A 72,089-nucleotide genomic window follows, 5' to 3' on the forward strand; every position below is an offset into this window, starting at 1 on the left:
TTTCCGTTCGCCGTTTTCTCGTCAGATCTATCCGTGTTCTTGCTTTCTATTCATAATGGCTAGCGTCCCTACTCCTCCTTTGTCACCAGACTTTGAAGTTCTTTACTTCAAGCAAAGACAAGGAGAAAATTTGAAAGATGCCTGGTATAGGCTTATGGAATCATATCGTATTTCCAATTTAAAGGGGGGCGCTAAGGTTTTGCTTCGTAATTTTTACATAGGATTGGCTTTGCATCATAGACAGCTTCTAGATTTTGCCGCTAAAGGAAATTTTATTGAGCTTGATGCTAATGCTGCCTATGAAATTGTAGAAGGAATTTTGGTAATTCCTCCTCAAAAGAAGGGGCTTTCTTTTACCCCTGAGGGAGTTCAGATGTTGGACAAACTTGGTGATTTTCATAAACATATGGTTGAAATACAGAAATATAATGAACCCCTCAAACACCTCAATGGCAGTATTAATCGCATGAATACCTTGATTACTCTTTGCAACAAACGTTTGGACATTTTGGATCTTAAGATGGTTTCTTTCCCGGAGAATTTAGGGAAGCGTAAAGAGCCTCCCGGGTTTGAGAAAACCCTTACAAAAGTTGCCAAAACTTCGGAAGACAAAACTTAGATCCTTGCTTTATGCCTAGCTAAAGGCGTTAAACTAGCGCTTGTTGGGAGGCAACCCAATGAATAAAATTTATTTTTGCTTTTTGCTTCCTGTTTTTGAGTGTTTGCACAATTATGCTACTGTTATGATTGTGTTTTAATTAGTGTTTGTGCCAAGTAAAGCCTTTAGGATCTTCTTGGGTGATATTTGTTTGATCTTGCTGAAAAAACCAGGAAGTATGCACTCACGAAAATATTTATCATTTTTAACCAGAGAACGATAAAATACTAATTCCAACTGCAGTAGATCAATATATTTTTTATCCTGGTCGTCCTAATTTTCAGAATTTTTGGAGTTACAGAAGTATTCGAAATAGTCAGATTGCTACAGACTGTTCTGTTTTGACAGATTCTATTTTTTTGTGTTGTGTGCTTATTTTGATGGCTCTTGGTTTTTCTTTGATGAGTTTTTGCCATAGAAAAGTTGGAATACAGTAGATATAATACAAAAACAAAATATGAGTTGGTTTGATACAGTACTTATAGTGGTAGTTTGCTTTCTTATACTAACGGATCTCACGAAAGTTTTGTTGAGTTTTGTGTGATTGAAGTTTTCAATTTTTGGGTGATCTTACGATGGATGAAGGAAGGATAGAAGAGCCTAAGCTTGTGGATGCCCCGGCATCCCAAGCTTTTATCCAAAAATGAGCAACCAACTAAGCTTGGGGATGCCCCCGAGTGGCATCCCCTCTTTCTTCCAACTATCATCGGTATTTCACTCGAAACTATATTTTTATTCGTCATATGATATGTGTTTTGCTTGGAGCGTCTTGTATGATATGAGTCTTTGCTTGTTTTATTTTGTGTTTTAAGTCATCAATCCTTGCTGGACACACTTATTTGGGAGAGCCAAAATTATGTTATGACTTGTTAGAATTGCTCTCTATGCTTCACTTAAATCTTTTATGAGCTAGGACTTGCTCTAGTGCTTCACTTATATCCTTTTGAGCACGGTGTGCTTAGTATCTTTTTGAAGAAATGCTCTCTTGCTTCACTTAGATTTATTTGACAGTTAGTAAAATTTTAAAGAAATTCTCTCTTGCTTCACTTAAATTATTTTGAGAGAATATGAATTGTTATGCTCTTGATCTTCACTTATATTTGTTTGAGCTTATGAAAAAGCAACACATGAAAATTAGTCCCAAAGTGATAGATATCAAAGAAGGATAAGTAAAAAAATCATGAAGATCATTGGACAAATTAAACTTGATTCTTAGTAATAGTTTTGAGATATGATGATGTGATATGTGAGTCGTGTTGATGAGTATTATGCTTTAGTAAGAATATTGGTGTTAAGGTTTGTGATTCCCTATGCATGCACGAAAGTCAATAGTCATGCGATGAAATTATATCCTACTTGTGGTGCATTATTCGGTGTTAATATGCTTAATGCTTGCTTATGAGATTATTTGTTTCTTAGTTGGTCGCTTCTCAATCTTCTTGCTAGCCTTCATTTTGCACCAAGTATGATCTCTACTTGTGCATCCAAAATCCTTTAAACTAGTTTTGCCACATGAGTCCACTATATCTACCTATATGCGGTATTATTTTGCCGTTCTAAGCAAATTTGCATGTGCCATCTCTAATTTTCAAAATAAACTTCTCTTTTGTGTGTTTGTTTCGCTCGCGGAATGGTAACGGGTGGCTAATTTTTTCCATGCTGGATGTGTTATTCTCAAGGTGAGTGTTTATTCACTTGTCATTGCACGAGAGTAAGGCAAAGGTTTTAGGGATGCCCAGTCCCGAAATGCAAAAATGAATTTACTTTATGTTGTCAAATAATAAATTCCTTGGAAAGTGTTGGTATGGAGGCACCAGTGGATACGGTTAGCCATGGAAAGTGAAAGAATGGTGGAAAAAGGAATAAACTTTATTTTCTGTTTGGGAACCACCTATGGCATATCTAGCATGGATAGTGTTCGGAACTCCAAGTTGTTTTCGTTGGTGGGATGGATACACCTCCCAAAATGTTTTTTCGCTTTGAGCTTTGGCACCTCTACAAATCCCTACTTCCCTCTGCGAAGGGCCTTTCTTTTACTTTATGCAATTTTTATTTTGAGTCTCCATCTTCTCTAGCACCAACTAGGAGGCAATATGATCGTACTCAAGTATTGGGTGTAGCTAATAGTCGAGTGTGTTTCATGAATGGATCAATGTTTGAGCATGATGGGCTAGGGATAGCTTACTCTAGCGTTGATATTTTGAAAGACATGGTTGCTTGTTAATATGCTTGATTATCTACTCCTCGAAGCCGAACTCCACGTAGAATCATCCTCGGGATCTCTAGCTCCTGGACTCCAGCATCTGGTTGCGACAACCAGGTAGAAAGGAAAGGGGGGAAAGAGGGAGAAAAGCAACCGTGAGTACTCATCCAAAGTACTCGCAAGCAAGGAGCTACACTACATATGCATGGGTATATGTGTAAAGGGCCATATCTGTGGACTGAACTGCAGAATGCCAGAATAAGAGGGGGATAGCTAATCCTGTCGAAGACTACGCTTCTGGCCACCTCCATCTTGCAGCATGTAGAAGTGAGTAGATGGTAAGTTCACCAAGTAGCATCGCATAGCATAATCCTACCCGGCGATCCCCTCCTCGTCGCCCTGTTAGAGAGCGATCACCGGGTTATATCTGGCACTTGGAAGGGTGTGTTTTATTAAGTATCCAGTTCTAGTTGTTATAAGGTCAAGGTACAACTCCGGGTCGTCCTTTTACCGAGGGACACGGCTATTCGAATAGATAAACTTCCCTGCAGGGGTGCACCACATAACCCAACACGCTTGATCCCATTTGGTCGGACACACTTTCCTGGGTCATGCCCGGCCTCGGAAGATCAACACGTCGCAGCCCCACCTAGGCTCAACAGAGAGGTCAGCACGCCGGTCTAAATCCTATGCGCATGTGTTGTCATTTGATGAAAGGGATCACATCATTAGAGAATGATGTGATGGACAAGACCCATCCGTTAGCTTAGCATTATGATCGTTGAGTTTTATTGTTGTTGCTTTCTTCATGACTTATACATGTTCCACTGACTATGAGATTATGCAACTCCCGAATACCAGAGGAACACCTTGTGTGCTATCAAACATCACAACGTAACTGGGTGATTATAAAGATGCTTTACAGGTGTCTCTGATGGTGTTTGTTGAGTTGGCATAGATCAAGATTAGGAGTTGTCACTCCGTGTATCGGAGAGGTATCTCTGGGCCCTCTCGGTAATGCTCATCAATATAAGCCTTGCAAGCAATGTTACTAATGAGTTAGTTGCGGGATGATGCATTACGGAACGAGTAAAGAGACTTGTCGGTAACGAGATTGAACTAGGTATTGAGATACCGACGATCGAATCTCGGGCAAGTAACATACCGATGACAAAGGGAACAACGTATGTTGTTATGCGGTTTGACCGATAAAGATCTTCGTAGAATATGTAGGAACCAATATGAGCATCCAGGTTCCGCTATTGGTTATTGACCAGAGATGAGTCTCGGTCATGTCTACATAGTTCTCGAACCCGTAGGGTCCGCACGCTTACCGTTCGGTGACGATCGGTATTATGAGTTTATGTGTTTTGATGTACCAAAGGTAGTTCGGAGTCCCGGATATGATCACGGACATGACGAGGAGTCTCGAAATGGTCGATACATAAAGATCGATATATTGGACGACTATATTCGGACACCGGAAGTGTTCCGCATGATTTCAGAGAAAACCGGAGTGCCGGAGGGGCTACCGGAACCCCCCGGGGAAGTATTGGGCCTTAGTGGGCCTTAGGGGAGAGAAAGCAGCAGCCCAGGAGGTGGCGCCCCCCCAAGGGGAGTCCGAATTGGACTAGGGGAGGGGGGCGCGGCCCCTCTTTCCCTCTCCCTCTCCCTCTCCTTCCTTCCCCTTCCTCCTCCTAGTTGGACTAGGAAAGGGGGAGTCCTACTCCTACTAGGAGGAGGACTCCTCCCCCTCCTTGGGGCGCCCCAAGGCCGGCCGGCCTCCCCCTTGCTCCTTTATATACGGGGGCAAGGGGCACCCTAGAACACACAACAGACATTGTCTTAGCCGTGTGCGGTGCCCCACTCCACCATAATCCACCTCGGTCATATCGTTGTAGTGCTTAGGCGAAGCCCTGCACTGGTAACTTGATCATCACCATCACCACGCCGTCGTGCTGACGAAGCTCTCCCTCGACACTCTGCTGGATCGTGAGTTCGTGGGACGTCACCGAGCCGAACGTGTGCAGATCACGGAGGTGCCGTATCTTCGGTGGTAGGATCGGTCGATCGTGAAGACGTACGACTACATCAACCGCGTTGTCATAACGCTTTCGCTTATGGTCTACGAGGGTACGTAGACAACACTCTCCTCTCTTGTTGCTATGCATCACCATGATCTTGCATGTGCGTAGGATTTTTTTGAAATTACTACGTTCCCCAACAGTGGCATCCGAGCCAGGTTTATGCGTAGATGTTATATGCACCAGTATAACACAAGTGAGTCGTGGGCGATAATAGTCATACTGCTTACCAGCATGTCATACTTTGATTCGGCGGTATTGTTGGATGAAGCGGCCCGGACCGACATTGCGCGTATGCTTACGCGAGACTGGTTCTACCGACGTGCTTCGCACACAGGTGGCTGGCGGGTGTCAGTTTCTCCAACTTTAGTTGAATCAAGTGTGGCTACGCCCGGTCCTTGTGAAGGTTAAAACATCACACACTTGACGAAAATCTGTGTGGTTTTGATGCGTAGGTAAGAACGGTTCTTGCTCAGCCCGTAGCAGCCACGTAAAACTTGCAACAACAAAGTAGAGGACGTCTAACTTGTTTTGTAGGGCATGTTGTGATGTGATATGGTCAAGACATGATGCTAATTTTTATTGTAAGAGATGATCATGTGTTGTAACAGAGTTATCAGCAACTGGCAGGAGCCATATGGTTGTCGCTTTATTGTATGAAATGCAATCGCCATGTAATTGATTTACTTTATCACTAAGCGGTAGCGATAGTCGTAGAAGTAATAGTTGGCGAGACGACAACGATGCTACGATGGAGATCAAGGTGTCGCGCCGGTGAGGATGGTGATCATGACGGTGCCTTGGAGATGGAGATCAAAGGCACAAGATGATGATGGCCATATCATATCACTTATATTGATTGCATGTGATGTTTATCCTTTATGCATCTTATTTTGCTTAGTTCGGCGATAGCATTATAAGATGATCTCTCACTAAATTTCAAGGTACAAGTGTTCTCCCTGAGTATGCACCGTTGCGAAAGTTCGTCGTGCCGAGACACCACGTGATGATCGGGTGTGATAAGCTCTACGTTCACATACAACGGGTGCAAGCCAGTTTTGCACGTGCGGAATACTCGGGTTAAACTTGATGAGCCTAGCATATGTAGATATGGCCTCGGAACACTGAGACCGAAAGGTCGAGCGTGAATCATATAGTAGATATGATCAACATAGTGATGTTCACCATTGAAAACTACTCCATCTCACGTGATGATCGGACATGGTTTAGTTGATTTGGATCACGTGATCACTTGGATGATTAGAGGGATGTCTATCTAAGTGGGAGTTCTTAAGTAATTTGATTAATTGAACTTTAATTTATCATGGACTTAGTACCTGATAGTATTTTGCATGTCTATGTTGTTGTAGATAGATGGCCCGTGCTGTTGTTCCGTTGAATTTTAATGCGTTCCTAGAGAAAGCTAAGTTGAAAGATGATGGTAGCAACTACATGGACTGGGTCTGTAACTTGAGGATTATCCTCATTGCTGCACAGAAGAATTACGTCCTAGAAGCACCGCTAGGTGCCAAACCCGCTGCAGGAGCAACGCCAGATGTTATGAACGTATGGCAGAGCAAAGCTGATGACTACTCGATAGTTCTGTGTGCCATGCTTTACGGCTTAGAACCGGGACTTCAACGACGTTTTGAACGTCATGGAGCATATGAGATGTTCCAGGAGTTGAAGTTAATATTTCAAGCAAATGCCCCGATTGAGAGATATGAAGTCTCCAATAAGTTCTACAGCTGCAAGATGGAGGAGAATAGTTCTGTCAGTGAGCATATACTCAAAATATCTGGGTATAACAATCACTTGATTCAACTGGGAGTTAATGTTCCTGATGATAGTGTCATTGATAGAATTCTTCAATCACTGCCACCAAGCTACAAGAGCTTCGTGATGAACTATAACATGCAAGGGATGGATAAGACAATTCCCGAGCTCTTCGCAATGCTAAAGGCTGCGGAGGTAGGAATCAAGAAGGAGCATCAAGTGTTGATGGTCAACAAGACCACCAGTTTCAAGAAAAAGGGTAAAGGGAAGAAGGGGAACTTCAAGAAGAATGGAAAGCAAGTTGTTGCTCAAGTGAAGAAGCCCAAGTCTGGACCTAAGCTTGAGACTGAGTGCTTCTACTGCAAAGGGACTGGTCACTGGAAGCGGAACTGCCCCAAGTATTTGGCGGATAAAAAGGATGGCAAGGTGAACAAAGGTATATGTGATATACGTGTTATTGATGTGTACGTTACTAATGCTCGTAGTAGTGCCTGGGTATTTGATACTGGTTCTGTTGCTAATATTTGCAACTCGAAACAGGGACTACGGATTAAGCGAAGATTGGCTAAGGACGAGATGACGATGCGCGTGGGAAATGGTTCCAAAGTCGATGTGATCGCGGTTGGCACGCTACCTCTACATCTACCTTCGGGATTAGTTTTAGACCTGAATAATTGTTATTTGGTGCCAGCGTTGAGCATGAACATTATATCTGGATCTTGTTTGATGCGAGACGGTTATTCATTTAAATCAGAGAATAATGGTTGTTCTACTTATATGAGTAATATCTTTTATGGTCATGCACCCTTGAAGAGTGGTCTATTTATATTGAATCTCGATAGTAGTGATACACATATTCATAATGTTGAAGCCAAAAGATGCAGAGTTAATAATGATAGTGCAACTTATTTGTGGCACTGCCGTTTAGGTCATATTGGTGTAAAGCGCATGAAGAAACACCATTCTGATGGACTTTTGGAATCACTTGGAAATTGCGAACCATGCCTCATGGGCAAGATGACTAAAACGCCGTTCTCCAGAACAATGGAGCGAACAACAAATTTGTTGGAAATCATACATACTGATGTATGTGGTCCGATGAATGTTGAGGCTCGCGGCGGATATCGTTATTTTCTCACCTTCACAGATGATTTAAGTATATATGGGTATATCTACTTGATGAAACATAAGTCTGAAACATTTGAAAAGTTCAAAGAATTTCAAAGTGAAGTAGAAAATCATCGTAACAAGAAAATAAAGTTTCTACGATCTGATTGTGGAGGAGAATATTTGAGTTACGAGTTTGGTCTTCATTTGAAACAATGCGGAATAGTTTCGCAACTCACGCCACCCGGAACACCACAGCGTAATGGTGTGTCCGAACGTCGTAATCGTACTCTACTAGATATGGTGCGATCTATGATGTCTCTTACTGATTTACCGCTATCGTTTTGGGGTTATGCTTTAGAGACGATTGCATTCACGTTAAATAGGGCACCATCTAAATCCGTTGAGACGACACCTTATGAACTGTGGTTTGGCAAGAAACCAAAGTTGTCGTTTCTTAAAGTTTGGGGCTGTGATAGTTATGTGAAAAAGCTTCAACCTGATAAGCTCGAAGCCAAATCGGAGAAATGTGTCTTCATAGGATACCCAAAGGAGACTGTTGGGTACACCTTCTATCACAGATCCGAAGGCAAGACATTCGTTGCTAAGAATGGACCCTTTCTAGAGAAGGAGTTTCTCTCGAAAGAAGTGAGTGGGAGGAAAGTAGAACTTGATGAGGTAACTGTACCTGCTCCCTTATTGGAAAGTAGTTCATCACAGAAATCTGTTCCTGTGACTCCTACACCAATTAGTGAGGAAGCTAATGATGATGATCATGTAACTTCAGATCAACTTACTACTGAACCTCGTAGGTCAACCAGAGTAAGATCCGCACCAGAGTGGTACAGTAATCCTGTTCTGGAGGTCATGTTACTTGACCATGACGAACCTATGAACTATGAGGAAGCGATGATGAGCCCAGATTCCGTGAAATGGCTTGAGGCCATGAAATCTGAGATGGGATCCATGTATGAGAACAAAGTGTGGACTTTGGTTGACTTTCCCGTTGATCGGCAAGCCATCGAGAATAAATGGATCTTCAAGAAGAAGACTGACGCTGACGGTAATGTTACTATCTAAAAAGCTTGACTTGTTGCGAAAGGTTTTCGACAAGTTCAAGGAGTTGACTATGATGAGACCTTCTCACCCGTAGTGATGCTTATGTCCGTCTGAATCATGTTAGCAATTGCTGCATTTTATGATTATGAAATTTGTCAAACGGATGTAAAGACTGCATTCCTGAATGGATTTCGGGAAGAAGAGTTGTATATGATGCAACCTGAAGGTTTTATCGATCCAAAGGATGCTAACAAAGTGTGCAAGCTCTAGCGATCCATTTATGGACTGGTGCAAGCATCTCGGAGTTGGAATAAATATTTTGTTGGAAATATGCCCTAGAGGCAATAATAAATGGTTATTATTATATTTCTTTGTTCATGGTAATTGTCTATTGTTCATGCTATAATTGTGTTATCCGGAAATCGTAATACATGTGTGAATACATAGACCACAACGTGTCCCTAGTAAGCATCTAGTTGACTAGCTCGTTGATCAACAGATAGTCATGGTTTCCTGACTATGGACATTGGATGTCATTGATAACGGGATCACATCATTGGGAGAATGATGTGATGGACAAGACCCAATCCTAAGCATAGCATAAAAGATCATGTAGTTTCGTTTGCTAGAGCTTTTCCAATGTCAAGTATCTTTTCCTTAGACCATGATATCGTGCAACTCCCGGATACCGTAGGAGTGCTTTGGGTGTGCCAAACGTCACAACGTAACTGGGTGACTATAAAGGTGCACTACGGGTATCTCCGAAAGTGTCTGTTGGGTTGGCACGGATCGAGACTGGGATTTGTCACTCCGTATGACGGAGAGGTATCTCTGGGCCCACTCGGTAATGCATCATCATAATGAGCTCAATGTGACTAAGGCGTTAGTCACGGGATCATGCATTGCGGTACGAGTAAAGAGACTTGCCGGTAACGAGATTGAACAAGGTATTGGGATACCGACGATCGAATCTCGGGCAAGTAACATACCGATTGACAAAGGGAATTGCATACGGGATTGATCGAATCCTCGACATCGTGGTTCATGCGATGAGATCATCGTGGAACATGTGGGAGCCAACATGGGTATCCAGATCCCGCTGTTGGTTATTGACCGGAGAGGCGTCTCGGTCATGTCTGCATGTCTCCCGAACCCGTAGGGTCTACACACTTAAGGTTCGGTGACGCTAGGGTTGTGGAGATATGTGTATGCGGAAACCCGAAAGTTGTTCGGAGTCCCGGATGAGATCCCGGACGTCATGAGGAGTTCCGGAATGGTCCGGAGGTGAAGAATTATATATAGGAAGTCAAGTTTCGGCCACCGGGAAAGTTTCGGGGGTTACCGGTATTGTACCGGGACCACCGGAAGGGTCCCGGGGGTCCACCGGGTGGGGCCACCTATCCCGGAGGGCCCCGTGGGCTGAAATGGGAAGGGAACCAGCCCCTAGTGGGCTGGGCGCCCCCCATGGGCCTCCCCCCTGCGCCTAGGGTTGGAAACCCTAGGGTGGGGGCGCCCCACTTGCCTTGGGGGGCAAGCCACCCCCCTTGGCCGCCGCCCCCCCTCCAGATGGATCTTGGCCGGCGGCCCCCCTCCCAGGGGGCCTATATAAAGGGGGGGAGGGAGGGCAGCAACATTATAGCCTTGGGCGCCTCCCTCCTCCCCTGCTACACCTCTCCCTCTCGCAGAAGCTCGGTGAAGCCCTGCCGAGACCCGCTACATCCACCACCACGCCGTCGTGCTGCTGGATCTCCATCAACCTCTCCTTCCCCTTGCTGGATCAAGAAGGAGGAGACGTCGCTGCACTGTACGTGTGTTGAACGCGGAGGTGCCGTCCGTTCGGCACTCGGTCATCGGTGATTTGAATCACGGCGAGTACGACTCCGTCATCCACGTTCATTGGAACGCTTCCGCTCGCGATCTACAAGGGTATGTAGATGCACTCCTTTCCCCTCGTTGCTAGTATACTCCATAGATGCATCTTGGTGAGCGTAGGAAAATTTTAAAATTATGCTACGAATCACAACAGTGGCATCATGAGCCAGGCCTATGCGTAGTTACTATGCACGAGTAGAACACAAAGAAGTTGTGGGCGTCGATGTTGCCAATTCTTCTTGCCGCTACTTGTCGTTTCTTGTTTCGGCGGCATTGTAGGATGAAGCGGCCCGGACCGACCTTACACGTACGCTTACGTGAGACAGGTTCCACCGACTGACATGCACTAGTTGCATAAGGTGGCTAGCGGGTGTCTGTCTCTCCTACTTTAGTCGGAACGGATTCGATGAAAACGGTCCTTATGAAGGGTAAATAGAAATTGGCAAATCACGTTGTGGTCATACGTAGGTAAGAAAACGTTCTTGCTAGAAACCTACAAACCACGTAAAAACTTGCAACAACAATTAGAGGACGTCTAACTTGTTTTTGCAGCATGTGCTATGTGATGTGATATGGCCAGAAGATGTGATGAATGATATATGTGATGTATGAGATTGATCATATTCTTGTAATAGGAATCACGACTTGCATGTCGATGAGTATGACAACCGGCAGGAGCCATAGGAGTTGTCTTTATTATTTTGCATGACCTGCGTGTCATTGAATAACGCCATGTAAATTACTTTACTTTGTTGCTAAACGCGTTAGCCATAGAAGTAGAAGTAATCGTTGGCGTGACGACTTCATGAAGACACAATGATGGAGATCATGGTGTCATGCCGGTGACGAAGATGATCATGGTGCCCCGAAGATGGAGATCAAAGGAGCATAATGATATTGGCCATATCATGTCACTATTTGATTGCATGTGATGTTTATCATGTTTTCCATCCTATTTGCTTAGAACGACGGTAGTAAGTAAGATGATCCCTTATGATAATTTCAAGAAAGTGTTCACCCTAACTGTGCACCGTTGCGAAGGTTCGTTGTTTCGAAGCACCACGTGATGATCGGGTGTGATAGATTCTAACGTTCGCATACAACGGGTGTTGACGAGCCTAGCATGTACAGACATGGCCTCGGAACACACGCAATACACTTAGGTTGACTTGACGAGCCTAGCATGTACAGACATGGCCTCGGAACACGGAGGACCGAAAGGTCGAGCATGAGTCGTATAGAAGATACGATCAACATGGAGATGTTCACCGATCTTGACTAGTCCATCTCACGTGATGATCGGACACGGCCTAGTTAACTCGGATCATGTTTCACTGAGATGACTAGAGGGATGTCTATCTGAGTGGGAGTTCATTGAGTAATTTGATTAGATGAACTTAATTATCATGAACTTAGTCTAAAATCTTTACACTATGTCTTGTAGATCAAATGGCCCACGTTGTCCTCAATTTCAACGCGTTCATAGAGAAAACCAAGCTGAAAGATGATGGCAGCAACTATATGGACTGGGTCCGGAACCTGAGGATCATCCTCATAGCAGCCAAGAAAGATTATGTCTTAGAAGCACCGCTAGGTGAAGCACCAATCCCAGAGAACCAAGACGTTATGAACGCTTGGCAATCACGTGCTGATGATTACTCCCTCGTTCAGTGCGGCATGCTTTACAGCTTAGAACCGGGTCTCCAAAAGCGTTTTGAGAAACATGGAGCATATGAGATGTTCGAGGAGCTGAAAATGGTTTTCCAAGCTCATGCCTGGGTTGAGAGATATGATGTCTCCGACAAGTTCTTCAGCTGTAAAATGGAGGAGAATAGTTCTGTTAGTGAGCACATACTCAGAATGTCTGGGTTGCACAACCGCTTGACTCAGCTGGGAGTTAATCTCCCGGATGACGCGGTCATTGACAGAATCCTCCAGTCGCTTCCACCAAGCTACAAGAGCTTTGTGATGAACTTCAATATGCAGGGGATGGAAAAGACCATTCCTGAGGTATATTCAATGCTGAAATCAGCGGAGGTGGAGATCAGAAAAGAACATCAAGTGTTGATGGTGAATAAAACCACTAAGTTCAAGAAGGGCAAGGGTAAGAAGAACTTCAAGAAGGACGGCAAGGGAGTTGCCGCGCCCGGTAAGCCAGTTACTGGGAAGAAGTCGAAGAATGGACCCAAGCCTAAGACAGAGTGCTTTTATTGCAAGGGAAGTGGTCACTGGAAGCGGAACTGCCCCAAATACTTAGCGGACAAGAAGGCCGGCAACACCAAAGTATATGTGATATACATGTAATTGATGTGTACCTTACCAGTACTCGTAGTAGCTCCTGGGTATTTGATACCGGTGCGGTTGCTCATATTTGTAACTCAAAACAGGAACTACGGAATAAACGGAGACTGGCGAAGGACGAGGTGACGATGCGCGTCGGGAATGGTTCCAAGGTCGATGTGATTGCCGTCGGCACGCTACCTCTGCATCTACCTACGGGATTAGTTTTACAACCTCAATAATTGTTATTTAGTGCCAGCTTTGAGCATGAACATTGTATCTGGATCTCGTTTAATTCGAGATGGCTACTCATTTAAATCCGAGAATAATGGTTGTTCTATTTATTTGAGAGATATGTTTTATGGTCATGCCTCGCTGGTTAATGGTTTATTCTTGATGAATCTCGAACGTGATGTTACACATGTTCATAGTGTGAATACCAAAAGATGTGAAGTTGATAACGATAGTCCCACATACTTGTGGCACTGCCGCCTTGGTCACATTGGTGTCAAGCGCATGAAGAAGCTCCATGCAGATGGACTTTTGGAGTCTCTTGATTACGAATCATTTGACACGTGCGAACCATGCCTCATGGGTAAGATGACCAAGACTCCGTTCTCCGGAACAATGGAGCGAGCAACCAACTTATTGGAAATCATACATACCGATGTGTGCGGTCCAATGAGTGTTGAGGCTCGCGGAGGATATCGTTATGTTCTCACTCTCACTGATGACTTAAGTAGATATGAGTATGTCTACCTAATGAAACACAAGTCTGAAACCTTTGAAAAGTTCAAGGAATTTCAGAGTGAGGTTGAGAATCAACGTGACAGGAAAATAAAATTCTTACGATCAGATCGTGGTGGAGAATATTTAAGTCACGAGTTTGGTGCACACTTAAGAAAATGTGGAATAGTTTCACAACTCACGCCGCCTGGAACACCTCAGCGAAACGGTGTGTCCGAACGTCGTAATCGCACTCTATTGGATATGGTGCGATCTATGATGTCTCTTACCGATTTACCGCTCTCATTTTGGGGCTATGCTTTAGAGACTGCCGCATTCACTTTAAATAGGGCTCCGTCGAAATCCGTTGAGACGACACCGTATGAATTATGGTTTGGGAAGAAACCTAAGTTGTCGTTTCTAAAAGTTTGGGGATGCGATGCTTATGTCAAGAAACTTCAACCTGAAAAGCTCGAACCCAAGTCGAAAAAATGCGTCTTCATAGGATACCCTAAGGAAACTATTGTGTATACCTTCTACCTCAGATCCGAAGGCAAGATCTTCGTTGTCAAGAACGGGTGCTTTCTGGAGAAGGAGTTTCTCTCGAAAGAATTGAGTGGGAGGAAAGTGGAACTTGATGAGGTGATAGTCACCCCTTCCGAACCGGAAAGTAGCGCAGCGCGGGAATATGTTCCTGTGGTGCCTACACCGACTGGGGAGGAAGTTAATGATGATGATCATGAAGCTTCGGATCAAGTTACTACTGAACTTCGTAGGTCCACAAGGACACGTTCCGCACCAGAGTGGTACGGCAACCCTGTCCTGGAAATCATGTTGGTAGACAACGGTGAACCTTCGAACTATGAAGAAGCGATGGCGGGCCCGGATTCCGACAAATGGCTAGAAGCCATGAAATCTGAGATAGGATCCATGTATGAAAACGAAGTATGGACTTTGACTGACTTGCCCGATGATCGGCGAGCAATAGAAAACAAATGGATCTTTAAGAAGAAGACAGACGCGGATGGTAATGTGACCATCTATAAGGCTCGACTTGTCGCTAAGGGTTATCGACAAGTTCAAGGGGTTGACTACGATGAGACTTTCTCACCCGTAGCGAAGCTGAAGTCCGTCCGAATCATGTTAGCAATTGCCGCATACTATGATTATGAGATATGGCTGATGGACGTCAAAACATCATTCCTTAATGGCTTCCTTAAGGAAGAGTTGTATATGATGCAGCCGGAAGGTTTTGTCGATCCTAAGAATGCTAACAAAGTATGCAAGCTCCAGCGCTCAATCTATGGGCTGGTGCAAGCATCTCGGAGTTGGAACATTCGATTTGATGAGATGATCAAAGCGTTTGGGTTTACACAGACTTATGGAGAAGCCTGTGTTTACAAGAAAGTGAGTGGGAGCTCTGTAGCATTTCTCTTATTATATGTGGATGACATACTATTGATGGGAAATGATATAGAATTCTTGGAAAGTATAAAGGCCTATTTGAATAAGTGTTTTTCAATGAAGGACCTTGGAGAAGCTGCTTATATATTAGGCATCAAGATCTATAGAGATCAAGACGCCTCATTGGTCTTTCACAGAGTACATACCTTGACAAGATATTGAAGAAGTTCAATATGGATCAGTCCAAGAAGGGGTTCTTGCCTGTATTGCAAGGTGTGCAATTGAGCACGGCTCAATGCCCGACCACGGCAGAAGATAGAGAGAAGATGAGTGTCATCCCCTATGCCTCGGCCATAGGGTCTATTATGTATGCCATGCTGTGTACCAGACCTGATGTAAACCTTGCCGTAAGTTTGGTAGGAAGGTACCAAAGTAATCCCGGCATGGAACACTGGACAGCGGTCAAGAATATCCTGAAGTACCTGAAAAGGACTAAGGATATGTTTCTCGTTTATGGAGGTGACGAAGAGCTCGTCGTAAAGGGTTACGTCGATGCTAGCTTCGACACAGATCTGGATGACTCGAAGTCACAAACCGGATACGTGTATATTTTGAATGGAGGCGCAGTAAGCTGGTGCAGTTGCAAGCAAAGCGTCGTGGCGGGATCTACATGTGAAGCGGAGTACATGGCAGCCTCGGAGGCAGCACAGGAAGCAGTCTGGATGAAGGAGTTCATTACCGACCTAGGGGTGATTCCCAATGCGTCGGGCCCGATGACTCTCTTCTGTGACGACACTGGAGCTATTGCCCTTGCGAAGGAGCCCAGGTTTCACAGGAAGACCAGGCATATCAAGCGTCGCTTCAACTCCATTCGTGAAAGTGTTCAAAATGGAGACATAGATATTTGTAAAGTACATACGGACCTGAATGTAGCAGATCCGTTGACTAAACCTCTCCCTAGGGCAAAACATGATCAACACCAGGACGCAATGGGTGTTCGATTCATCACAATGTAACTAGATTACTGACTCTAGTGCAAGTGGGAGACTGTTGGAAATATGCCCTAGAGGCAATAATAAATGGTTATTATTATATTTCTTTGTTCATGGTAATTGTCTATTGTTCATGCTATAATTGTGTTATCCGGAAATCGTAATACATGTGTGAATACATAGACCACAACGTGTCCCTAGTAAGCCTCTAGTTGACTAGTTCGTTGATCAACAGATAGTCATGGTTTCCTGACTATGGACATTGGATGTCATTGAGAATGGGATCACATCATTGGGAGAATGATGTGATGGACAAGACCCAATCCTAAGCATAGCATAAAAGATCGTGTAGTTTCGTTTTCTAGAGCTTTTCCAATGTCAAGTATCTTTTCCTTAGACCATGAGATCGTGCAACTCCCGGATACCGTAGGAGTGCTTTGGGTGTGCCAAACGTCACAACGTAACTGGGTGACTATAAAGGTGCACTACGGGTATCTCCAAAAGTGTCTGTTGGGTTGGCACGGATCGAGACTGGGATTTGTCACTCCGTATGACGGAGAGGTATCTCTGGGCCCACTCGGTAATGCATCATCATAATGAGCTCAATGTGACTAAGGCATTAGTCATGGGATCATGCATTGCGGTACGAGTAAAGAGACTTGCCGGTAACGAGATTGAACAAGGTATTGGGATACCGACGATCGAATCTCGGGCAAGTAACATACCGATTGACAAAGGGAATTGCATACGGGATTGATTGAATCCTCGACATCGTGGTTCATCCGATGAGATCATCGTAGAACATGTGGGAGCCAACATGGGTATCCAGATCCCGCTGTTGGTTATTGACCGGAGAGGCGTCTCGGTCATGTCTGCATGTCTCCCGAACCCGTAGAGTCTACACACTTAAGGTTCGGTGACACTAGGGTTGTAGACATATGTGTATGCGGAAACCCGAAAGTTGTTCGGAGTCCCGGATGAGATCCCGGACATCACGAGGAGTTCCAGAATGGTCCGGAGGTGAAGAATTATATATAGGAAGTCAAGTTTCGGCTACCGGGAAAGTTTCGGGGGTTACCGGTATTGTACCGGGACCACCGGAAGGGTCCCGGGGGTCCACCAGGTGGGGCCACCTATCCCGGAGGGCCCCGTGGGCTGAAATGGGAAGGGAACCAGCCCCTAGTGGGCTGGGCGCCCCCCCATGGGCCTCCCCCCTGCGCCTAGGGTTGGAAACCCTAGGGTGGGGGGCGCCCCACTTGCCTTGGGGGGCAAGCCACCCCCCTTGGCCGCCGCCCCCCCCCTCCAGATGGATCTTGGCCTGCGGCCCCCCCTCCCAGGGGGCCTATATAAAGGGGGGGAGGGAGGGCAGCAACATTACAGCCTTGGGCGCCTCCCTCCTCCCCTGCTACACCTCTCCCTCTCGCAGAAGCTCGGCGAAGCCCTGCCGAGACCCGCTACATCCACCACCACGCCGTCGTGCTGCTGGATCTCCATCAACCTATCCTTCCCCTTGCTGGATCAAGAAGGAGGAGACGTCGCTGCACCGTACGTGTGTTGAACGCGGAGGTGCCGTCCGTTCGGCACTCGGTCATCGGTGATTTGAATCACGGAGAGTACGACTCCGTCATCCACGTTCATTGGAACGCTTCCGCTCGCGATCTACAAGGGTATGTAGATGCACTCCTTTCCCCTTGTTGCTAGTATACTCCATATATGCATCTTGGTGAGCGTAGGAAAATTTTAAAATTATGCTACGAATCCCAACACGTTTTGATAGTGTGATCAAAGCATATGGTTTTATACAGACTTTTGGAGAAGCCTGTATTTACAAGAAAGTGAGTGGGAGCTCTGTAGCATTTCTAATATTATATGTGGATGACATATTGTTGATTGGAAATGATATAGAATTTCTGGATGGCATAAAAGATACTTGAATAAGAGTTTTTCAATGAAAGACCTCGGTGAAGCTGCTTATATATTAGGCATCAAGATCTACGCTTAATTGGACTTTCACAAAGCACATACCTTGATAAAGTTTTGAAGAAGTTCAAAATGGATCAAGCAAAGAAAGGGTTCTTGCCTGTGTTACAAGGTGTGAAGTTGAGTCAGACTCAATGCCCGACCACTACAGAAGATAGAGAGAAAATGAAAGGTGTTCCCTATGCTTCAGCCATAGGCTCTATCATGTATGCAATGCTGTGTACCAGACCTGATGTGTGCCTTGCTATTAGTTTAGCAGGGAGGTACCAAAGTAATCCAGGAGTGGATCACTGGACAGCAGTCAAGAACATCCTGAAATACCTGAAAAGGACTAAGGATATGTTTCTCATTTATTAATACGTCTCCAACGTATCTATAATTTATGAAGTATTCATGCTATTATATTATCCTTCTAGGATGTTTTATATGCATTTATATGATATTTTATATGATTTTTGGGACTAACCTATTAACCTAGAGCCCAGTGCCAGTTTCTGTTTTTTCCTTGTTTTTGAGTTTCACAGAAAAGGAAAACCAAACGGAGTCCAATTAAGCTAAAATTTGACGGAGATCATTTTTGGACAAGAAGAAGCCCACGGAGTACCAGAAGTGGGCCAGAAGAGCCCCGAGGCCACCACGAGGGTGGGGGGCATGCCCTACCCCCTGGGCGCGCCCCCTGCCTCTTGGCCGCCTCGGGGACCCCCTGACTTGTTCCCGACTCCAACACCTCTTATATAACCCCAAACTTCCAAAAAGAAACCAAGATAGGGAGTTCCGCCGCCGGAAGCCTCTGTAGCCACCAAAAACCAATCGGGGCCCTGTTCCGGCACCCTGCTGGAAGGGGGATCCCTCACCGGTGGCCATCTTCATCATCCCGGCACTCTCCATGACGAGGAGGGAGTAGTTCACCCTTGGGGCTGAGGGTATGTACCAATAGCTATGTGTTTGATCTCTCTCTCTCTCTCTCGTGTTCTTGAGGTGGTATGATCTTGATGTATCGTGAGCTTTGCTATTATAGTTGGATCTTATGATGTTTGTTCCCCTCTACTCTCTTGTAATGGATTGAGTTTTCCCTTTGAAGTTATCTTATCGGATTGAGTCTTTAAGGATTTGAGAACACTTGATGTATGTCTTGCATGTGCTTATCTATGGTGACAATGGGATATTCACATGATCTACTTGATGTATGTTTTGGTGATCAACTTGCGGGTTCCGTAACATTGTGAACTTATGCATAGGGGTTGGCACACGTTTTCGTCTTGACTCTCCGGTAGAAACTTTGGGGCACTCTTTGAAGTACTTTGTGTTGGTTTGAATAGATGAATATGAGATTGTGTGATGCATATCGTATAATCATACCCACGGATACTTGAGGTGACATTGGAGTATCTAGGTGATATTAGGGTTTCGGTTGATATGTGTATTAAGGTGTTATTCTAGTATGAACTCTTGAATAGATCGATCCGAAAGAATAACTTTGAGGTGGTTTCGTACCCTACAATAATCTCTTCGTTTGTTCTACACTATTAGTGACTTTGGAGTGACTCTTTGTTGCATGTTGAGGGATAGTTATATGATCCGATTATGTTATTATTGTTGAGAGAACTTGCACTAGTGAAAGTATGAACCCTAGGCCTTGTTTCGAAGCATTGCAATACCGTTTGTGCTCACTTTTATCACTTGCTACCTTGCTGTTTTTATATTTTCAGATTACAAAAACCTATATCTACCATCCATATTGCACTTGTATCACCATCTCTTCGCCGAACTAGTGCACCGATACAATTTACCAATGTATTGGATGTGTTGGGGACACAAGAGACTCTTTGTTATTTGGTTGCAGGGTTGCTTGAGAGAGACCATCTTCATCCTACGCCTCCCACGGATTGATAAACCTTAGGTCATCCACATGAGGGAAATTTGCTACTGTCCTACAAACCTCTGCACTTGGAGGCCCAACAACGTCTACAAGAAGAAGGTTGTGTAGTACACATCAAGCTCTTTTCTGGCGCCGTTGCCGGGGAGGTGAGTGCTTGAAGGTATATCTTTATATCTTGCAATTGAATCTTTTTGTTTCTTGTTTTATCACTAGTTTAGTTTATAAAAGAAAACTATAAAAAAATGGAATTGAGGGTGCCTCATATGCTTCACCTTTTTAATATCTTTCGTGAGAATAAGGATTCTGATAATTGTGCTCAATTGCTAGAGGAAGAATGCATTAGAATGTTTGGCACTAAATCTTTGAATGATGAACATGATTGCAATGTTGTTAGTATGAACTCTTTGAATATCCATAGTACTAATGATGATTGCACTAGTCATGATGAAAATGTCTCTTATAAGCATGTCAACTTTTGTGGAGTACATAGAGTTTGCAAGTACACACCAAATATGGAAGATAGATTTTGCAAGAGGCATAAGTATTTGGAAACTAAATGGTTGCAAGAAAGGCTAGATGATTGTGCTGAAAATTTAAATTTCTTTGCCATCCTTGTGAACTTTGCAATGAACGTGATCATTTAAATCTCCAATGCAAATTGTTTCATGATCGTATCGTGTCCAAAAATTGTGATGACTTGATTTCCCTTGCACATCATAATGAACTTAGTTTTCTTGTGGGTTATGAAGAAATGAAACGTATAACTAAGGATCTTCCAGAATTTATCCTTGATAAAGTTCTTGATTTTGATCTAGAGGATAACCGATCCAGCTCGGTGTCCGCAGGCGTACCTGATCCGGAACGTATAGCTGGGGACGAGTCCGGAGTTCCATTGGCGCAAGCATTGCAGGATGTCGAGTTTGTGTGCGGCTCCAACGCCGCGGACTTTTTGGCCTCGGAGGGTATGATCTGCTTCGGTTCTGAGGCCGTTGCAGCAACAGGATCCATCTCCTAGGTGTGCTCCGATGACAGATTTAAGTCACGTTCATCGGAGAGAGGGGGAGCGATCGCCGCGGTCTCAAATCCATCGAAGATCGAAAACTTAGTTTTCTTGTGGGTTATGAAGAAATGAAACGTATAACTAAGGATCTTCCAGAATTTATCCTTGATAAAGTTCTTGATTTTGATCTAGAGGATAACCGATCCAGCTCGGTGTCCGCAGGCGTACCTGATCCGGAACGTATAGCTGGGGACGAGTCCGGAGTTCCATTGGCGCAAGCATTGCAGGATGTCGAGTTTGTGTGCGGCTCCAACGCCACGGACTTTTTGGCCTCAGAGGGTATGATCTGCTTCGGTTCTGAGGCCGTTGCAGCAACAGGATCCATCTCCTGGGTGTAACACCCTGAGAATCATGCTACAGTAACCCCCTGTGATTAAGCTAATCATATTGCTAAACAGGGCTAGATCACATTTGAACCACACCCTTGTCAAACTCCTAGTTCAAACTTCAATTAAATTTAAAAGTGGAAAATAAAAGTTTTCAAAAATTCAAACAAAAATGTTCAGTGGGTTCTAAATAATACACTGGTAATTATGGTGGAGAAATCACATTTTTATAAAATGTCTAAATACTTTTAAATGAAATAAAACAAAAAAGGAAATAAACAAATAAAAGGAAAACAGAAAACAGATCCCAGAAAAAAAAGGAAAAAGGGAAAAGACCCCCCTCCCCGCTGGGCCTCGGCCCAGCTGGCCGTCGACCCACCCTAGCCGGCCCACTCCCCCTCCCCGGTCGGGTCTCTGTTCCCCCGACCCCGTCGCTACAGGAGGCTGGTCGCAGCCGGACCCCCCCTCGCCGGCGATGAACCCCGCGAGAGGATAAGGCTGCCACGCCTCGACTCCTCGATCCCCTCTCCAATCCCCCTGGCGTCCCCATCCATTCCCCTCCTCCTCGCTCGCTCTCTTCCCTCCTCTGTCGTCCGAACGCCATCGCCGTGCCGTCACCGTGCTCGTGGCCACAAGCCTCCCCGGCGCTCGGGAGGATGTCGAGGAGCACCGCCGTCCTCTTCTGCACCGTATGCAAGCGCTAGGTTGAGCCGGAGTGCCTCGAGACGTCGCCGCCGGCCTTCTTCCCCAACCACGGCCGTCGTCGTCCACCTCATCGATCTGCCTCGCCGGACCACCCCGCGCCCGCTTAGCACCTCTGCAGACCCCCCCTGTGAGCATCTCTCTCCTTCCCCTCACTCAACGCGCTCGATTGCGAGCTCTAGCAGCTGATCCGCCATCGGCCGAAAGCTTGCTCCGCCGCTCACCTCGCCGTTGCGGCCACAGCTCACGCAGCTGGCGTTTGAGCACGCCGTCGTGCTCAACATCTCCGTAGGAAGCCGTAGCACCCACTAGCTCTTTCCCGCATGCCCCCTGCGTCTTTCCCGTCAGTGCCGTGCTCTGGTCGCCGCCTCGGCTCATCGCCGGTGCCATTTCCGACCACCTCGGCACCTGCCGCTTGCCGCGCCCGATGCGCGCGAGCGTCAGCTCGTCATAGGACCTAACCGCGCTCCAAATGGGCCACCGTGGGCGAAACCCGAGCTCACCCGCGCATCGCCGCCGCGTTGGAGCTCGCCGGAGCCCCTCTCCGGTGCCCTGCCGACGTGGCTGGCCTGGCCCACCCCCAGTGACCCTGCCAGTGGCCCCCACGGGCCCCAGTTGACTGGGTTGACCCAGTCAACTGCTGACTGGGCAGGCCCAGTCACTGACATGCGGGCCCCGCCGCAAAAATTAAAAAAAAGAAAAGAAAAAGAAAATGTTTTATAAATAAAAATAATTAGTTTAATTAATCTCTCACTGACAGGTGGGCCCAGTAGTTAATTAACTAAAAACTAATTAGTTTAATCCTCTGTTAACCCACTGTCTATGACAGGTGGGTCCCCCTTGTCAGTTTGACCAGTCAACCCGGACTGTTGACCGCTGATGTCACTCCTATGTCATGCTGACGTCATATCCCTTTTTTCTGTTAATTAGATAATTCCAGAAATTCAAATAAACTTTGAAAATTCATATCTTTTAAACCGTAACTCGGATGAAAATGTTTTCTATATGAAAGTTGCTCAGAACGACGAGACGAATCCGAATACGCAGTCCGTTCGTCCACCACACCTCCCTAACCTATCGAACTAGCAACTTTCCCCCTCCGGTCCGTCTGTCCGAAAACGCGAAACATCGGGAATACCTCCCGGATGTTCCCCCCCTTCACCGGTACCACCTACTGTCGCGTTAGGGCACCCCTAGCACCGCTCATTGTCTTGTCACGCATCGTCTTGCTTATGTTTGCATTGTATTTACTGTTTCTTCCCCCTCTTCTCTCCGGTAGACTACGAGACCGACACTGCTGCTGCCCAGTTCGACTACGGAGTCGACGACCCCTCCTACTTGCCAGAGCAACCAGGCAAGCCCCCCCTTTGATCACCAGATATCGCCTACTCTAATCTCTACTGCTTGCATTAGAGTAGTGTAGCATGTTACTGCTTTTCGATATCCTATTCTGATGCATAGCCTATCCTTGCTACTACTGTTGACACCTTTACCTGCAATCCTACATGCTTAGTCTAGGATGCTAGATTTCCATCAGTGGCCCTACATTCTTGTCCGTCTGCTGTGCTATACTATCGGGCCGTGATCACCTGGGCGGTGATCACGGGCATATACTTATATACTATATACATGACACATGTGATGACTAAAGTCGGGTCGGCTCGTAGGAGTACCCGCAAGTGGATCTTTGCGGCGGAGCGACAGGGCAGGTTGAGACCGCCTAGGTAAGAGGTGGGCCTGGCCCTGGTCGGCGTTCGCGGATACTTAACACGCTTAACGAGATCTTGGTATTTGATCTGAGTCTGGCCATTTGGTCTATACGCACTAACCATCTACGTGGGAGTAGTTATGGGTATCCCGACGTCGTGGTATCAGCCGAAGCTCTTTTGACGTCAGCGACTGAGTGGCGCGCGCCGTGTTGGACCGCTTTGACGTAACCGCCGTGATCGTGTGGGTTGCTAGGTCTGCTCGCGGCCGCGTTCGCAACGTGCAGGTGTGCTTAGGGCGATGGGCCCAGACCCCTGCGCGCATAGGTTTAGACCGGCGTGCTGACCTCTCTGTTGAGCCTAGGTGGGGCTGCGACGTGTTGATCTTACGAGGCCGGGCATGACCCAGAAAAGTGTGTCCGGCCAATTGGGATCGAGCGTGTTGGGTTATGTGGTGCACCCCTGCAGGGAAGTTTATCTATTCGAATAGCCGTGTCCCTCGGTAAAAGGACGACCCGGAGTTGTACCTTGAGCTTATGACAACTAGAACTGGATACTGCCAGATACAACCCGGTGATCGCTCTCTAACAGGGCGACGAGGAGGGGATTGCCGGGTAGGATTATGCTATGCGATGCTACTTGGAGGACTTCAATCTACTCTCTTCTACATGCTGCAAGATGGAGATGTCCAGAAGCTTAGTCTTCGACAGGACTAGCTATCCCCCTCTTATTCCAGCATTCTGCAGTTCAGTCCACTGATATGCCTCTTTACTCATATACCCATGCATATGTAGTGTAGCTCCTTGCTTGCGAGTACTTTGGATGAGTACTCACGGTTGCTTCTCTCCCTCCTTTTCCCCCTTTCCTTTCTATCTGGTTGTCGCAACCAGATGTTGGAGTCCAGGAGCCAGACGCCACTGTCGACGACGACTCCCACGGCACTGGAGGTGCCTACTACTACGTGCAGGCCGCTGACGACGACCAGGAGTAGTTAGGAGGTCCCAGGCAGGAGGCCTTGCCTTTTCGATCGTTGCTACTTTTGTGCTAGCCTTCTTAAGGCAAACTTGTTTAACTTATGTCTGTACTCAGATATTGTTGCTTCCGCTGACTCGTCTATGATCGAGCACTTGTATTCGAGCCCTCGAGGCCCCTGGCTTGTATTATAATGCTTGTATGACTTACTTATGTTTTAGAGTTGTGTTGTGATATCTTCCCGTGAGTCCCTGATCATGATCGTACACATTTGCGTGCATGATTAGTGTACGGTCAAATCGGGGGCGTCACAGCACATCATAATGAACTTAGTTTTCTTGTGGGTTATGAAGAAATGAAACGTATAACTAAGGATCTTCCAGAATTTATCCTTGATAAAGTTCTTGATTTTGATCTAGAGGATAACCGATCCAGCTCGGTGTCCGCAGGCGTACCTGATCCGGAACGTATAGCTGGGGACGAGTCCGGAGTTCCATTGGCGCAAGCATTGCAGGATGTCGAGTTTGTGTGCGGCTCCAACGCCGCGGACTTTTTGGCCTCGGAGGGTATGATCTGCTTCGGTTCTGAGGCCGTTGCAGCAACAGGATCCATCTCCTGGGTGTGCTCCGATGACAGATTTAAGTCACGTTCATCGGAGAGAGGGGGAGCGATCGCCGCGGTCTCAAATCCATCGAAGATCGAATCTCCACGGATATCCGCAACGTAATTCAAGCTTCCCAATCCGGCCTGATGGCCAGGGGCGTAGCTATCGATCTGCTCCAGATGGCCAAGCGAGTTGGCCCACAGTACGAAGCCGCCGAACACAAAAATCTGTCCGGGGAGGAAGGTTTCTCCTTGGACAGCGTCATTATCGACGATTGGAGGGGCCATCGAACCTCTCGTCGACGGCACATAGGAACTCTCAATGAAAGCACCAATGTCGGTGTCAAAACTAGCGGATCTCGGGTAGGGGGTCCCGAACTGTGCGACTAGGATCGATGGTAACAGGAGACGGGGGACACGATGTTTACCCAGGTTTGAGCCCTCTCTATGGAGGTAATACCGTACTTCCTCCTTGATTGATCTTGATGAATATGAGTATTACAAGAGTTGATCTACCACGAGATCGTAATGGCTAAACCCTAGGAGCCTAGCCTATGTGTATATGGTAATGAATCTGTCCCTATCCGGACTATGCTCTCCGGTTTATATAGGCACCAGAGAGATCTAGGGTTACATGGGGTCGGTTACATAAGAGGGAATCTTCATAGTCGATCGCCTAGCTTGCCTTCCACGCCAAGTAGAGTCCACTCCGGACACGGGTATAGTCTTCGGCCTTCATGTCTTCACAGCCCATCAGTCCGGCCCAACGAATAACAGGCCGGACGCCCGAGGACCCCTTAGTCCAGGACTCCCTCAACTACCAAACGTAACAACGTAACTGGGTGATTATAAAGGTGATCTACAGGTGTCTCCGATGGTACTTGTTGAGTTAGCATAGATCGAGATTAGGATTTGTCACTCCGATTGTCGGAGAGGTATCTCTGGGCCCTCTCGGTAATGCACATCACTATAAGCCTTGCAAGCAATGTAACTAATGAGTTAGTTACGGGATGATGCATTACAGAACGAGTAAAGAGACTTGTCGGTAACGAGATTGAACTAGGTATTGAGATACCGACAATCGAATCTCGGGCAAGTAACATACCGATGACAAAGAGAACAACGTATGTTGTTATGCGGTTTGACCGATAAAGATCTTCATAGAATATTTAGGAACCAATATGAGCATCCAGGTTCCGCTATTGGTTATTGACCGGAGATGAGTCTCGGTCATGTCTACATAGTTCTCGAACCCGTAGGGTCCGCACGCTTAAAGTTCGGTGACAATCGGTATTATGAGTTTATGTGTTTTGATGTACCGAAGGTAGTTCGGAGTCCCGGATATGATCACGGACATGACGAGGAGTCTCAAAATGGTCAAGATATAAAGGTCGATATATTGGACGACTATATTCGGACACCGGAAGTGTTCCGGGTGATTTCGCAGAAAACCGGAGTGCCGGAGGGGTTACCGGAACCCCCTCGGGGAAGTATTGGGCCTTAGTGGGCCTTAGGGGAGAGAGAGGGCAGCAGCCCAGGAGGTGGCACCCCCCAAGGGGAGTCTGAATTGGACTAGGGGAGGGGGGCGCGACCCCTCTTTCCCTCTCCCTCTCCCTCTCCTTCCTTCCCCCTTCCTCCTCCTAGTTGGACTAGGAAAGGGGGAGTCCTACTCCTACTAGGAGGAGGACTCCTCCCCCTCATTGGCGCGCCCCAAGGCCGGCCAGCCTCCCCCTTGCTCATTTATATACGGGGGCAGGGGCACCCTAGAACACACAACAGACAATGTTCTTAGCCGTGCGCGGTGCCCCCTCCACCATAATCCACCTCGGTCATATCGTTGTAGTGCTTAGGCGAAGCCCTGCGCTGGTAACTTCATCATCACCGTCACCACGCCGTCGTGCTGACGAAGCTCTCCCTCGACACTCTGCTGGATCGTGAGTTCGTGGGACGTCACCGAGCCGAACGTGTGCAGATCGCAGAGGTGTCGTATCTTCGGTGCTAGGATAGGTCGATCATGAAGACGTACGGCTACATCAACCGCGTTGTCATAACGCTTCCGCTTACAGTCTACGAGGGTACGTAGAAAACACTCTCCCCTCTCGTTGCTATGCATCACCATGATCTTGTGTGTGCGTAGGAAATGTTTTGAACTTACTACGTTCCCCAACAGGCGCGCCAGGTGTGGGGAATCCTACTAGGACTCCCCAGTCCAAGTAGGATTCCCCTCCTCTTTCCTATTCCTAGTAGGAGGAGGAGGGAAGGAGGAGGAGGGGAAAAGGAAGGAGGGGCCGCCGCCCCTTCCTAGTCCAATTTGGACCAGCCCATGGGGGGGCCACCCCTTGAGGCCCTTCTCTCCTTTCTCGTATGGCTCATTAAGGCCCACTACTTCCCCCGACGAATTCCCGTAACTCTCCGGTACTCCGAAAAATACCCGAATCACTCGGAACCTTTCCGATGTCCGAATATAGCCTTCCAATATATCGATCTTTACGTCTCGACCAATTCGAGACTCCATGTCATGTCCGTGATCTCATCTGGGACTCTGAACAACCTTTGGTACATCAAATCACATAGCTCATAATACAAATCGTCATCGAACGTTAAGCGTGCGGACCCTACGGGTTCGAGAACTATGTAGACATGACCGAGACTCATCTCTGGTCAATAACCAATAGCGGAACCTGGATGCTCATATTGGTTCCTACATATTCTACGAAGATCTTTATCGGTCAAACCGCATAACAACATACGTTGTTCCCTTTGTCATCGGTATGTTACTTGCCCGAGATTCGATCGTCGGTATCATCATACCTAGTTCAATCTCGTTACCGGCAAGTCTATTTACTCATTCCGTAATGCATCATCCCGCAACTAACTCATTAGTCACATTGCTTGCAAGGCTTATAGTGATGAGCATTATCGAGAGGGCCCAGAGATACCTCTCCGATACACAGAGTGACAAATCCTAATCTTGATCTATGCCAACTCAACAAACACCATCGGAGACACCTGTAGAGCATCTTTATAATCACCCAGTTACGTTGTGACGTTTGATAGCACACAAGGTGTTCCTCCGATATTCGGGAGTTGCATAATCTCATAGTCAGAGGAACATGTATAAGTCATGAAGAAAGCAATAGCAATAAAACTCGACGATCATAATGCTAAGCTAATGGATGGGTCTTGTCCATCACATCATTCTCTAATGATGTGATCATGTTCATCAAATGACAACACATGTCTATGGTCAGGAAACATAACCATCTTTGATTAACGAGCTAGTCAAGTAGAGGCATACTAGGGACACTCTGTTTTCTCTATGTATTCACACATGTACTAAGTTTCCGGTTAATACAATTCTAGCATGAATAATAAAAATTTATCATGATATAAGGAAATATAAATGACAACTTTATTATTGCTTCTAGGGCATATTTCCTTCAGGAAGTACAACTCTGGAGCTCAGCAGAAGCCTCGCTATTCCCCGTACTCGGGAGGACACACTCATACCCATGGAGGACATAACCATGGAGGCCATTCCCACAATGGAGGAAATGCACACAACCACAGTGGCCCCAAGAATGGGAATGGGAATGGAGGAACTAGCAGTTAGAACCGTTCCAACCCCACTACACCCGCCAAGAAGGATCTGAGTCACATTACCTGTTTCAAGTGCGGGAAGACTGGACACTACGCCACCGAGTGTCCTGAACCAAAGAATGGTAATGGAAATGGAAGCTTAGGGAAGAAGCCAAACCCCTTTACCAGAGGTCAGGTGAACCACGTCAACATGGAGGAAGTTGAAGAGCAGCCTAACGCAATTATTGGTAAGTTTTTGATTAAGTCATTTACAACCCTTGTTCTTTTTGACACTGGTGCATCTCATTCATACATATCAAGGGGATTTGTGGATAAGTTTGAGTTGGAAACCACAGCCCTTAGGTCACCCATGTTAGTAAGCTCACCAGGAGCGGAATATATGGCTAGCTGATGGTGTTGCCAGTTACCATTGACCATAGGTAAACATGGTTTCCCCTCAGATCTCATTATTTTGGAATCACAAGGATTGGATATAATATTAGGCATGGATTGGTTATCGAAGTATGGAGGAAACATCGATTGTGCTAGTAAGTCAATTCTTCTCACCACCCCAGAGGGACAACGGATCAAGTATGTGTCTAGGCATGCGCCAAGGAGGACCCAAGTAAATTCACTTTCGGGAGTTGTTCAGGAGGAAGTGTCAGTTGTGAAGGATTATCCCAATGTATTCCCGGAGGAATTACCACGCATGCCACCAGACCGGGATATAGAATTTCTTGATAGAGCTATTGCCAGGCACCGGACCAATATCGAAGAGACCGTATCGGATGCCCGCAAATGATCTGGAGGAAATTAAGAAGTAGATTAAGGAGTTATTGGAGAAAGGTTATATTCGACCAAGTTCATCACCGTGGGGAGCCCCAGTGCTCTTAGTTGAGAAAAAGGATGGATCCTTGAGAATGGTTGTTGATTATCATGCATTGAATGAGGTGACGATCAAGAACAAATACCCACTACCGATGATCAACGATTTTTTTGACCAGCTGTAGGGAGCTAAAGTATTCTCCAATATCGATCTTCGATCAGGATATCACCAGCTGAAGATCCGAGAACAGGATATACCCAAGACAGCTTTTACCACAAGGTATGGGCTATATGAGTACACGGTCATGTCTTTTGGTTTGACTAACGCCCCTGCCTACTTTATGAGTATGATGAATAAAGTTTCATGGAGTTCTTGGATAAGTTTGTTGTGGTATTCATTGATGATATATTGGTGTACTCGAAGAATGAAGAAGAACACAAAGAACATTTGCGCTTGGTTCTCGAGAAGCTCAGAGAACATCAGTTATGTGCCAAGTTTAGCAAATGTGAGTTTTGGTTGAAGGAAGTCGGATTTCTCAGACATGTTATATCTGGAGAAGGTATAGCAGTAGACCCTTCAAAGGTTCAGTCTGTCATGTGGTTGGCACCCACCTCAGTTGGAGAGATACGCAATTTTCTTGGACTCGCATGATATTATCGGAGATTCATTGAGAATTTTTCCAAGATTGCGAAGCCCATGACGGAGTTATTGAAGAAGGACACTAAGTTCAAATGGACGGAGGATTGTGAGGCCAGTTTTCAGGAGTTGAAGAAACGTTTGGTTACAGCCCCGGTGCTAATTCTTCCGAATATACGCAAGGATTTCCAAGTATATTGCGACGCTTCACAACAGGGACTTGGAGGCGTTCTTATGCAAGAAGGAAGAGTTGTTTCATATGCCTCACGTCAGCTTCGACCTCATGAGTTGAATTATGCCACACATGATTTGGAGTTAGTAGCCGTAGTGCATGCGCTCAAGACCTGGAGACATTTTCTTATTGGAAACCGTTGTGATGTATACACGGATCATAAGAGTTTGAAGTACATCTTCACGCAGAAGGAGTTGAATCTCAGGCAGAGGAGATGGTTGGAGCTCATAAAAGATTATGATATGAAACTGCATTATCATCTAGGAAAGGCCAATGTTGTAGCAGACTCTTTGAGCCGCAAGAGTTATGTTAACACCCTCATAACTGGAGGATTACCTCAGGAGTTAGCCGACGATCTCAGAGAATTTCTTAGGATATAGTTCCGAGAGGTTTTTTTGCAGCGTTAGAAGTTCATTCCATGTTGTCGGGAAAGATTCGAGAAGCTCAGAAGACCGATAAGGAGATTGCGGAGATAAAGGAAAGGATGAGTAAAGGAAAGGCCAAAGGTTTTCGTGAGGATGAACACGGAACTTTATGGTTTGAGGATCATATCTATCTGCCAAATGATCCAGAGATCAGGAAGTTAATTCTTCAGGAAGCTCATGATTCGCCATACTCGATTCACCCAGGAAACACCAAGATGTATCTAGATTTGAAGGAACATTTCTGGTGGACAGGTATGAAGAAGGTTATTGCCGAGTATGTAGCAGTATGTGACATATGTCAGAGAGTTAAGGCAGAGCATCAGAAGCCAGCAGGATTACTTCAGCCTTTGCCGATACCCGAATGGAAGTGGGATAAGCTTGGCATGGATTTCATCACCGGATTACCCAGGACACGATCAGGATATGACTCCATCTGGGTAGTAGTTGATCGCTTGACCAAAGTGGCTCACTTTATCCACGTGAAAACCACTTATACGAGCATGAAGTTGGCCAAGATATATATGACCAGGATCGTATGTCTGCATGGAGTTCCGAGGACCATCGTATCAGATAGAGGAACATAGTTTACCTTGAAGTTTTGGAATCAGTTACACCAGACTTTGGGTACCAGGCTAGAGTTCAGTACAGCCTTTCATCCGCAGACAGATGGACAGACCAAGAGAGTCAACCAGATTCTGGAGGACATGTTGAGAGCTTGTGCGCTAGATTATGGATCTAGTTGGGATGATAATTTGCCTTACGCAGAGTTCTCGTACAACAATAGCTACCAAGCTAGTTTGAAGATGGCCCCTTTCGAAGCTTTGTATGGAAGGAGGTGTAGGACACCACCTATGTGGGATGAAGTTGGAGACCGACAATTGTTCGGGCCAGACTTAATCAGAGAGTCTGAGGAGAAAGTCAAGTTGATTTGTGATAGATTCAAGGTAGCTCAGTCCAGGCAGAAGAGTTGTGCCGAGACTAAACGCAAGGAGGTAGCCTATGAAGTCGGAGACAGAGCATACCTTCGTGTGTCACCACTTCAAGGAGTTAAACGATTTGGAGTCAAAGGAAAGTTAGCACCACGATTTGTAGGACCATACCAAGTTTTTGAATGTATGGGTGAAGTCGCCTACAAGTTGGAGTTACCCAAAGGATTATCAGGAGTTCATGATGTGTTTCACGTTTCCCAGTTGAAGAAGTGCCATGCAGAGATGGCTGATATTCCTCTGAGAGATACAATGCCCCTGGAAGCAATTCAGTTGGAGAGTGACCTAACCTACGAGGAGAAACCCGTCAAGATTCTCGAGTTCGCTAACCGAGTTACACGCAGCAAGATCATCAAGTTTTGCAAAGTTCCAAGCCACCTGGGAGCGAGAAGAAGACCTTCGAAAAGACCACCCACACCTTTTTTCTAGCCAACCCGAATCTCGAGGGCGAGATTCATCTTAAGGGGGGTAGGTTTGTAACATCCCAATTTTCAATTTGGATGTTAATCATTAGGTCATCATATGCATTCATTATTTGTGGATTTTGAATTTGTTTTATTTGGACATTTTGATCCTAAGACCTTAAGCAACTCAAGGACCAATTGAGAGAGTTGGAGGTTTTCATAAAAATCCATTTTCGAATTTTCAAAATTGGTAAATTGGATCAAAGTGATTTTTATTCAAATTTTTTTCCAATTATTTCAAAATAAATAAATTAATGAGAGAAGACAATATGACTTCTTCAAAACAGCTAGGAAATATTAGAAATTAATTTTGAATAAAAAATTTATTTTATTGATTTTTATTTGAAATTTTATTCGGTTGAATTTTATTAAATTAGGGAAAAATATGCATTTTTAAAAATTGCATTTAGTCCAGAAAAATGTTCACATTATCCCAAATATTAGGAGGGAATGGTGAAAATTATTTCTGGAATTTTTAGGATTTTTACTTTATTTGGATTTTTTCTTCGCGGCACTATTTAAAAAAAAAGTTCCGGACCGAACTGGGCCGAAGGCCCAGCCGGCCCAGCAGCGCGCCGCCTCGCTACCGCCCGACATCCCCGCCGTGCTGAGGCCGGACGCCTCCAGCCGACCCCCTCCCCAATTCGGACCCCAATGGGGCCCTCTTATAAGCCGCCGCCATCCCCCCCCCGCTCCTCCACCAAGCCGCCTGCCGCCGCCACTCGACGCCGCATCGTGCCGCGCCGCTGCCGCTGCTGTCCGCGCCACCCGCCGCTAGCCCCGCGCCGCCGCCGGAGCTCGCTGCCGTCGCACGATCCGCGCCGCCGGAACCCTACCCGCGCTGCCGCCCGATCCGCCGCCGCCGTCGGTTTTCTTCGACCGACCGCCGAACCGGTATAAATCGTCGAAAACCCGATCCAGTTTTTTTAGTTTTCGGTTTTTCTTTTTACCCGATTTATTTTATTAGGTTAGTTTAATTAGCGAACGTTCGCTCACTTAGATCTGTTAGTGAACGTTTTCGTTCGTTAGTTTCTTTTAGCGAACGTTCGTTCGTTAGATTTTTCTTTTTAGTTTAATTTCGACCAGGGACCTATTCGTGATTATTTTCTTTGCAGATTAGTCCCTGATCTTTTAACGGTCATAACTTTTTGCTCATTTATCCAAATCCAACGAAACCAATGCCAAATTCTTCGTCTTGTTCCCCTGTGTCCAGATAATCAACCTGAACATGTTTTTGAAAATTGAAAATTTGGTTTCAAGCAGATTTGAATTTGTACTTCTTTTGATCGTAACTTGAGTTTCGTAACTCCGATTTGATTGATTCTTTTTGCAAATCGAAGCTCTTCACTTGAACTTTCTATTTAGATTCATTTTATTTTGTTTTACTTTTGCATCTTATGCTTGGGTGCTTATGTATGCTATTGTTTGTTTATGATAGAGTTTCCGGAGTGGAAGCTTGCTACTACGAATCTCTAGGGTTTTCCGATCGTCAGCAAAGCAAGTTACACTTTGATCATATCCCTTTATTACCCAGTTTTTATGCATTAGTTACAACCCTCAAACATTGCATGAGTAGGATTGAGAAACATGTGGTTGTGGTTAGTAGTTGATGAGGTAGGAACCAATTGTCTTTTATCAACCCCGGGAATATACGTTATGCTCATACTGCTTTGCTATGCTAGTAGACATGGATTGGTATGTGTGATTCATGCAAGTTGTGAGAGTTTATAACTAAGGGAAACTTAAGGTGGCTAATTTAATACACATATGGGTGGATTGGTTGCGGGCACCTGAAGCAATCCAGTGTTGTCCTAGGATATCCCGGAGTACCCGTGAGATCATCCTATGGAATGCCACCCAGGCTCAAAGGGATCATAAGATTATTCATGCTAGAAACTTCTGTGTGCAGCCACAAGCCATTATGGTCTCTGGCATAGTTGAGTATGTTGTGTAACCTCTTTCAGTGGTAGGCTAGCAGATGTAGGGGAAAGTAGGTGGTACTGTCTACCCAGAGTAAAGAGTTAATGCTTCTGAAAGACTGTGTCTCGGTCATCCGTTTCTCAAACATCATGTAGTGCGAGAAATTAAATGGAGGAGATCGAGTCTTGTGGGGAAAAGTGCGCAAACCTCTGCAGAGTGTATAAACTAATCATGGTTAGCCGTGTTCCCGGTTATGGACATCTTGAGTATCTGGTACTTGAATTATTGATTTGATCTCATCACTTTACTTAATGAATTTGTTGGGTTATAATGATTATTTTGGGATTGAGTTGGAAGAACCTTCTCAATAATGTCATAAACTTTGTAGTTAAACAAAATCTATTCCTTTGTTGCAGGGAAAAATTAGGTTTATGCAAATGATAAACTTAGAGCCTCCACCAGCCAAATATGCATGTAGTGACAACTGTTATCTGTTCATTGCTCTATAGTGTTATCTTGCCAGCATATTCCATGTGCTAACCTACACGGCTGCAACGTATCATGTTGCAGAATTTTCAGACGAAGAGTAAGGTGCGATAGGTCGTTGTCATGCACTCAGTTTTGCCGTGGAGTTGATGGACTCATTATTCTTCGATGCTTCCGCGAGTTATTTAGATGGCCTTCAGCCATATTATTGTAATAAGTACTCTTATTGAGACATTCGATGTAATAAGTGTGTGGTTGAACTATGTTATAATTCCTCGAGTACTGTGTGTGTCAGCATACCGATCCAGGGATGACACTTAAGCACAGAGACTTCGATCCATTGGGATCGGGTCGCTACAATCACATAAAAGTCCAAATGTCCATGCTATAAAGAAAAGAATATGATATGACATAATAAACAACACTCCACATCAAAAATTCTGTTTTCATCACTTACCTACTCGAGGACGAGTAGGAGTTAAGCTTGGGGATGCTGATACGTCTCCAATGTATCTATAATTTTTTATTGTTCCACGCTGTTTTATTATCAATCTTGGATGTTTTATAATCATTTTATAGTCATTTTATATCATTTTTTGGTACTAACCTATTGACATAGTGCCCAGTGCCAGTTCCTGTTTTTTCCATGTTTTTTACATCGCAGGAAATCAATATCAAACGGAGTCCAAATGGAACGAAAGTTTACAGAGATTTTTTATGGGCCAGAAGGAAGAAGTTGGGCCCTGGTTGCACCTGGGGGGAGTCCCGAGGAGGGGACAACCCACCAGGGCGCGCCATGAGGCCCTGGCGCTCCCTGGTGCGTTGTGCCCACCTCGGGTGCCCCCGGACCGCCTCTTTGCTCTATAAATAACCCAAAAATTCCAGAACCCTAGGGGAGTCGACGACATATTCATCCAGCCGCCGCAGAGTCCAGAACCACCAGATCCAATCTAGACACCATCTCGGATGGGGTTCACCACCTCCATTGGTGCCTCTCCGATGATGCGTGAGTAGTTCTTTGTAGACCTTTGGGTCCGTAGTTAGTAGCTAGATGGCTTCATCTCTCTCTCTCTTGATTCTCAATACAATGGTCTCTTGGAGATCCATATGATGTAACTCTTTTTGCGGTGTGTTTGTTGGGATCGACGAACTTTGAGTTTATGATCAGATCTATCTTTTTATATCCATGAAAGTATTTGAGTTTTTTTTATCTCTTTTATGCATGATCTCTTATAGCCTCGTATTTCTTCTCCGATATTTGGGTTTTGTGTTGCCAACTTGATCTATTTATCTTGCAATGGGAAGAGGTGCCCGGTAGTGGGTTCGATCTTACGGTGCTTGATCCCAATGACAGAAAGGAAAACGACATGTATGTATCATTGCTACTAAGGATAAAACGATGGGGTCTATCTCTACATAGATAGATCTTGTCTACATCATGTCATCGTTCTTATTGCATTACTCCGTTTTTCCATGAACTTAATACACAAGATGCATGCTGGATAACGGTCGATGTGCGGAGTAATGGCAGGAGTCGGTTTACTAATCTTGGACGTGATGCCTATGTACTGATCATTGCCTAGATATCATCATAATTATTTGAGATTCTATCAATTGCCCAACAGTAATTTGTTCACCCACTGTTTGATATCTTTCTCGAGAGAAGCCACTAGTGAAATCTACGGCCCCCGGGTCTTCTTTCTCTTATATTTGCTTTGCGATCTATTTTATTTGCCTTTTATTTTCAGATCTATTTATCCAAAAACCCAAAAATACTTTGCTGCAATTTATTCTATTTGTGATCCAATTGTCAATCTATTACAATTTTCCACGTGCCTTTCTGGCGCCGTTACCCGAAAGGGATTGACAACCCCTTTAACACGTCGGGTTGCGAGGTGTTGTTATTTATGTGCAGGGGCTGTTTACGTTGTGTTGCTTGGTTCTCCTACTGGTTCGATAACCTTGGTTTCATATCTGGGGGAAATACCTACCGTCGCTGTGCTACATCATCCCTTCCTCTTTGGGGAAATACCGATGTAGCTTCAAGCGACATCACGCAACAACAAAATATCATGCACGAACATGCGTAGGAACACTATGGAGATTACATGTAATGATGATCTCACCAATAATCAATGCATCATAAGAGGAAGAAAAGTTGATGATTCTCGCCTATTCCTGCAACTAGGCTATACCTAGCTGCGAGAATTTTCTCTGAAACGATCCGCCCAATCTAGTGTCAAAGGAGACGACACCTCCGAGATATCCAAGCATAACAAACTAGAAGTACCACAACCCTCCGTGGAACCAGCATGAAGAGTCAGGGAAGAATTAGCCTAGCAGTGTGATTAGATCTAAATCGAAGAGAGAGGCGCGAGCAACAAGGGGGCGGCCGTGGGAGACTTTGGCGTGCATCCTGGTGCGCCCCTAGCCACCTCCTCACCATGCGCTGCGTCGTCGCCAATGTTGCTTCGGGCGACTACCCACCTTCTTCCGTCATCGAAATCGAGCTCAAACGCCGCCTCTGCATCGATCTCGTCGCTGGAAGTAGGTTCAAATCTTCTTCCTTCTAGCCTCACCGTCCACCGCCCGCCATCTCGAAGCCCCATCGACCGCTAGTATCTTCTCAACGCTGTCAGGCGGCCGTGACACCTCCTCCGCCTTGCAAGTGTTCGATGGTTTTGCCTAGGTGAGTTTTTTTTTTGCTTTTTCATCTCATTTTTTCTTTTGTCAATTGAACCTCGCAGATGACATATATCCTCCATGGGTCACATTTGTCAAGACAACCGTGCGTCCTAAAGGTAACAAGATATCTCACTTTGCAACGCGTCAAGAGTCGACAACGATGTGAAGATAGCTTTTGGTGTGCTTCAGAAGCACTTTGCCATCATTCGTGGCCATGCCAAGTATTGGAACCCCAAGATCCTATGGCAAATCATGACATGTTGCATCATGTTGCATATAACATGATCATTGAAGATAAGAGAGGCATGCCTTAGAACTTTCTGTGCATCTCCAATGGAGATCCTGTTGAGCCGGAGCACAATGCAAATAGGATACAGAGATTCCTAGCTTCAAGAACTGAGAAATTCATACCCACACCAAGAAAACTATGCCTTTATAATATTCGTGAATTGTGTGAACCTTAATTTTTATGTTTGGATTTAATATGTGTGTAAATATGTGGTTAAAATGTACTATGTGAGCTAAAATTAGAAAGGTTTGGCTTTTTTCATATTCGTTAAATTAGAGGATCAATTAGAAATGACACTTTTTAAGAGAAGCAAATATACTTCTTCAAATTATTACAGTTGCTGTACTAAAAATATATTATTACAGCTGTTGGGCTGTCTTATAGGCTGGGCAGACACGGCTCGCGGACCCTACAAGGTGGCCCTGCCTTGGGATTGGATCTTTTGCCCTATTTTATTTGGGGTTTGATGATTTTCCCATGCTTCTTTCAATGGCAGGTGGTCCCGGCCCCACCCATCATTCTCAAAGGGGCAAATGATCAAAGTTAGAAGAAAAATGGGGCGATCCAATTTCTCAGCCCTGCCCCGTCAGATCCTAGTAGTCCCCACCACGGGAAAAAATTCCGTGCATACCGGTTGCAAACTTCATCCTTTGCAACCCGGACGTCATCTGCTACCACGTGTACAGCTGGACATCGTACGGCCTCCTCACGTTTGCCCCACGCAAGACGCAGCTCGGCTCCAATCGCTGCAGCCACGCCACCCTCGGCTCTTTTTCGTGCGATGTCTGACTCGTAGGCTATGCGCGGCTCGGCTCCACACAGAACAGAGCAGTCCCCGACTCCAGATCCTGCGCCGCCGGGATTCAGCCCCACCGCCGCCACCGTCGTCGGGAATCGCCTCGTCGCCGCCGGGATTCGCTTTAGCGCCGCCACTGGGAATCGCCTCGCCGCCGCCGGGAGTTGCCTCCGCGCCGCCACCGGGAATCGCATCGCCGCCGCTGGGAGTTGCCTCCACGCCGCTGCTGGGAGTCACCCAAACTTGCGTCGGCAAGAGGTAATTTCCCCGGCCAGCTCGTGCAGTGCTTTGCTAATTCTTCTCTTAAACTACTCAGTAGTTAGACGAGGACGAGATGGCCGAATGAATATACCTATCACAGATCATAAGCGATGGCTGTATGCAGGGAGGTAAAAGAGCTGAATGCTTCTTTCACTGTTGATTGCATCGGGAGAGAAGCAAATGGAGGTGGATGAACTTTGTTTCAAAAAAAAGTATCTGATGCTTTGTAGTTTGATTCTAATCCTGATTAATGATTAACAAATCTCTCAAGTCTGAAAGAAAAGAGATATGTATCGGTCCCTTAGTCAGTACTACCTAGTTATCAATTGATAGTGTAACTGTGTAAGCATGTGCCTCCTTTGTGACATGATGATTTACATGTACTGAATTTGTTTTTCAACCTTACCTTGTATGGATAATTTCTAATCCATGGTCTTGGACTTCTGATTAATCCAGGTAGCATTATCTGTTTGCTACAATCTGAAGAAGTGGAGGGCTAGGAAACCAAAGCTTCTTAACTGTTTGTACAAGACTAGAGTCAACTGGATTGCTGCTGGCAGAGTGTTATAGTAGAACATTAAAAAGGCATAAGCTTCTCCCCCCTGCATGCTTGAAGAGCTTCAGTCAAGATGGCACTGCAAAGCATTGGTGCTTCAAACAGGGATGATGCCTTGTACAGGTGCAAGATGCCTAGAATCCTAACCGAAGTAAAAGGATGTGGTAGGCATCAACATGAGGGAGCGAAGAGCGAACTGGAGGCCACCTACTCGCGCAATAGCTACACTCCGTCGTCGTTCTATCCAAAGGCTCTCAAGTATAATGTTGGAATAACACAACTGCTGAAAAAACCGTTGAAGAAGACGCAATGGTTGCTAATGGAGCAGACTTAGACTAGGAATGTCAAATCTTGCAAATGTGATGTTGAATTCATGACAACTTTGTACCAGCCTATAGCTGATTGTTCTCCCTGACAATACATATGGATAATATAAAATCTTCATTTTGATGGATGTGTTAAAAAAATGTGAGTGTTTCTCTGATTTGCTATGCACTGTAGCGAAGCTGCTATATTTTACTGTCATTAAGTAGGCCTAAACTTCAGTGTGAGGCTCAAATTTTTACTATGAAATCTGACAACTATTTAGACTGCAATTTGGAAAATGCTTATATTCTAATACAGCAGTTCATAAATTCTATAACTTCTTTAGCAGCTTGTCGTACAAACTCATCAAAAACTCAAACATTGCAAATGAAGACAAAATCCAGTGTGCTACAGTACATCAATAACAAATCATGGGTAAACCAAATTACATCCAAAGGATCATACTCGTAGGTTGCGCCAAATACTATTCATCAAAATGTAACTTTTTAGCAGATGAGGACAATGTGGCATCCTGATGAACTCCAAGCAACAGACTTGTATATTCGCCTTGGATGAAAGGAGCATACATGGCTGAAGGTTGCCCGTACGCATCATTTGCAAAGGTTGGAATTGCGGCATTAGTAAATCCGCCTTGGATCAACGGAGCAGCCATACTAGAAACGTCAATGGTAGCAGTAGTAACATCCTGTGTGATATAATATGAAATTGTTCATACAAATATGTAAGAAAAATATGAAAATGTAATACCGAATCCAAGTCATATGTTTTACCATCAATTCCTGTGGATGAATGCCATCATCCCTATTTCCTACTGCATCTTTTGGGTCTCCTATTTTCAGAAAAATAAATTGAAAAATAAATTGAACACTAACTATAGAAGTATATAATAGAAAAGGCTTGCTGAATGTGTAGGACCAGTACCTTTCTTTTTAGAACTATTCTTTTTCTTTCCTTTCTTCTTCTCAAATGAGATTTTTGACCGTTTACTCTTTGCACCTTTTACCACCTGAGGAACTCTATTTGATATTGTACCTTTTAGTGTGTCGGTAGTTGAAATTAGCGGAACCTCATTTGATTTTTCCTCGATCTTGCTGAGAGAGTTATCTGCTTGTACGTCAAACTTATCTATAACTTTCTCAAAATCAATAAGAAGTTCCTTTGATCGTGTACACTTCAATGCAACAGACGTGGCCTTCCGTGAGACACGTGCGACATGCGTTTTCAAACTTTCCTCCTCGGTACCTAGTTTTTCAACATAATATCCTCTCTTTGCATATTTTGTCCATCTTTTTAGTATATATTGTGATGGCAAAATGAAAACATCGTTCACATTGAAAACTTTGAAAGCATGCTTGCACAATATACCTGCAAAATATGGATGCCATATTTCATCAATTTGTATTAGAAACTAGTAAATTGCAAATTAAATAGAGCATACATACCTACGGATTCGTACTTTCTGCAACAACATGTAATGGTACTATCCTCAGTATTGAATATAACTTTTGTTCCATACTCACTCTTCATATGTGTAACCATATATGTCATGACTGACCCCTCAGTTTGTAACAATTTACAAGACATTGAAAATTGTCCTGTAAATTCTTCCTCGAACTCTGAATACATCCTTCTTGTATATGATTCAGATGCGGTCTTCAGCAAAGGCAACTTAGATGAGTAAGTAATCGGGTTCTTTCGGCGTGAACTAAAATCTGCAAACAACTCATTTTCGCGAAGACTACAAGGAGTTCTGAGAGACCGAGTCTCCTACGAAATCTTTGCTTGAAAACATTATTCATACCTTCACTCCTTTGAGTCGAGTTCATATCAGCTGTAAATGAGTCACGATAGACAACAGCCCACTTTTCCCTCAACTCATATAGCTTTGCCATCCATTCGTTGTCCTGGAGGTTGTACTGGTCCAACAATTTAAACCACTTCTTGTTGAACTTATACTCTGATCTATCTTCATAGACACATCTCTTGAAATCGGGTAGAAACTTCTCAGGATGCTTATGAATTACATGTCCGAGATGTTTAGCAGCATTAAGATAAATGTGCCATAGACAAAGTCGATGACTAGTATTTCGAAACACATATGCAACTGCTCCTGCCATGGCCGCATCCTGATCAGTGAAAATTGTGCTTGGATGCTTACCCGACATTGCAATTAGAAAGGTTTCAAACAGCCAAACAAATTACTCAATGGTCTCATTAAATAACAGCGCTGCCCCAAAAATTATAGTCTGCTTGTGATGGTTGGTTCCAAGGATTGGAGCAAAAGGCATTTCAAACTTATTAGTTTGAAACGTAGTGTCAAATGATACAGCATCTCCAAAACATGCGTAATCCATGATAGACTGGCCATCTGCCCAAAAGAAATTAGCAATCCGACCATCTTTCTCATCTACTTGAATGGCATAAAAAAATGTTGGATCCTCTCTCTGCTTATTTTTCAAGTATTTCAAAAGTGTTTGCGAATCATTTGATTCTAAGTATTTTTTGCGCTCACGACCAATCTCGTTATTGCAATCCATCTTTGAGAATGGCACTTTGTCTGGTCCTTTGTAAAACGCTACTTCATCCCGGCTTCCCGTATTTGGCCATTTAGATGTTTGTCCGCCTCTATAACACGTCGTTGGGACCTCAGTTTGTGCACCTTATTGGGACTAGCAAGATAATGATTATGATCGGTTACAACCTTTTGCACCGTCCAAACCCCCTCTCTGCTAACACTAAACTGAATACGGGCATTGCAACCCGCCTTGTAGTGTCCTTCGACGACGCGGTTTCTCGATGACCTTCGTTACTACAAATAATATATTTTTGATATATGCTACCATCATGCCGACGCTTTGTCTGGTTCTTTCTAATACTAAATCCAACTTTGCCTGCATATGTGTTGTACATGTCATAAGCAGCTTCCTCTGAATCGTAAGTCTTTCCAACTTCAGGAACAATCAACGTTTGCCCATCTTTATTAACCTGCGATGCACATAATTCACAGTTAAATTTTATATTAGCACAATGCAATGCGAAAGATGATTTTTCTTCAAATTTGAGCCGGGAGACCGCTGCACCTGTAGTGTTTGCTCTTCGCCGGCTCCACGATCATCGGCGCCCGCGTCATCTTGCTGGCCTTCTGTTGACATGACTTGCGGCGGCGGCAAGTCCATGGTGCATGTCGTCGCGTCCGGCATGGCCACTCCCGACCTCCTCGATTGTAGTTCTGCTTCAGACTGTGACAACACGATCCGGTCATGCAAGGGAGAGGACGTGTTTGGACGGCCGGAGGACATGGCTATCGTTCCGCCTGCTGCAGTAAGCCTCGGGCCAAGGAACTGGCGGCTAGTTGCATCGCGTGGAGGACATTGTTCCGGTTGCTCGTCCATGAGCAATTCTCGATCTGATTGATGTTGTATTGGCGGCGGACAAGCCTGCAGCTGCGTATCTGATCAGAATAGGAAACAAGCAATCTCCCGGTGCCCCCCACTCCCACCAGGCCGCCGCCGCAGTCGCGGAGATGGAGGAGGAATTGCAGCGCGCCGCAGAGTCGAGGAGCTGCCCGCGGCGGGCGACGAGGGTTAGGTATGTCAATCCTTGCGTTTCTGTCCTTTCTTAGCTGCGCCAACTTGCGCGCCGTGGCTTATGATTCTGTGTTAGATAAACTCCGGAAATGCTCAGAGGATTTGATCGAAACGCGTATTTTGGTCTGAATCCACAGCCTTGCAAGAGAGATTGGGGAATAAAAGGTGGAATTCTTAAGCGGCAGTGTGTAAGCAGACAACCTGTCTTAGGATTTGTTTGGACTTAATGTACGCGTACTGATTAATGGACCACCGAGGTCTCAGATGGGATAGGATGCTTCATAATTTAAAGCCACTAGTAGTACACAAGCAATGTTTACAAACTGAAAACGAAAATTACTAAAAGTTGCAGTATATAGACGATCGATGACAATGCAGCCCTACTTTATCTAACCAAGATGTAATAGTAACATGATCACCGATATCATGATAGGCGTTTCCTTTTCACCGTCCGGAAAAGATGGTTGCTTGTGACATCCCATTCCCATCGGTATAGCCAGACGACTGGAAGGAACTCTCCGCGTCACTTACTCCTGAAATCATCAACTTGAACTGCTTTGGCATTTCGGTATTCATGGAGTACTTGCGTCGAGGAGTCCCGGAAGTAGACTGCTTGTCGCTTGAAACCGCTGGTAACCACGTTTTGAGCCTTGAAACAACCTCTGTCATGGTGGGCCTGTCGATGGCTGCGTTTTCGACGCAGTTCAGGGCAAGGTCCACCGCACCCTGCAGGGAACTGGCATCGTACTGATCCAGCAGCCTCTTGTCTACGACATCGTGAATGCTGCCTTTAGCTATCTTTTGCCGCACCCAATTCGGTAGGTGGACGGTTTGAGGGTCCATAAATACTGGAGATTGGCCGGTGATGATCTCCAAGAGCACGATTCCGAAGCTGTAAACGTCTGTCTTGACAGTGAGTTGGAAAGTTGCATGGTACTCAGGGTCGAGGTAGCCAAGAGTGCCAGCAGCAACAGTAGATATGTGTGTGTGAGCATCGTTAAAAGCTCGCGAAAGCCCAAAATCAGATATTACCCCCACCAGATTCTTGTCCAGAAGGATGTTTGGGGTCTTCACATCTCTGTGCACTATTGATGGGGTGCATGACTCGTGTAGATACTCCAGTCCTGTAGTTTATTAGAACTCATACTTTATGAATACACACATACGTACACGACTTAAAGGTAAACACGTAATTGAAATTCGGACCTTGTGCAGCATCAAGGGCAATATAAAGTCGCTGTTCCCAAGTCAAACTATAATCATCTCCTGCAATCAAGATGTACCAAGTTAATGTAAGGGCCATCTGATACCTGCATGTTAGCATAAATTCCAGTTTTGCAATCCTTGTACATATTTTTTTGGATCGACTCTTTGCACATATTTAAGCCAACAAATGATGGTTACACACACAAATGATTAACTATAGAATCAACTGCTGCATTAAGATCTAAGACCTGTATAAACAGGAACTTTGATATCACTGCTTTTCATTCTGTTATCAGAGCATTTTTATATACAGTTCCAATTAACAAACGGACCAAGATATTGGAATTATTCTTTTAGTATAGATCTCTTAGTTATTTTTTCTTACTGGATTTTGAAAGATGTACATGTTTCTAATTTGTGACTATCATGCCATGGTTATGACTTAAGAATTTAATTGTGGTAGCCCCAATTTGTTAACCAAATATCTATGACCATGCCATGGTTCAGACTTGGAATGTGCAGCTGTAAGAATGCAGCTACGGTTGCCTCACTTGTTAGTAGTCCATTATATATACAGAGTAAATTAGGGCTACCAACTCAACTGTATTGACTAGCAGCAGCAATAACAGTTTAGGCGATCAAACTACACCTTTAACAAGAAAATTCAGTTTTGAAAATCCTGACTGCAGTACCGTGTCAAAGCCAGAATAGTTTTAGAATTTATTTTTTATACTTATGACTAGGTCCTGTCAAAATTTATTTTTATACTGTGAAGCACAATATATTCGTAAAATTTGAGAAGTAGGTGATCCCCAAGTTCTTAACCAAAGCTGCTGGCATCTGGGTCTCCGTGTAGTTGTTGGATTCTCAAGAAGTAAAACCCTGAATTGGTCAACTTACTTTTTAGATTGAACAGGTTTAGGTTTGATTGAACATTCAATTTTATTGAGTTAAAGTACAAATGCCTCGGTAGAAACCGAATGCAAGTTGGTGATAATAACAAACTGCAAGTTGGATTGGTTAAACATAGTCAATTATGCTTGATAGATACATTTAGAAAAGTTAAGAGAGAAACCTCCTTTTAGAAGCTGTTGAAGATTTCCTCTGGGCATGAAATCATAAACAAGTGCAAGGCACTTCTTGTTCTGGCAATATCCTTGCAAAGTCACGAGATTCTTGTGATGAACTTTGGACAATGTTTGCACCTGCGGCAATAGATATAGTTACCAAACATCCTAGAGCTGAAGCCAGTTGCGTCATTTTATTCAATACATACTGTGGAAATGGTTTTAGATGTCGTGCCGACTTATAGTTTACTTTTGGATGACTTGTAAAAAACGTTGGAATAATTGAGGCTGTATGCATCTAGTATGATGCAGAGGATGGCGGTAATAAAAGCTTCCAGTTTCAGAAAAAAAGTTTCTATTGAAGAATGTTATGTTGTGGCCTAGTTGGTTTTGTGTTTTTACCTCAGGGAGGAAGTCTGTTGACTCTGCTATTGATGTCTCCATAAGCACCTTGACAGCTACCTCATCACCATTTTCCAGTGTGCCATGATAAACAATACCAAAACCTCCTTTTCCGATGATTGATTGGAAGTTGTTAGTTATGAGTTTCAGCTCTGCGTATGTGAACCGTCTGATATCAATATGTAGGGGAGTTTCCTCTTCATACATAGCATAATCTTCATCGTCTCCCGACTTCCCTGCAGAGTCAAGAAGTTGTGTTTAACATGAAAGTTTAGGTACAAAGCTGCTCTCTTATGTCTGCCACCTATTGCATTGATGAAAGGGAAATTTAGAGCATATAATTTTGTTTTACCTTTCCAGTATAACTTCCAGAGTATGCCCATCACTACTAGGAGGGATACCAGTACCACAGGAACTATCACTGCGATGAGCACCGTAGATGTCTTCTTCTTCTTATTTGAACAGTACGTATCTTTGACTTTTGAGCATATGGGATTGCCTTCTAATCTAGGTGCACAATTAGACAACATATAGAAAAATGAACTCATAAGATGTTAGTGTGGTAGGCCACAAGTATGACACTAACTAAACTGTGGCCAGAGAAAGTCAAACTTGCGTAACTCTAGTCTGGTAAAGTGTGGCATATTTATTATATGCGCAAAGACTGTTGCTAAACCTTGAATTTCTTCTATGAGACTCAACCCTGTTTGTTTGCAGTTTTGTTTTTTTGGTTTGATCTTTTTTTTAGGTAGCACTCCCTCCGATCCATATTACTTGTCGCTCAAATGGATGTATCTAGATGTATTTCTGTGCTAGATACATTCTTTTGAGCGCAAGTAATATGGATCGGAGGGGGTAATAAATTGTGCAACACAGTTAAAACAAAAGGAATTGCGCAACAGTGCATGCAAACCTTAAGTCAAGCAGACCAGCCTGAGATCTTTGAAGAATAGAATCCGGAATTGGCCCATCAAGCTGGTTATATGACAAATCGCTGTAAAATAATAGTTAAAATCATTCTCTAAAACTTATATCATCAACCAAATATTATATTCAGCACAGAGACTTACAGAACTTTGAGTGACTTTATTTGGTAGTCTGGAATAGCTCCTGTCAAATTGTTGTGTGATAAATCCCTACATATGTTATCTGCTTAGGTCACAAGGATGTCAAAATAATAACATTTAGCCCATTGATATTTTGTGGTAGGCACCACTTACAAGTTTTCCAGTGATACCATGTTCATGAATGATATGACTAATCCACCTTTCAGTCCACTGGTAGACAGATTTCTGCAAAACAACTCTAATATAGGTCTATTAATTTAGTGATAGCATTCAGCTAACTTGTTTTTTAAAGATTATTAAAGTATCATTCTGTGGTTCAGGTTTAAACTAAATTACATATGTTTTCAAGATTTCAACTAAATTAACTATGTTTTCTAGATATTAGCCAGTAAGATATGTGACTGAGTGTCTCTTACTAATGTAATGTGCTTCAAAGGTTAAAAATATTGAATTGTGATGTTTAGGTTCCAAAATGTAAATATGGTACAGTCCTGGTTATGTTCTTACACTGCGACAATCCTTGGATTCTGGTTGCTCTTAGAGTAGTCGCAAGTCAAACCTTCCCAGGAATACTCTCTTGGGGAGCATGGATCTCCGTTCCAGTTTATTCGTGCCAAATTGTAGTGTTTCGTGACTTCCTTAATGTAGTTGACTACAACACCCAAAAGACAATGGAAACAAATATGAACAGAATAAAGAAAGCTGTATATGCTGGCTATGGGCGCTCATATATATGTATTAAAAAGATTATAAACATTAACCTAACTAGTTGCAAGTTATTTCATATCCAAGTTTTATCTATTTAACAGAAGTGAATAAACTGCATGATGACCATGTGAATCTGCCACATATACGCGTATAATGCACATGCAGTGTATACATTGAACTCACCATCGTCGGAGTCAGTGGTGAGGTTATCCATCCGAACGAGCGAGTACAGCTCAAACGCGTTGATGAGCGGAGGGAGCCTCGACCTGCGTGTCTTGCTCAGGCGGAAGGTCGCGGTAGGGTTGTGCAAGAACCGCCCGTTCTGGTGCATGCTGTCCGCCTGGAATCGTGACGGCGAGAAGTCTGCGAATAGCAATTCGTCGTTGCTGTAGATGTCAAACCTCCTGCTGGGGTTGCTGCTGTTGATCTCGGCAAAATGGAAGATGGGAAGAAGCTGCAGGTTCTTGGCATCTAGGTTGGGACCCACTCCCACGCTGATCTCGAGGAAAGAGTAGTTTGTGTCTAGTGTTGTGGCCCCCTGGAGGATACCCTCTGGTACCTGGAAGGTGTTGTCACCGGGTAGCCTCCTCACTCGACTGCTAGTGTTCAGGGGGATCCAAGGGTAGGTGAAAGGCCAGCCCTCCCAGAACCGGTCGTACGGGTCCAATGAAAATCTTAATCAGACACAAAGAGAAAGGAAAAACAGGTAAATAGCTAGCCCAATAAACTACCTTTTGGTTTGTACAGTACTTAAAAGACAATAGCTATTACAACTAGCAAGCCCAACTTCTTGTCACCTTGAGATTGCATTAATTTGTGTTAGGAGCAATTTCAGGTAACAGGAAACGGATTAAGGAGCAATCACTTTAATCGTGCCGAGCTAGCCAGCCGAATTTAAAACCATCGCCAGGCATTATTAAGATCAGATCCAAAATTACTAGGGATGTTAGCCCTGTCTCACCTTGTGATAAAGTCTGTTGCGGCACCAAATCTGATCCTTCTAAAGTAGCTGATTGACACTGAAGTATTCACAAAAGGGTACATCAAATCTTGAAGCGGCCTCAACTCCAGAGCAGACACAAACGGTGTCCCTGAACCGAAGTTTATCAGACAAACTGACACCGAGTTGGCTGGAGCAACGGTGATTATCTCCTTCCATATTGTGCTTGATGGATCCCAATTTGTCATGTTCACAGCCTCCCAGAAATTGACGCCGATATGAAGCCCAAACAGAAACAGCGAGCCGTCCCGAGTTTTGTTCAACCCATCGTAGTTGCCGTAAGTAAATGTGGCCCTCAGCATATACTTCGTACCGGTGGTGGATGGCAGCGTATAGCAATTCCGCGAGCCATTAGGGAAGCTCCTCAGGGTTTTCTGTTGCTCATCTGAACCAGCTATAAACTCTGCTGATATTTTGTTGCTCAAGCCACCTTCAACAAATCGACTGTCAGGGTCGAACTGTATTCCTGTGATGCTGTCATTGTAGGCGCTAGTGTTTGTGAATCCACAATCAATGCTTATAAACCCTGCACAACGGCAATATGTATCAATCTCATGTGTTTCAGGAACCTAAGATGTATGCAAAGATCATGACTTGTGCGGCTATGCAGGTGTTCAGGATAATCTCCGAAGATTTCAGTAAAGTGCAGATGGAGCAGGGCTTAAAGGGGTGCAGGATCAAGAAGGGAAAAAGATAGGAGGGCATGGCTTGTATATATTACCAGGAGGAGACTGGCAGTGGACTTGAATCGTCGTCGTAACCAGGATGAGCAGCAGCGCCAAGATCCATGCCAGTTTTGTACTTGCCGAGCAATGGCTGATTGCCATGGTTCTATCCGGTTTGTGCAATTTTTGGAAGCAAGAAACTGCAAATGGCTTGTGAATTTATACAGCAGAGAAGACAACAAACACGGTCTAGTCTCTCGATCCCTTTTTTTATGATTTATTTGGTGTTTTCAGTGTTTGGATTGACTTGGCCTTAGCTATGGATTAACAATATGTTTTTCTCATCGGGAGGTAAACCTTGTGGTGATAGAAATTGATGCAACTTGCATTCATCTAAAGAAAAGAAAATCCAACTTGGCATGGAGGATAGGCCGCACGCCAAATGTCACGGTGCTCTGCAGTCTTCCGTATGCGGCCAACGAACCGCTCGTCAGCCTGATAGCCAAGTCCCAACTCGGGCACAATTGTTTGTGTGGGCGGGCGAATCGGGCCTGCATGTCGCCCATATCTAAAGCCACGGACGTTGATGGTTCTCTGAACCAGTCTGGCATGCCAAATAAAACAAGTATTACGACCTGCAGTCGCCAGATAAAAGAAAGGAGCAAGTTGCAGCGAGCCCGACCGATTCGCTGGGGTGATATAAGAACGACCGGGTGTGAGCTTGGAGGACGCATGTCCGCCGGCCGGTCGGTCTCAAATGTCAATAGGATTCTTATTATTTTTATTACCATGATGAATATCAAGCTTCATCAGCAGCACGTACGTGGAGGATGGCACTTGGTCGCGCGTCGAATTGTCACAAACAAAGGGCAGGGCAGGTAGAGTTCATCAGCGAGCGGCGACTGTATGTATATTCGGGATTCGAACTTGGTTTCAATCTAGTTCCTGTCCCGCTTACGTCGAGAACCGCGTCAATCAGCTCTGCGCCTCAGCGAAGCGAGCAAGTTATCGACAAGCACAAGCCGTCCCGGCGGGCTGCAACGCCGTCATTTTGGTCACCGCGAAATGACGGCGCACGGGCACGGGGCCAAAATGCACAGCTGCGCTTCGCATGCGTTTCCTACAGCGGTAGACCGCGCTCCCGGGGATCGGGGGACCAGATTGCACAACGTTTTCGTTTTGAGGGACCAGATTGCATTACACGGAGCAGGCAAGGCCCTCCCCTCTGCCGTCGCCGTCGGGGGTGGCGGCCGTGGGTTCACGCGCGCCGCGGGGTTGCCCCGCCCCCCTTCTCTCCCACAAGGCCACCGCCACAACATCTCGGGTCTCCGCCTGGAGGCGCAGCAGTAAGCGGCCGAATAGAGGAGCCGCCTGCGGGCGACCGGCGACGAGGTTAGGTATGTCATCGGTTGCATTTTTCCCCTGCATTAGCATCAGCCTCTTCGTACCTCAGGTGCTAACTCGCTCATTCTAAAGTCGTAGTGGCTCCAACTCGAGAAATGCTCAGAGGATTTGGTAGTAGGAGCACGAATTTTAATCTAATCCAGCAGCATTGCAAGAGGGAATGAGGGATTGTGGGTAATGGAACTGCGGAGTTCTTAAGCAGACCACTTATTTTGGATTTGGTCTGGAATGAGGGATTCGGGGTAATGTGCGAGTGCCAATTAACAGATCACCGAGTTCTCACATGGAAGTAGAAGCTCCCTGTTTGAAAATCACTTGAACAAAAATACCAAAGTTCGCACAATTTTTTTTATACCCCTCATCCAAATAACAAGCAAGATCGCAAAATGGAAACAAAATGACTGGATTTCTGTTTATCTACAACCAATCATCACAAGTTGAGCAAACTACCAAACTTTATCTAAGCAGACGCAACAATAACTCGGTGGCCATTTTCCTTTCACCGTCCAGATAAGGGGATCAGTTGTGTCATCCGACTGGTATAGCCAGACTGGAAGGAGCTGGAGCTCTCCTCGTTGACCTCTCCAGAAATCAACAGCTGGAACTGCTTTCGCATTTCATCATTCATGGACTTCGTGGAGGACGGGGAAGCATACTGTTTCTGGCTTGGAGTCGTTGGCAACAACACTTTTAGCCTTGACACAACCTCGGTCATGCTCGGCCTGTCGATGGCTGCACTCTCCACGCAGTTCATGGCAAGGTCCACCACGCTCTGCAGGGAATTGGCGTCGTACTGATCCAACAGCCTCTTGTCCACGATATCTTGAATACTGCCTTTTGCAATCTTTTGGCGTACCCAGTTTGGTAGGTGGTAGGTGTGAGGGTCCATCAATACCGGGGGCTTGCCAGTGATGATCTCCAAGAGCACGATGCCGAAGCTGTAAACGTCTGTCTTGATGGTGAGCTGGAAAGTTGCATGGTACTCAGGGTCGAGGTAGCCGAGAGTGCCAGCAGCAACTGTAGATATATGTGTGTGCGCATCATTGAAAGCCCGCGAAAGCCCAAAATCAGCTATTATCCCCACCAGGTTCTTGTCCAGAAGGATGTTGGCTGTCTTGACATCTCTGTGAACTATTGATGGGGTGCATGACTCATGTAGATATTCCAGTCCTGTAGTTTAATTTGTCAACAGATGCATACATACATACATCACCTAAAAGAAAGCATGTAAATGAAATGCGAACCTTGTGCCGAATCAAGTGCAATATGAAGTCGCTGTTCCCAAGTCAAATTGTAGTCATCTCCTGCATCAAGACGTACCAAAGTTAATGCAAGTGCCACAAGATACATGCATGGTAGCATACATGCTAGCTTTATAATTTTTGCACATTTAACTTCAGATTGATGTTTAAACCACAATGATCAAGCATGTTATCAATTGGTCTATTATGGTCTAAACCCGGCATAAATAGGCACTTGATCTTTGAGAGGTCACTGCTTTTGGTTCTCTTTAATAAATATTATGGTCCATTGAAGTATTCTTTGAATATGTACCTCTGTCGTTGCTTTGTTTCTTACTGATTTTAAATATCTAACTATCGAGTCATAATTATGACTGAGTAGAGGTATGTAACTGTGGTGCCCCAATTTGTTAGCCAAGTATCTATGACTATACCATGCTTATGAATTTGGCAATGGACAATACTAAGAAAAATTTCCAAAAAGGAAAAGCTCCAAGAAGAACTAGGTCCACCAACTCAAGTGTATTGATTAGCAGCAGCAATAACAGTCTATGCAATCAACTAAACCTTTGACAAGGAAATCAGGTTTATTAAAAAAAACTCGTTTTTTTTATTATGCTAGGTCCTGCCAATTTTTATATTATGCTACAACGCACAATATAAAGTTTGGCGGGTAGGTAGTTTCCAAGTGGTTAATGAAAGCTATTGGCATGTCGGTCCCTGTGTAGTTATTGATTTTGAATGAAGTAAAACATTACCTAAGTAAACTATGTTTGATAGAAAATTTCAAATAGTGGAGGGAAAACCTTCTCTTAAAAGCTGTTGAAGATTTCCTCTGGGCATGAAGTCATAAACGAGGGCTAGGCACTTCGTGTTCTGGCAATATCCTTGTAGAGTCACGAGATTCTTGTGATGAACTTTGGACAAGGTTTGCACCTGCAGCAACAGATATAGTTACCAATCATCCTAGAGCTGAAGACAATTGCATCATTTCATTGGATATGGACTCTGAAAAGGGTTGATATCTTGCACACTTATAGTTTACTTTCTATTGAAGAAATTATTGATTTGACCTAGTTGGTTTTGTGGTATACCTCAGGGAGGAAATCTGTTGACTCCGCTATTGATGTCTCCATAAGCACCTTAACAGCTACTTCATCACCATTTTCCATTGTGCCATGGTAAACAGTACCAAAACCTCCTTTTCCAACGATTTGTTTGAAGTCGTTTGTTATGTGTTTCAGGTCTGCGTACGTGAACCGTCTGATATCAATATGTAGGGGTGTTTCCTCTTCATACATAGCATAATCCTCATTGTCTCCTGACTTCCCTGCAGAATCATAAAGTAGTGTGTTACATGAAAGTTTTGGGTGAAGCTGCTGTTTAATGTCTACCACCTATTCCATTGATGAAAGAGAGTTTAAGAGCGGAAAATTTTATTTTACCTTTCCAGCACAGTTTCCAGAGTATGCACATCACTACTAGGAGGGATACCAGTACTACAGGAACTATCACTGCGATGAGCATGGTAGATTTGGTGTTCTTCTTATTTGAACAGTACGTATCTTTGACTTTTGAGCATACGGGATTGCCTTCTAACCTAGTGGCACCATTACACAACATATAGGAAAAAATGAATTAGTACGATGTTAGCTACAACAGCTCTACAAAATTATGATTAGAAGATGCCTCCATGTTCTAACACGACTAACATGGTAGACATGTACGCACTCTGAACGAATAAACTTCATGGTTTCTCATATATGCACTCTAAAAGAATAAACTTCATGGTTTGTAAATCATGTGCAGTTACTAAGGTCCTTATCTATTTCTCATCTTGAGTGCCCATAGACAATAAAGCTTTTATAGTTACTAGATGCTAGTACATGTAACTGAGGGCATGCTTGAATCAATGTAATGCTCTGCAAACGTGTTGCTTCACACACTTCTTGTGGCACCTGAATTGGCCATCACAACTTCGTCAAATTCGATAACTGTTCACATGTACCACAAGTGGTGCTGCTGCGGCATTTATTTTTTTTTGGGAAAGGAGGATTACCCCCGGCCTCTGCATCAAGCGATGCACACAGCCATGGTGCTGCTGCAGCATGACGTTAGAAAAGTGTGGCACGACACAAAATATAACACCAACTAAACTGTGGCCATATAAAGTCAAACTTGTGTAACTCTTGTTTCGTGAAGTGTGGCGTATTTACATTGTATTTTCAAAGGCTGTTGCTAAACCTTGATTCTTCTATGAAGCTCAACCCTGTTCCTTTTGAGTGTAGTTGTTTAATTTGATCTATTTTTTCTGTAGTCAGAAATTGCGAAACATTCAGTTAAAAGAAAAGGAATTGTGCAACAGAGCTTGCAAACCTTAAGTCAAGCAGACCGGCCTGAGATCTTTGAAGAATAGAATTAGGGATTGGTCCATCGAGCTGGTTATATGACAAATCGCTGTAAAATGAAGTTAAAATTATTCTCTAAATTTTATATCATCAACCAAATATTATATTAAGGAGAGACTTACAGAACTTTAAGTGACTTTATTTGGTAGTCTGGAATAGCTCCTGTCAAATTGTTGTGTGATAAATCCCTACATATGTTTTGTGCTTAGGGTCATAAAAAATGTCACAAATAATCCCATTTAGCCCATTAATATTTAGTGGTAGGCACCACTTACAAGTTCTCCAGTGATGCCATGTTCATGAATGATATGACTAATCCACCTTTCAGTCCACTAGTAGACAGATCTCTGCAAAACAACTCATTTTAGTACAAGTCTATTAACTTAGCCGTAGTATTGAGCTAACATGTTTCTTTAAGATTATTTAAGTATCTTTCTGTGGTTCTTTACACTAAATTGCATATGTTTTCAAGCTTTCAACTAAATTAACTGTGTTTTCAAGATAATAGCTAGCAAGACACGTGACAAGTTTTTCTTACCATATAAAAATGCAATATACTTCAAAGGTTAAAAATATGAATTGTGATGTTTATGTTCCAAAATGTATATGGTACAAGTCCTGGTTATGTTCTTACACTGCAACAATCCTTGGATTCTGGTTTCTCTTAGAGTAGTCGCAAGTCAAACCTTCCCAGGAATATTCTCTTGGGGAGCATGGATCTCCATTCCAGTTTATCCGCGCCAAATTGTAGTGTTTCTTGACTTCTTTCATGTAATTGACTACAACACCGAAAAAAACAATGGAAATAAATATGAACAGAATAAAGAATGCTGTATATGTTGGGTATGGGCCCTCATATGTATTAAAAAGAATGTAAACATTAACTTAACTAGTTGCAAAGTTATTTCATATGCAAGTTTTATCTGTTTAATAGAAGTGAATAAATTGTATTAATCTATTTATCTACTACGGTCTTGGCCATGGCTCATTGGTAATTGAACTTTAGAAGGTTGCTTACTAAGGAGTTACTACTGAATCAGCTGGTTGATACACTTGTTTCTATTACCATAATGTGGATACTGACAATGTCAAATGGAGTTGAGGATCTTCGGGAGTCTACACAGTGAGATCTTGGTAATTAAGAATTGTTTAAATGCAGGGAGCTGGAGGTGCTGTTCCACCAACTGAATAAACTGCATGATGATCATGTGAATCTGCCACATATACATGACAAAAGTGTAATGCACATGCAGTATATACATTAATCTTACCATCGTCGGCGTCAGTGGTGAGGTTATCCATCCGCACCAGCGAGTACACCTCGAACGCATTGATGAGCGGCGGGAGCCTTGAGCTGCGTGTCTTGTTCAGCAGGAAGGTTGCAGTAGGGTTGTGCAAGAACTGCCCGTTCTCGTGCATGCTGTCCGCCTGGAATCTTGACGGCGAGAAGTCTGGAAACAGCAAGTCATTGTCGCTGTAGATGTCGAACCTCCTGTTCTGGTTGCTGATGTTGATCTCGGCAAAGTGGAAGATCGGGAGAAGCTGCAGGTTCTTGGCGTCCAGGTTGGGACCCACTGCCACATTGATCTCGAAGAAGGAGTAGTTTGTGTCTAGGGTGCTGGCCTGCTGGAGGATGCCCTCTGGTACCTGGAAGGTGTTGTCGCCGGGTAGCCTCCTCACTGGACTGCTAGTGTTTAGAGTCATCCAGGGGTAGGTGTTATAGGAGAAAGACCAGCCCTCCCAGAACCGGTCGTAAGGGTCCAATGGATATCTTCACCGCACACAAAGACAAGGAGAAAACAGGTAAATAGCTAGCCAATAAACTTTTTTTTTTAACTTGAAGGCAATAGCTGTGACAACTCGCCAGCCAAACTTCTTGTCACCTTGGGATGACATTAGTTTTTGTTAGAAGCAATTGCAAGATTCAGGAAACAGATTAAGGAGCAAACACTTCAAATGTTCCGTGCTAGCCAACTTCAAAACCGTTGTCAGGCACAATTAAGATCAAATCCAAAATTATTATGGATGTCAGCCTTGTCTCACCTTGTGATGAAGTCAGTGGCTTGACCAAATCTGATCCGGCGAAAGTAGCTGATTGACACCGAAGAATTCACAAAAGGGTACATTGAATCTTGCAGTGGCCTCAGCTCCAACGCAGACACGAATGGAGTCCCTGTACCGAAGTTTATCAGACAGACCGACACCGAGCCGCCCGGAGCAACGGTGAGCACCTCCTTCCATATTGTGCTTGATGGATCCCAACTTGTCAAGTTTACCGCCTCCCAGAAATTGGCGCCGATATGGAGCCCAAATAAAAATGGTGACCCGTCCATGGTCCGGTTCAACCCGTCGTAGTCGCCGTAAGTAAACAAGGCCCTCACCAGCTTTTTACCAGGGGTGGATGGCAGTGTGTAGCAATTCCTTGAGCCGTTGGGGAAGCTCCTCAAGGTTTTTTGGCTCTCATATGGGGCACCAGCCATGTACACTGCTGCTATTTGGTGGGTCAAACCGCCCTCGACGAATCCAACGTCGGACTGGTGCTGTATTCCTCGTATGCTGCTGTCGGTGTAGGGAGTAGTGTTTCTGTTTCCACAGTCGAGGCTTATGAACCCTGCATAACGGAGAATATGTGTCGGTTTCTTGTGTTTCAGGTTTAAGATATGCTGAAAGACCATATATAACCTGTCCATTTATAGATATCTAATAGCAAAAGTATGAGTATTAAGATCTCAGTGAATTGAAATTTCTTAAGTTGCACTGAAGTAAACTGAGCTGTGCATGCAGATGGAGCAGAGGTCAAAGAGGACAAGAGGTGCATGGATCTATCTAGAAGGTAAAAGCCAGGACGACACGGATTTCATTACCAGAGGTAGAAGGAGGCTGGCCATGGACTCGAATCGTCGCTGTGGCCAGGACGAGCAGCGGTGCCAGGATCCATGTCAGTTTTGTACTCGCCGAGCTGATGATCGCCATGGCACTCTTGGATTTTTGCAAGGCGTTGCAAGCGAGAGGCATCCACAGAGCAACCTGTGCACTTATATGGCAGATGAAACCAGCTAACGCGGCCGGTTTAGTGGTATTTTTAGTGACTCAAGCTCAATCGGCGCGGTGTGATAATAAAGAAAACGAAAGCTTTGTCCATCAGTAGGTGAACTGCTACTTGCATTAGTCTAAAGGTAAGACTTGCCATGGGGTTCAGTTCGATAATCTCTGCCAGAATCAACTGCCCGTCAGCGAGATAACGAGGCCCTACCTGCAGCTCGCTCCTTGAACGCACGCTGATCTTTCTTTTGAACCAGTCCCCTCGCTGTGCGAGAATAAAGAAGTGGAAGAAGCTACAGTTACATTGGAAAGAAGACACAAAGAAGAAAGCCAATTTGCAAGACCAAATCCAAGCGTGACCAAGCTGAGGTGCATTCCCAAACCGAGCTGATGTAATGAAGGTATGAATGCTTTTCTTGACATTATTATGCGAGTTTTTAACCCAAAGCGGAGATGGACATGGACGTCTGCACGGCGGGGCAGTGTGGACGAGGACGACGCAGCACCCTCAGCCCCCTTCTTTTCTCCCCAGGCAAGACCTGGATTTATATTGTCGGCGTAATGAACGACCCGGCGTGTTGACTGTACGTGGGTAGGAAGAAGAAGAACACCCACCCAGGTACACTAGATTCTACACACACACCGGCCGGTTGTTGGATGGCTTGCTTGTTTGCCAAACTCGCATCCCAGCATGAACATCGAACAAGGCAGAAACTGCACTATCAAGCTACCAACTAAGCTAGTACTTGCCAATAGACTGCAGGCGGTCATAATGGAGCTTGTTTGTATTAATCAGTATATGGCTGGCTTTATTAAATCCAGGGCCATTCAGGACTGCATTGCTTGGGCTTATGGGTATCTTTTCCAATGTCACAAAGCAAGCTGCCTACTGTTGTACTTAAAAATTGACTTTGAAAAAGCTTTTGACGAGCTTGAACATGGAATGATCTTAGCTATTTTGAGCGAGAAGGGGTTTGGTACCAATTGGTGTTCATGGATAGAACAAAGTTTATCTATAGCTACATGGTGTTGGAATTATGTGTCCGGCAACTATATTCAAATTGCTTGGAATTGTTAATATTCGGAATACCTCATTATGGCTGTACATGTATTTATACATGGAATTGATTTACATGTTTAGCATGGAATTGTTACTTGCTGGAATGTACTTAAGTAATATATGCATAAGGAAGCTGGTCGATTATTAGTGGAATACAATATACTATTTATATTGGAAAGACTACCCGGGTACATTGATGATTGGAAGGAGCTAGATCATATAGTTAGACTACAACCCTAATGTTGATCTACATAATTAGAGGAATTTACACTTTATTATGACGCGTTGCTCACAAGCGCGTGCTCCGGGGACAGAACGGGTAGAATCCGTTAACAGACAAATATGATCGTGGTTGGTAATTTGATCTGGACTCTATCCCGGAAACTAGTGGAAAAGACTAGGAATCTTATATCTGTATAAGAGGTGAACTCTTTGGAAAGACAGGATAAGAAGGTCCCTACCCCTTAGCCTCAGACATGCGAATTGTGAGCGGCACCACGGATAAGCGCAGAGGAAATAGGGGGTAGACCACAAATTTATTTTCAACATTGGCATCAGCGCAAGGTTCGGTCGCGCTATAACCCAAGTCCAACTCTGCAGTCGTGGTGGCCGCCGATCCCATTGATTCCGCTGCGTACTCGCCTTCATTAGGTGGATCGGTCCTGCTATGCTGGACGCCGCGTCGCACGCTTGCAGTCGGCCCGTGTGCACTTGGATCTGCTCTATGATTCTGCTGATTTTCTTTTTTTCGAGGAATCGGCAGGAGCACCGCCTTTTCATTTCAGACGAAAAAGAGGGTTTATGTACAAAGATGACAGGTTTGTCCGGGAAAACCTGACAAAACCCTTATAAGAACCGTTGTGGTATGCTAAGTGAACCAAATCACCCAATGCCGGTCGCCACTTGTGCCCTGCCAAAGGCGCAAGCCCGCATTCTTATGTCGTCGAGCGCGATGGTCGCCACCTCCAGGTGAGTGAGGCGGGTGCCGATGAATATCCGGCGGTTGCGCTCCTTTCAGATATTTCAAATGGTGTAGAGGAAGTGACCGCTACACCGGCGTCTATCGTCCTTGGACAGGGGACAGATGAGCCGATCCCACCAGTCGGAGACTCCCATGGGAGGCGGAATTGTCATCATATTCGTCGGCGCCTCCCTGGTCCATGCCTGAACATGCGACCAAACCGCAATCGCAAATGGGCAGTCCTTGCAGAGGTGAGTTGGCGTCTCCGGTGCTCCCAGACACAGCGGCATGTAGGATCGTGCGGCCATCCGCGAATAGCGAGCATGTCGGCCGTGAGGATCTTTCCATGGAGCATCAGCCAGGAAAAGAGCTTGCAGTTGGGTTCCGCGTGTGCATCCCAAATCTTCGTCGGCCATTCTGCTGATTTTCTATACTACTCCGTGCACCTCTGCTGTCGTTGTTTTGATCTGTCCGATCGAGTACAACATCTGCGTGCTGAAATCTGATTAGCGAGCGTGGATTGATGGCACAGCTAGCGGCAGGCTTGATTATTTTATCTACAAGCACATGGATCGGGGCAGACTATAATACTCCCTCCGTCCCGAAATACTTGTCGAAGAAATGGATAAAAATGGATATATCTAGAACTAAAATACGTCTAGGTACATTCATTTCTTCGACAAGTATTTCCGGACGGAAAGAGTACAAAATTATCTGAAAAAGCAACGAGTACTGGTCCTTTTGTTGGATCGGTTGTCTTGATACGAGGTCTGATGGATTTAAGTACTACTAGCAACTCACGTTGATCAAGGAGGAAGACTACTAGTAAATTACTATTCACTTGGCTAAGTAATTCTGCTGTCAAACATCAAGCACTTGGATCGCCGAAGGACCAGATGAATTTCTTGATGTCCCAAATTTCTTAGGCGTGTCTACGCTCAACTCTACGCGTCATGACTTCTCAGATTCGTCAGATGATGATGTACGCGTCAAAGTCTACTCCAGTTTTCGTCGCATCGCCAAATTCTACCAATTGAATGGGGTGCTGTGAAAATCTTAGTGAACAAATTGCATGGAAAATTAGTGCAATCTGGAACATATTTTTTGCGACATCTGTCAGGAAATACATATTGCTGGCTATATATTGGTTATTTTTAACTCTGTGCCCAATTGATTGAAATAATTGAATTTCCAATTTAACTTCGTTTCATACATGATATGGGATGTTGTTTGCTCTATGGAGGACGAAAGAAACTCACCGAGGGAAGGATCTGACCAAATATTATTGGTTGCATCTCAGAGAGGAAGATATAATATTTTATCAATGCAATTGGCAAAGAGGAAGGTATGTCTATAATTTGTCTGCATGGAATCTTGCATTTACCACTATTTTTTTCAAAATAGTTGTGTTGCGCATTCTGGTTATATATATCAAATATTAGTAGCAAGGTTTTACTTCCATGCAAACAATTTCAAGGAAATGCTAAAATTAATAAACTTGGAATTGGAAATTATGCCCTCAAACTCCGTTGTGGAGGAAAATAGTTATTGATGAATACGTTGTTATACCAACTTTGCATAAAAGGAATTCATTGAAGTGTCTTTTATTGAGCATCACTTGTTTACGGAGGAAGATAGGGGTCACTCCAAGGACAAGGAAATCTGACCTTCATTTGTCACTACTTTATTGGCATGCAACAATTTCAAAGGAAAATTGATGTACTTTGCATCTTAAATAATGCCATGAAACTCCGTTGTGGAGGAAAAATATTATTGTTATAGGACACTCTGTGCAACTCAGTGAGAACGGATTTGCTTTGTTGATATATCTTGGAATCTATTGATTATGACATACTATTTGGAAAAGGAAGAGTGAAAATATTGCTCAATGGTTAAATTAGTGCATTATGGATTTTCACACAATGATCTATCTTTCTTGATGTCCATTGGAAGTTGGAAAACCAAAATAGTTTTTATATTTGGCGAAGATAACTCCATATGGAGGAATATCGACAATGGGAACACATGCTTGGAATCTTATTATCTACGTCATCAATGACTTGGTCACATATCTTGGAACTGGATCAAGAGGCTTATTGATTCTGGAATTTTAAACTTTAGTGGGAGGACTATGGTACATGTGAAGCATATATGATTGTTTGATACACCTTGTTTATTAAGGTGGAAGGAGATGAAAGGGCTTCACATCGTTTCTTTTTGACATGCTTATGGTATTTCTTTGGACATCCCCACTAGAGGTCAGATTATTTATTTCATCTCACTCTTCGATGACGGGTTATGCTTATATTTTATTATACAAGTCGGAATGTTTTATTGTGTTGGTCACATGTTATACTGAAGTGGAAAAATCAGTTGATTAAATAATATCATAGTTTTAACCACTGATGGTGGGGGAATTACACTTCAGGAATATATCGTTTGTATGTAAAGAGCATGAAACTATTCACCATTGTAATATACCATACACTCCACAATTCAATGGAGGAATTGACTATCTTGTATACTCCCTTGTTTCTTCGGAAAGAAGCATTGCATACTATCATTTGTTGATATCATTCTCCATCTAGTACAGTCACTTGACTGGAAGAAAATCTTCTATTTTGAGATGAAATTCTCAGTTATTAGAAAGCGCGCACCAGGAATTTTTTATGGTTATTCTAGTGGATCAAAGGGTGTTTCCTTAGTTATCTGGAAAAAGGATACTGGTGGAAAATAGGAACACAATCATTTTTATGACCTGGGTGGAATTATTGACAATCATACTAGATTATAATCTTGACCCATGGAAACTACAAGTGACACTCCTGACATGACATGCTTAGGATAAGTGGGAGGAATAAGCTTGGAATATCATGTCTGGATAATTTTTATGTGTTGTTGGTGGATGTCACTCTAAATTTTAGAGGAATCACTACATTCTCTTAATTTTTTAATCAATATCAACTATGGGTGGAAGAATTGCGGGAAGGAATAAACTCAAATGAGGAAGAGCATAGTTTGGGAACTTAATATCATACCAAATAACCGCAAGCCTTATGTCTAGAAATGTGTTTTTAAGGATATTTGGCTCACTGGAATATTATAATATCACTCTTGTTATTCAACTATTCACACAGAGGGAAATATACTTTGTGGAAACTCTCTCTCCTGGAAATTTGGGAAAGAGGAACTAAAGACATGGTTTGCTAATTGAGTATATTAATGTATGGTCTTATAACAAGCTTCACATCAATGGAATAGCACGTCATATGGTTTTCTAAATGAAGCAAGGCAGTCATCTACAAATGTAAGTGTAAAGAATTTTCCATTATTATTCTATGCGTTAACATTGTTTTGTTGTTTGCAATGATAAGTCACATTGATGGAATTGAAAGCTTGGTCATCTTTTAACTTTCATATGAAAGGAACATTTTAGACATCCTATGCTTTACGGGTTGAAATACATAGAAAATATTTTGAAGTGTTTTTCTATGGAAAATTGCAAATCTGTTAATATACCTTTGATAAAGGGAATCATACTCAGTGAGAAATTATATTTGAACTCCTGAGGAAAAATGGATAATAAATGGTATTGGAATTCGTATGTATCTTCATTATATTATCATACCTTAGCTACCGGAATTTATGCTGCATTCAAGTAGTGGAAGGAAATAAGACGAGTAGCTGAGGGAATCTCACACATCATTTAAGATTGTGGAAAGTGCATCACAACGTGTCACTTGTTTTGAAATTTATATTAAAGGTAAACACATTGAGGAAACTATTACTCTATCTACAAGATGAGAAATAAGTCCAGGTACGCATATTCATTTTTTTGTAGTACTAAAATGGTGCAGGTTCACTGACCGAAGTCAGGAATTTCTTTCAACATATGGTTAATTATGGAACTTCATTTACTGACTGGATTTGATATTTATGTGGTTTTGAAAATTTATTCAACATGGCTATCTTATACTTGAATCGATGTGGAATTAATCATATTATTATACATGTGATGGAAAATAATTGATGCGGAATTTCACTTGAGGAAATAAAATACTCAAGGTGCCTATAAAGGTGGAATTACACTCGAGGAAATAATACTCGAAGCGCCAAGAACAATTATGCTGGAATAATTAGGCGGAAACAAAAGGTCTCTGGTGATCTTAAGTATCACAACAAGGAAACATACTGAGGGTAGGTATGACTATATATTTCTTTGGATTTTCAACGTAGTGTTAATCTGGTTGCTGACCCCTTGACTAAGCCTATGAGTCATGAGGTATTTGGTAAGCATTTTATGGCTACGGGTTTACGAATATTTGAATGATCGTTTTGGACAAGTGGGAGATGTTGGAATTATGTGTCCTGCAACTATATTTAAATTGCTTGGAATTGTTAATATTCGGAATACCTCATTATGGAACTGTACATGTATTTATACATGGAATTGATTTACATGTTTAGCATGGAATTGTTACTTGCTGGAATGTACTTAAGTAATATATGCTTAAGGAAGCTGGTCGATTATTAGTGGAATACAATATACTATTTATATTGGAAAGAATACCCGGGTACACTGATGATTGGAAGGAGCTAGATCATATAGTTAGATTACAGCCCTAATGTTGATCTACATAATTAGAGGAATTTACACTTTATTATGACGCGTTGCTCACAAGCGCGTGCTCCGGGGTCATAACGGGTAGAATCCGTTAACAGACAAATATGATCGTGGTTGGTAATTTGATCTGGACTCTATCCCGAAAACTAGTGGAAAAGACTAGGAATCTTATATCTGTATAAGAGGTGAACTCTTTGGAAAAGGTCCCTACCCCTTAGCCTCAGACATGCGAATTGTGAGCGGCACCACGGATAAGTGCAGAGGAAACAGGGGGTAGACCACAAATTTATTTTCAACACATGGGTTGTCCTTAATAGTGTCCCAGGGCCAAACGTTAAATGTAGAAGAGGGGTATATATGGCAGGGCGATCCTCTCTCTCCATTGTTGTTTGTTGTGGCTACTGATTTTCTTCAAACCATCTTAAGTGACGCCATGCAAAGGCAGCTCATACAACCACCTGTGAGATTTTATTCTTGCCATGATTTCCCAACCCTCCAGTATGTATCCAGTGCAGATGACACTCTTACTGAAACAGGCTACGGTAATATAGAAGACAAAATGAAAGATAAAGTCCCAAGACCAAATCCCAGCATGACCAAACTGAGCTGATATAAGAGAGAAGGAATGCTTTTCTTGACACTATTGTGCGATGGTTTTTAACCCAAAGCGGGATGGACGTATGCGCGAGCCCGTGTGAACGAGACGGGGACGACGCGTCACCCTCCGCCCCTTCTTTTCTCCATAGACGGGACCTGGCCAGGTTTGTATTGTCAGCGTAATGACGAGCGTGTTGAACGCGCGTGGTTAGGAAAGAAGAAGATCCTGTTGAATATACATACATACCGGACGGTTGTTGGATGGTTTGGATCCTGTACATCCAGCATGAGCATCAAACAAAGCAGAACGCGTCCTAGTTTAAGCTCTCAGCTGAATACATGGGATGATTGGCCGAATGATTATTTTCATTCGAAAACACCCACATGAGAAGACCTAAGCGCCTGGTCTCGGTGGTCTGGACACCGTTGCGATGACGCATGCATGCATGATACTCCCTCCGTTCATAAATACAAGTCTTTATAGAGATTTCATTATGAATCACATACAGATGTATTTTAGAGTGTAGATTCACTCATTTTGCTTCGTATGTAGTTTATAGTGAAATCTATACAAAAACTTATATTTAAAAACGGAGGGAGTACTACTGTAGAGCGCATCTAGCTGGCAGGTAGTCGTACGATAATGGCCGCTTCCCACTGCCTCCGAGTGGCTGCCGGTGCCCCGGGGAACCTCGTAAGGGCTTCATCTTTGCCTTATGTTTTGTTTGGGTGGTCTTGGACAACATCGTTCGGTGGAGTGATCGGCGACGGTTTGTGTTTCTTTGGGCTTTTTCTCCGTACAACCATCTTTGGCTTCCTTGGGAAGCTAGTTCTGTAAGGCCTCTCGATTCCGTCTGGCTAGATCTGGGATGATTGCACTAGTAGAAAAACAACCTAATGTTCAGCTCATTAGTCTCAGTTTGTAAATGAACCGGCATTAATGGTTTCAACGGCTAGGCGGACGGTACTCATTAGTCCCTGTTCGTGTTGAACCTCTAGTCTCCGTTCGTGCCACAAACCGGGACTAAAGAGGTGGTGGCAGGTTGGTGCCAGGCTGGGGCCCCACCAACACCTTTAGTCCCGGTTCACGGCACGAACCGGGACTAGAGATGCACCTTTAGTCCAGGTTTGTATAACCAACCGGGACTAAAAATCATTCTATATAAACCCTTCGTCGAGCCCGAACTCTCTGTTCTTACCCTTTCCTCTCCTCTCTGTTCTTCCCCTCTTCCTCGAGCTCATCATTCATTTTGCCCAAATTTTGTCAAGATTTGAAGGCCCCCATCCATCCAAGTGATCACAAAGGTTAGCAACTTTGTCCTTTCATCTCTCATTGCTAGATTAGCTCTTGCAATGCTCTATAAGTATAGTGATTTGTAGGTTTTAGTTTGGAGGAATTATATGTGGTAGTTTATTTGCTTTATATGCACTCTGAGCTCAAAATAACTCTTAGTTTGCATATGTAGGTGTGGTTTACTTAGTGCCTTCCCGTCTCCTCCTAACCACCGTCAATCGCCCGCACCGTCCCGTCGCCGGCACCACCTTGTGGTGAGCCTATTGTGCTTATCTTTTTTATATAAAAAAAATCATGTTTGTGTGATTTAGATATATAGTTACTTGTATAATTTTCTTACACGTACATTGTTTGTTATACATAGTGCCATGGTTTTGATATCCGTCCCCGTCGGCCCTCGCCCGGTTTATGATTCAGATGTGGTATATTCTCTTTTATAACTATTTGTTGCATTTCGTGTTTATGACAAATTATGCCCATCAAGTCGACATAGATATTTTTATCTAGGAGGTATGTGAACCGAAAATTCCAACCGACCCTATTGTCGAGAGGTTAAATTTAGTTGAAAAAGAAAATGAGTATTTGAAAGAAAAATTGAAAAGAATTGAGGAGGAGAAGATGGAATTGAGTTGCATGTTGCCGATGTCGTCGATGATCACAAGATCAAGATGGAGAAAATGTGCTTGAAGATTAGAAAGATTAGAAAATATGCCATTGATAGTGAGGCTTGGTATCATTATGCTGTTGGATCAATTGTTACCTTAGTTGTGATCTTGATCGCATTTGTTGTTGCATTTAAATGCTTTAGCTAGAGAGTTTGTATGTTGTTTTATGAGAATAAGTGTGTATGAACTTGTATTAATTTGGTCTTTTCGGTGTTGTGTAATGAAGATGAGCCGGAAATAGATGTACGATGACTGATGCTCTCCCCAGTTCGTTAATAGAGTGCATACTTTTCTGCTTGCGGGTAAGGCAAACAAGCGGGCGGATGGTTTTATGTGTTGTCCATGTGTTGGTTGTAAGAATGATCGGAATTACTCTTAAGTCAAAAACCATTCACTAGCACTTGTTTGAGTCCAGTTTCATGTCCCACTATAATGTTTGGACCAAGCACGGAGAAAAAGGGGTTATGATGGAAGACAATGAAGAAGAAGAGGACGACGACAACTATCCTGGCCATGGGTTCCCTGAATACGATGGTACAACAATGTGGGAAGAAGCTGAGCCAGCAATGCGGGAAGAAGCTGAAGAAGAGGCATCAGATGAGCCTGCTGATGATCTAGGTCGGGCCATTGCCGATGCAAAGAGAAACTGCGCAAGTGAAAAGGAGAGGCTGAAGTTGTAGTGCATGCTAGAGGATCACAAGAAATCGTTGTACCCAAATTGCGAAGCTGACAAGAAAAAGCTGGGCACCACACTGGAATTGCTGCAATGGAAGGCAGAGAGTGGTGTATCTGACAAGGGATTTGGAAAGTTGCTGATAATGTTAAAGAAGATGCTTCCAGAGAACAACGAATTGCCCGAGAGTATGTACGAAGCAAAGAAGGCTGTCTGCCCTCTAGGATTAGAGGTGCAGAAGATACATGCATGCCCTAATGACTGCATCCTCTATCGCGGTGAGTACGAAGATTTGAATGCATGCCCGGTATGCGGTGCATTGCGCTATAAGATCATCCGCGATGACCCTGGTGATGTCGAGGGCGAGCGCCCCAGGAAGAAGATTCCTGCCAAGTTGATGTGGTATGCTCGTATAATACCACGGTTGAAAGGTTTGTTCCAAAACAAAGAGCATGCCAAGTTGATGCGATGGCACAAAGAGGACCGCAGGAAAGACGGGAAGTTGAGAGTACCCGCTGACGGGTCGAAGTGGAGAAAAATCGAGAGGAAGTGGAGGGACTTTGCAGATGACGCAAGGAACGTATGGTTTGGTCTAAGCGCAGATGGCATTAATCCTTTTGGGGAGCAGAGCAGCAATCATAGCACCTGCCCTTGTGACTCTATGTATGTATAACCTTCCTCCTTGGTTGTGCATGAAGCGGAAGTACATTATGATGCCAATGCTCATCCAAGGCCCTAAGCAACCCGACAACGACATTGATGTGTACCTAAGGCCATTAGTTGAAGAACTCTTACAGCTGTGGAATGGAAAATGTGTATGTGCGTGGGATGAGCTCGATCAGGAAGAATTTGACCTACATGCGTTGCTGTTTGTGACCATCAATGATTGGCCTGCTCTCAGTAACCTTTCAGGACAAACAAACAAGGGATACCGCGCATGCACACACTGTTTGGATGATACCGACAATATATATTTGGATAATTGTAAGAAGAATGTGTACCTGGGACATCATCGATTTCTTTCAAGCAAGCATCCCGTAAGAAAGAAAGGCAAGCATTTCAAATGTGAGGCAGATCACCGGACGAAGCCTCGCCACCGTACTAGTGATGATGTACATGATATGGTCAAGGATTTAAAGGTAATCTTTGGATAGGGTCCTGGCGGACAATCTGTTCTGAATGACGCTGACGGACACACACCCATGTGGAAGAAGAAATCTATATTTTGAGACCTACCCTATTGGAAAGACCTAGAGGTCCGCTCTGCAATCGACGTGATGCACGTGACGAAGAATCTTTGCGTGATCCTGCTTGGCTTCTTGGGCGTGTATGGGAAGACAAAAGATACACCGAAGGCACGGGAGGACCAGCAACGTATGCACGGAAAAGACGACATACATCAGGGTCATGCCAGCTACGCTCTTACCAAAGAAGAGAAGGAAATCTTCTTTGAATGCCTGCTCAGTATGAAGGTCCCGTCTGGCTTCTCGTTGAATATAAAGGGAATAATAAATATGACAGAGAAAAAGTTCCAGAACCTAAAGTCTCATGACTGCCAGGTGATTATAACGCAACTGCTTTCGGTTGCATTGAGGGGGCTTCTACCAGAAAACGTTTGATTAGCCATTGTGAAGCTATGTGCGTTCCTCAATGCAATCTCTCAGAAGGTAATCGATCCAGAAATCATACCAAGGTTAGAGAATGATTTGGTGCAATGTCTTGTTAGTTTCGAGTTGGTGTTCCCACCATCCTTCTTCAATATCATGACGCATGTCCTAGTTCACCTATGCGAAGAGATTTCCGTTCTGGGTCCTGTATTTCTACACAATATGTTCCCCTTTGAGAGGTTCATGGGAGTCTTAAAAGAAATATGTTCATAACCGTGCTAGGCCAGAAGGAAGCATCTCCAAGGGCCATGAAAATGAGGAGGTCATTGAGTTTTGTGTTGACTTTATTCCTGACCTTAAGCCGATTGGTGTTCCTGAATCGCGGCATAAGGGCAGACTGGGTGGAAATGGCACGCTCGGACCAAAACAAATAATATGTAGGCACATGCATTCTCTCACTCAAGCACACTACACAGTTCTACCAAATTCCGCCTTCGTGGCTTCGTATATCGAGGAACACAAGAATATTCTACGCTCCAAACACCCGGAGCAGTCTGACGACTGGATTACACGTGAACAAATGGGGACATTCGCCGGTTGGTTGCAGACACGTGCCATGCATGACGACGCTATTGAAGATGACATGTACTTGTTGTCCCAGTTACCATCTTCGAATATAATGACTTTCAAAGGGTACAAGATAAATGAGAATACATTTTACACGATCGCCCAAGATAAAAGGAGCACCAACCAAAACAGTGGTGTCCGCTTTGATGCAGCAACCAAGAGGGGAAAGGACACATATTATGGTTATATAGAGGAGATATGGGAACTTTACTATGGACGTGGTTTGAAGGTCCCTTTGTTTCGGTGCAAATGGGTCAATCTGACACGAGGTGGGATAACGGAAGACCCGCAGTACGGAATGACAACAGTGGATCTCAACAATCTTGCGTACGCAGACGAACCATTCGTCCTAGCCAATGATGTCGTGCAGGTTTTCTATGTGAAGGACATGTCTACCAAGCCGAGATAAAGAAAAGATAAGGAAGTGAATACATCATACGATGAGCCAAAGTGCCACATAGTTCTTTCTGGGAAAAGAAACATCGTGGGAGTGGATGACAAGACAGATATGTCAGAAGATTATGAAAAGTTTCATGAAATTGCTCCCTTCACAGTGAATATTGACCCGAGCATCCAGTTAAATGATGAAGATTGTCCATGGTTACGGCGCAACGAGATAGACGCGAAGAAAAAGTTTCACACCCAAAGATCCCACTCTAGGATGTGACCGGCTTCACTGTCATCACTTTCTTCTCTAGTGAGTTTCCGGACTTATATTTGAAAAGTCCCACTTTGGACAAACCGTAGTGAATCTTTGTAATAGTTAGGGTGCTTATGTGTTTTGGCATTTGAAACGTGTACTTTTGTGCTTTGGACAAACGTTATCAATTTTCAACCCTTTCTGACTTCAGTTGCTATTTTTCATCTCGTTTACTGATTTTTTTTGAGCTAAATGACCCTGCAATTGAAAAGCACTACAAAATGAACTCTGAAAAGGTTGAAAGTTGGCATGATATCATCATTTCACCCACATAGCATGTGCAAAAAAGTTAAGAGGGTTACGGCAAAACAGGATGCATTTCGTATACAAAATGGACAATCTCTTTCGAAGTATCAGGGTTTTGGACGAAAACTCATCTGTTACAAAGGCATTTCATTTTATAAACTTATTTCAACTACAGACTTTTTATGCGTTCAATATGCACTATTCAAAGCCACGCCATCAATTTTCAACCCTTTCTGACTTCATCTGCTATTTTTCATGCATTTACTTATTGTTTTGAGCTAAATGACCCTGAAATTGAAAAGCACTACAAATGAACTCTGAAAAGGTTGAAAGTTGTCATGGTATCATTATTTCACCCACATAGCATGTGCTAAAGGGTTGAGAGGGTTACAGAAAAAACTGGATCCACTTCGTGTACAAAATGGACAATCTCTTTCGAAGTATCAGGGTTTCGGACGAAAACTCATCTATTACAAAGGCATTTCATTTTTTAAATAACCTAAGTATTACCAAATTGAATATAATGATAAAACACACTAATATTAAACAGAAGAAAAAGAATCACTGAAAAATCTATTTTTAAAGTAAAGTTATTCACAAACTAGTGATTCACACAAATTTCAAATAATTCAAATTTAAACTATTCAAATTTGAAAACTACTCGCACTAACAGAAAGATTATAATTTTCTTACCTAAAGCAAAAAGATTCACAAAGAAACTCTAAATAAAGCAAAAAAACAACTCAGGAATAAATAAAAATAAAGCAGAAAAAATGAAAAAATAAATAAAAAAGCCCGCCTACTGGACCACAACGGCCTGCATACGACTAGAAACCTAACCTGTAGTTGGGCCAGGATGCAGGCCCGCAAGACCCAGTAGGCCCACAGGGCAGCACAACACATGTAGGCCCAGAAGGCCTGCTTTGGAGAGGAGCTCGAAGGAGCAGCCGCGGTTGGGTTTATAAACCAATGCGGCTGCCCTTCGCTCGGCGAGGTGGGACTAAACTTCCTGCACCGCGCACATAGGAAGCATAGGCCTTTAGTCCCGGTTGGTGGCTCCAACCGCCACTAAAGGGGGGCGGGGTCTTTAGTCCCGGTTGGAGCCACCAACCGGGACTAAATGCCTGCGCTTCCCGCCGCTTCGCCTGGCCAAAATTGGCCTTTAGTCCCAGTTGGTGGCTCCAACCGGGACTAAAGGTCCTCGCATATATATACAACACTTGAAAAAATTTCACATCCCTCTCTGCTTCTTCTCCGCGCGACCACTATGACAGAGGAGATCACCGCCGCCCCCGATGCACCGCCTGCCCCGACACCGTCGCCACCCACGCCGTCCCCTGACGTGCCGCCCCCGTCGCGCGCCGCCTCCTCCTTGAGCTCG

At 44.1% G+C, this 72,089-nt stretch overlaps 3 protein-coding genes and 1 long non-coding RNA gene across 5 annotated transcripts; 2 read left to right on the top strand and 2 right to left on the bottom strand.

Annotated features, from left to right (window-relative positions):
- Window positions 1–38,655: 38,655 nt before the first annotated feature.
- Window positions 38,656–40,016, top strand: LOC123079502 (uncharacterized). The gene is made up of 2 exons (XM_044502276.1): window positions 38,656–38,971; window positions 39,431–40,016. Exons 1-2 carry the CDS (start codon window positions 38,717–38,719, stop codon window positions 39,542–39,544), a joined length of 369 nt encoding a protein of 122 aa, XP_044358211.1. The 5' UTR covers window positions 38,656–38,716; the 3' UTR covers window positions 39,545–40,016.
- A 3,710-nt stretch (window positions 40,017–43,726) lies between these two features.
- On the bottom strand, window positions 43,727–49,882 carry LOC123079503 (probable LRR receptor-like serine/threonine-protein kinase At1g51810). The gene is made up of 12 exons (XM_044502277.1): window positions 49,616–49,882; window positions 48,856–49,420; window positions 48,078–48,568; window positions 47,694–47,838; window positions 47,340–47,411; window positions 47,190–47,255; window positions 47,033–47,113; window positions 46,472–46,626; window positions 46,120–46,355; window positions 45,726–45,855; window positions 44,651–44,710; window positions 43,727–44,568 (listed from the first exon to the last, which is right to left on the bottom strand). The coding sequence occupies exons 1-12, from the start codon at window positions 49,719–49,721 to the stop codon at window positions 43,889–43,891; spliced, it is 2,787 nt and encodes a 928-aa protein (XP_044358212.1). The 5' UTR covers window positions 49,722–49,882; the 3' UTR covers window positions 43,727–43,888.
- A 789-nt stretch (window positions 49,883–50,671) lies between these two features.
- Window positions 50,672–58,865, top strand: LOC123079505 (uncharacterized). 2 transcript variants are annotated; one of them, XR_006438016.1, is made up of 3 exons: window positions 50,672–50,956; window positions 57,397–58,055; window positions 58,187–58,865. It is a non-coding gene; the product is annotated as an uncharacterized lncRNA (long non-coding RNA). The 2 variants fall into 2 exon arrangements; XR_006438015.1 differs by lacking the exon at window positions 58,187–58,865 and having other exon boundaries at window positions 57,397–57,788; window positions 57,872–58,113.
- Window positions 51,268–57,637, bottom strand: LOC123079504 (probable LRR receptor-like serine/threonine-protein kinase At2g28960). Its single transcript, XM_044502278.1, has 12 exons — window positions 57,477–57,637; window positions 56,656–57,223; window positions 55,884–56,383; window positions 55,247–55,391; window positions 54,888–54,959; window positions 54,735–54,800; window positions 54,581–54,661; window positions 53,650–53,804; window positions 53,299–53,534; window positions 53,011–53,140; window positions 52,208–52,267; window positions 51,268–52,133 (listed from the first exon to the last, which is right to left on the bottom strand). Exons 1-12 carry the CDS (start codon window positions 57,625–57,627, stop codon window positions 51,463–51,465), a joined length of 2,835 nt encoding a protein of 944 aa, XP_044358213.1. The 5' UTR covers window positions 57,628–57,637; the 3' UTR covers window positions 51,268–51,462.
- Window positions 58,866–72,089: the final 13,224 nt, after the last annotated feature.

This window comes from Triticum aestivum, chromosome 3D (genome assembly GCF_018294505.1).
Source record: "Triticum aestivum cultivar Chinese Spring chromosome 3D, IWGSC CS RefSeq v2.1, whole genome shotgun sequence".
NCBI lineage: Eukaryota > Viridiplantae > Streptophyta > Magnoliopsida > Poales > Poaceae > Triticum > Triticum aestivum.

Bases quoted from the DNA above. Each gene is read 5' to 3' on its own strand.
- LOC123079502 (XM_044502276.1), top strand. From the start codon at position 38,717: ATGCGCGGCTCGGCTCCACACAGAACAGAGCAGTCCCCGACTCCAGAT. The intron at 38,972-39,430 runs GTAATTTCCCCG...TGATTAATCCAG, and splicing joins CAAACTTGCGTCGGCAAGAG to GTAGCATTATCTGTTTGCTA.
- LOC123079504 (XM_044502278.1), bottom strand. From the start codon at position 57,627: ATGCCTCTCGCTTGCAACGCCTTGCAAAAATCCAAGAGTGCCATGGCG. The intron at 56,384-56,655 runs GTGAGACAAGGC...TGTGCGGTGAAG, and splicing joins GCCACTGACTTCATCACAAG to ATATCCATTGGACCCTTACG. The intron at 55,392-55,883 runs GTAAGATTAATG...TCGGTGTTGTAG, and splicing joins CACCACTGACGCCGACGATG to TCAATTACATGAAAGAAGTC.
- LOC123079503 (XM_044502277.1), bottom strand. From the start codon at position 49,721: ATGGCAATCAGCCATTGCTCGGCAAGTACAAAACTGGCATGGATCTTG. The intron at 49,421-49,615 runs GTAATATATACA...GCCGTTGTGCAG, and splicing joins CCACTGCCAGTCTCCTCCTG to GGTTTATAAGCATTGATTGT. The intron at 47,839-48,077 runs GTGAGTTCAATG...TGGGTGTTGTAG, and splicing joins CACCACTGACTCCGACGATG to TCAACTACATTAAGGAAGTC.